The sequence below is a fragment of the Aegilops tauschii genome, chromosome 1 (genome assembly GCF_002575655.3).
Source record: "Aegilops tauschii subsp. strangulata cultivar AL8/78 chromosome 1, Aet v6.0, whole genome shotgun sequence".
Classification (NCBI taxonomy): Eukaryota; Viridiplantae; Streptophyta; class Magnoliopsida; order Poales; family Poaceae; genus Aegilops; species Aegilops tauschii.
In genome coordinates this window covers 235,001,247-235,072,094 of record NC_053035.3, presented here as the reverse complement: position 1 = coordinate 235,072,094, position 70,848 = coordinate 235,001,247, and the positions used below count along the sequence as shown (strand labels likewise).

Below are 70,848 nucleotides of genomic sequence, written 5' to 3'. Positions count from 1 at the left end.
TATTTTCATGCCTTCTGTTCCTTGGCCTTTTTCCTTTGCCGCCCTCCCTTAGTTGTCGTCTTGCCAGCCGAACAGCCGCTCTGTGGACTGTGTCTGGGTCAAGTACTTAGCTACCTTCGGGAAGGCAAGTACTTAGACAATTAGAATGTTTTAGCAAGTTAAGGAGAAGCCGGCCGGCCGGCTGCTCAACAGCCGGTCGTAGAGGCGGGAAGCCGGCTTGAACTATGTACATGCTTTCGGTCCTTAGCCATTTTTCATGTGGGCACCCTTTCTGCCTTACTCCTGCCCACCAGACAGTCGCTATGCGAGTTGCGGGTTCCGGCAGGAGACGGCTTAAGTGCCAACACATTACTTGTCCGGCTGCAGGAAGCATTACATAGTGCAAGGCGGCGAGTCCCCGGGCCGACTAGTCGGACCCGGTGCCAGGCGTCATAAATGAAATAACACATTCATAGGCATAATTCTTATCATATAGATAAAAGAGGGCAGTCCCCGAGCTCTTCTCAGGGGGCCCGGAGTCTTCGTACTTTAATACAAAAAGGTAGCGTGGTACATACTGCATCAACTGTAAAATCTTCGGAGGAGATTTGCATTCCATGGGCGCTCCGTCTCCTTGCCGGAGTCGTCCCTCTTGCGCGCTCGAGGCTTCTGAGCGTCGATCAGGTAGTAGGAGTCGTTGCCCAACACCTTGCTGATGATGAAGGGGCCTTCCCAAGGCGCTGAGAGCTTGTGCTGGCCGGCTGTCTGCTGGATCAGTCGGAGCACAAGGTCTCCCTCTTGGAAGGATCTTGGCTTGACCTTCCGGTTGTAGTATTGGCGCAGGCTCTGCTGGTAGATGGTGGACCGGCTGAGTGCCAACAGCTGGCCCTCTTCCAGTAGATCGACGATGTCTTGTCGCGCTTCTTCTGCCTCCTCTTCGGTGTACATGGTGACTCGAGGGGAGTCGAATTCTATGTCCGTCGGGATGACGGCTTCGGCACCGTAGACAAGGAAGAAAGGTGTGAAGTCGGTTGACTTGTTCGGAGTTGTGCGCAGGCTCCAGAGGACGGCCGGCAGCTCGTCGAGCTAGCAGCCGGCCGAACGCTCCAGAGGCTCGACCAGTCGGGGCTTGATACCGGACAAAATGAGGCCGTTTGCTCGCTCCACTTGACCGTTTGACTGCAGATGGGCAACGGATGCTAAGTCCAGTCGGATGCCCTGTGTCGCGCAGAAACGGGCCAAGGCACCCTTGGCAAAGTTTGTGCCGTTGTCGGTGATGATGCTGTGTGGTATGCCATACCGGATGGTGATGTCGGAGATGAAAGTCACGGCAGTCGAACCATTCAATTTCTTAATTGGCTTTGCTTCTATCCACTTGGTGAACTTGTCCACCACGACAAGCAGATGAGTCATGCCGCCGCGCGCCGTCTTGAATGGTCCCACCATGTCCAGGCCCTAGACAGCAAAGGGCCAGGCAATGGGGATAGTCTTGAGTGCAGAAGCCGGCTGATGTGGCTGTGAGCAGAACTTCTGGCACCCTTTGCATTTCTGGACCAAATCTTTGGCATCTTCTAGAGCAGTTGGCTAGAAAAAACCGTGGCGGAAATGTTTGGCCACGAGTGCTCTTGAAGCCGCGTGGTGACCACACTCACCTTGATGAATATCTTTGAGGATTGCTTGGCCTTCCTCCGGCTCTACGCAGCGCTGGTAGACACCAGTGACACTGCGCCTCACAAGCTCTCTGTTGACTATGGTGTATGCTGCTGCTCGGCGTTGCACTTGCCGGGCCGTGATCTCATCAGTCGGCAGCTCTTTGTTCACCAGGAAGTTGAGGATGGGCTTGGTCCATGAAGGCGCTGCAATTTTTTCGATTGCTAGGACTGCTACTTGCACGAGGGCGATTGGGCCGGGAGGCGGCGGGTTGGAGTCAGCTGCCACTTGCTGAGTCGATGAAGTCCCCGGGCCGACTGCTGCAGTCCCCGAGCCGGGCTCTGAAGTCCCCGGGCCGGGTGCGGCTGCTGCAGTCCCCGGGTCGCCTGCCGAATTCCTCGTGTCGGCTGCTGGGGTCCTCAAGTCGGATCCGACTGCTTCAGGAGGAGCCGGCACAAAGATGGAATCTGACTCTGGCGATGGCTTGACAGGCGGCTTGAGGAGGCGTTGTAGGGTGACGCCGGTTGGTATTGCTTGCCGGGTGGAGCCGATCCGTGCCAAGGCATCTGCTTGCTCATTGTCATTCCTTGGCACATGGAGAAACTCGCACCCTTCAAAGTATCCACTGAGTTGCTATACGAGGAACCGGTAGCTCGCCATGTTTGCATCCTTAGCGTCCCAGTCACCTGACGACTGCTGGACCACCAAGTCGGAGTCACCATAGCACAGGATTCGGCGAATGCTGAGTTCCTTGGCAAGCCGGAGCCCGTGAATGAGTGCCTCGTATTCGGCGACGTTGTTGGAGGCGGCAAAATGGATTTGCAGCACATATCTGAGCTTGTCGCCTTTGGGAGAGGTAAGGACGATGCCGGCTCCCAAACCGGTGCGCATCTTGGAACCATCAAAATGCATTCGCCAATGGGTGGAGTCTGGCGCTGGCGGTAGGTACTGGGTCTCGGCCCAATCGACGAGGAAGTCGGCCAGTGCTTGTGACTTGATGGCGGTGCGAGGTTGGTAGTAGATGGTGTAGGGGGCCAAATCTATGGCCCATTTGGCCACTCGGCCTGAAGCATCTCGGCTTCCAATGATCTCGGCAAGCGGAGCTGTGCAGACCACAGTGATTGGGTGCTCTTGGAAGTATGGCTTCAGTTTCTTGGCGGCAAAGTGCACGCCGTAGCACATCTTCTGGTAGTGGGGGTAGTTTTGCTTGGAGGCTGACAGCACTTCACTCAGGTAATACATCGGTCTCTGGACTGGTAGTGCCTTGCCTTCTTCCTTGCGTTCTACCACTATGACTGTGCTAACCACCCAGCTGGTGGCGGCGATGTAGAGGAGCATGGGCTCCTTAGGAGTCAGAGCCGCCAGGACAGGCGGAGTGGTCAACATCTTCTTGAGATGGAGAAAAGCTTCATCTGCCTTGTCGTTCCACTCGAAAAAGGTGGTCTTCTTCATGAGCTGGTATAGGGGAAGAGCCTTCTCGCCCAGCCGACTGATGAAACGGCTGATGGATGCCAAGCAGCCGGTGAATTTTTGCACGTCCAGCAGTCGGGTGGGCACTTCCATCCTCTATGCCGCGCTCTGAAACTAGAAAGCCAAGAAGCTGGCCGGCTGGTACTCCAAAGACGCATTTTTCCGGGTTGAGCTTGATCTGAAATCGGCGCAAGTTCTCAAAGGTTTCCTTGAGGTCCTCTAGCAGCATTCCACGCTTCTCCATCTTCACCACAACATCATCCACATAGACGTGGGCGTTTCGGCCGAGTTGTTTGAGGAGACATTTCTGCATGCAATGCTGAAAGGTGGCACCGGCGTTTCTCAAGCCGAATGTCATTGTTAGGTAGCAGAAGGCTCCAAACGGCGTGATGAAGGTGGTCTTCAGCCTGTCGGCTGGGTTCAGCTTAATCTGATGGTATCCTGAGTATGCATCCAAGAAACTCAGCAGCTCGCATCCGGCTGTGGAGTCAATCACTTGGTCGATTCTTGGCAAGGCAAATGGGTCTTTGGGGCACGCTTTGTTGAGGCTGGTATAATCGATACACATGCGCCACTACTTGTTCTTCTTGAGCACCAAGACCGGGTTGGCTAACCACTCTGGGAAGAACACTTCCATGATGAAGCCGGGTGCTAGAAGTTGGGCTATCTCTTCTCCAACAACTCTTCTCTTTTCTTCTGACAGACGGTGCAAGGGCTGCCTGACTGGCTTGGCATCAGACCGGACATGTAACTTGTGCTCGGCGAAATCCGTCGGAACACCCGGCATGTCTTTAGGTGACCATGCAAAGATGTCCTGATTCTCACAGAGGAAATCGACGAGCTCGCCTTCCTATTTGCTGTCAAGGTTTGTACCTATGACAGCGTGCCTCTCCGGGTGCTCCGGGTCCAAGGGTATCTTCTTTGTCTCTTTGGCCGGCTTGAACGAGCCCTCAGCTTCCGATTCCTTGGGGTTGGGTGACATTTCCGGCTGCTTGCTTGCCATTGCCACGACTCGGTCAAGGAGCCGTTTCTCAGCCGCGATCATGAGGGACTCGGCCAGCCGGCTGCTTTCTGCCACGCAGGCGGACGACTTCTTCTAGTCTCCTGCTATGGTCAGGATTCCCTTGGAGCTCGGCATCTTCATCTTGCGGTAGGCATAGTGGGGGACCGCCATAAACTTGGCCAGCGTGGGCCGACCAAGTAATGCATGATAGGGGCTCTCAAGGTCCACCACCTCAAACCAGACTGGCTCTCGGCAGAAATGATTCTTGTCCCCGAAGAGGACATCTATCTGAGTCTTGCCGATTGGTGAGCAGGAAAGGCCTGGAACAATGCCATGGAAAACAGTCCGGCTGGGCTGAAGGTGTCTCTGCTTGATTCCCAACTTCTTCATGGTATCCTTGTACAGGATGTTGATGCTGCTGCCGCCATCTATCAACACTCGAGAAAAACGAGCAGCTCGCCTCTCGGTGGCAAAGGTTGCATCCAACACTAGGGCATAGGAGCCAGGATTAGGCATCACTTCCGGGTTGTCGACTCTGCTCCGGCTGATGGGCTTTTCAGACCAGTGCATGAATTCGAGGGTCTCTGATGCTACTGCATTCACTTCTTGTTGCTGCTGCCATCTCCTGCGCCTGTCGTCGGCCACGCTGGTGAACACGACATAGGCTCCGTGCTCCTCAGGGTATTCATCTTGTATTGCGCCGACTGGACGAACCGCCGGCTGCTGAGGAGGAGGAGGAGGGGGCGGGCCGGCTGGCGGAGCAGGCTGGAGTTCATCACCCTTGGCGATCCTGGTGAGCCAGTGGCACTTCCGGGTCGTGTGGTTGGACGGCTTCGCGCCGCTGTGGAATTTGCAGGGTGCATCAAGGGTATGCTCGTATGAGAAGGCGGGTAACCAGTTGGGCTTGCCACCCTTCTGGCGCTTGGGAGGAGGCTGCCCCTCCGGCTGCTGATCTTCAACCGTTGCCACCTGCCGGCTTGTGGAAGCTGGTTGCATTGCCTTACGCTTGTTGTCGTTTGGTTGCTGGCGCCGGCTAGTGTCGCCAGCCGGGGTCTGAGGAGCTTGAGGGGCCACCTTGCCCGATGCGTTAACTTGGATTTCTGTCTTCATGGAGGAGTCGGCCGTGGCGTACTTGTCTGCTATGATCAACAGTTCGTCGAGGGTCGCCGGCTCGTCGCAGAGAAGTTTGTGCTTGAGGAGGGTGCCCTCCCGGCATCCGACAGTGAAGTATTCGATGGCCTGCACCTCGTGCACGCCTTCGCAAGAGTTGCGCAGCTCAGCCCAGCGCGTGAGGTAGTCGCGAGTCGACTCGTTGGGGCCTTGGACGCACAAGGAGAGCTGACGGGACTTAGGCGGCCGCTTGTACGTGCTGGTGAAGTTGCGGACGAACGCTTCGGTGAAATCAACCCAGCTGTTGATGCTGCGGGGCTTCAGGCTGTTCAGCCACGTCCGGGCCGTGCCCTGGAGCATGAGTGGGACGTACTTCACGGCAACGCGCTTGTTGCCGTTCGCGATGCTGATGGCTGTGGAGTAGTCGACCAGCCAGTCCTCCGGCTTCACGGAGCCGGTGTACTTGGGTGCATCTCTCGGGAGCGTGAACCCTTTGGGAAAGGGCTCGTCTCGGATGCGGGGGCCGAAGCACGGCGGGCCGAGCTCATCTTCTTCTTCTAGCGCCAGGGATCGGTTGAGGCGATCAATGCGATGGCGGGCATCGTTTTCTCCGATTCCTTCTCGGCGGCCAAGGCGGTCGCCGAGTGACGGGTGATCAACAGGCGGCGGGGAAATGCGCCTCTCCCTGCGGGGAGGGGGAGGCGGACAGTCGTCTCGTCGCTGCACTGCTCTTGGGCGGCCGTCTTGGTCGCGCTCGATGGTGATGCGAGTCCGGCTGCGGCTGGCAGCCGGCTCCTTGTCTCTTCTATCGCGGGCGCCACCAGTCGGCGTCCGGGATGTCGCGCCTTGGTCTCGGCGAGGAGGCGGGTCGTCGTTTCACCGGTTGGGCGCTTCAGCACGGCATACGGCATCTTGTTGCTTAGCAGCCGTGTCGAGGAGCTGCTGGACCCGCTCCGTCATGTGGCGACGCTCGTCGCCCTCGAGCTTGTCTAGCTCGTCTGCTGCCGCATGGGTAGCTCGTATGTTTCCTGCAGGCGTGGCGTAGACGGGATAATCTGTCCCGAACATGCTGGCGACGGTCGCGCCACGCTGCCGAATCTGGCCAATGCGGCTAGGTCCACCAAGAGCCGGCGTGCCTCCGACAGCTCGGTCCATCTCACCCTGGTAGGCCTCCGAAAGGCGCCTCATGCTAGCCAGCCGGTTGGCGCTCTCGACAAGCTGGACGCGGCGCGCCTCCAGTGTCTCGGCGTCGGCGTCTTCCGGGATGGGCGCAGTCAGGTCTTGCATCGCCGCTTGCAACGGGTCCTGGCCACCTCCGCCAGAGTGCTCGTCATGGCTAATGACGAGCACTTCCTTAACGGTGCTGCCGCCGCTGTTCGCGTGAGGAAGCGGTTCGTCGTAAACCACCATGTTGGTGGGGAACGCATCAAGCGACTCTGTGTCGGAGTCAACGAGCATTGGGTCGGTGGAGCCTACCGACTCCAGGTCTACGGCTGGCTCGCTGGAGACATGGAGCTGATCGAGGACGCTCACGAGGCGGCTCTCGGGGCCGTCGGTGCCCGCATTAGATGCGGGCTCATCGGAGAGATGAATCTCGCCAATAAGATCAGCTAGGCAGCTCGCTGCGCAGGCGGCCTCTGCGCCATGCAGCGCGTCGGCGCAAACGCCGTCGGGCGTGCCTGGCTGGCTGCGCTCGCCAGGAAGGAACAAGGTTCCCGTCCAGAACAGGTCTCTGGGAGACGGTGCACCTCGCCCCACGGTGGGCGCCAAATGTCGGGGGTTGGGTGCGACATATGTCAAAGGATGGCTTATCATGGTGGGAGCGAGTAGAACGTCGCCGGTGCCTGGAAGCGGGATGAGGCGTAGACACGAACGCCGACGCACTTTACCCAGGTTCGGGGCTCTCCTAGGAGATAACACCCCTAGTCCTGCTCTGCGGGGTCTCCGCATGATCACTAAAGCACTAGTGAGTACAATGGTGCTCCTCGAGTTGTATGCTAGAGGTAGAAGAAGGCAAGGCTTGCTCTCCTCTCCCCTAGGTGCTGGTCTAATTCTAACAGGTTCCAACCCTTTGCATGGGTGCCCTGGGGGTTTATATAGGCCTACCCCCAGGGGTACAATGGTAATCTGGCCGGGTGTAGGACCTAGTTGTCAGTCTCTCTGGTCGCCGGCTTCTCCGCCGGCTACTGGGGCCCGCCGCTTGGTGGGCCCCGCCGACTGGTCTGGTACGGAGCCGACAGGCCGCCTCCGCCGCTTGCGGGTCTTGTCGGCTGCTGATCACTGTAGCCATGACGCTTATGACGCAGGCTTGGTCAGGGGAGCGTGGCTACAGTTCCGCCGCCTGGTGGGAAATCACTGTAGCCACTCCGCATCTCATTTGGTTAATGTCGCACTGGCCCCGAGGGAGGAATAGGCCGCCTGCTGGAAGCCGGCCTTCCTCAGGTCCGATTGGTCTGGCCTCCGCCGCCTTCCGGGCCCTCACCGCCTGGTAGGGCCCGCTGCCTGCAGGCCATACCGACAGGCCGTCGTGGGAGCAGGGCTCCACCCGCCTGTGGTGACGTCAGGGGTGGAGTGGCAACAGTGCCGCGCCGGGCGGAGATCTCCGCCTGTACGGTGCACTATGGCCACGCCCATCCCTGGATTTGGAAGGGATGGGCTACACTATAGCCACTCCCTGTCTTATCTTTCTTGATGAGGGTGCAGACTTTGTGGGCGCCACGGGCCGACTGCTAGGGGCCGGCTTCTCTGGAAGCCGCCCACTAGGAGTCGGCTTGTCTTGATGCCGGCTTCTGGAACTCGGCCGTCTACGGGCAGCCGTCTATTCCTCCAGCCGGCCACCAGAAGGCGGCACTTCGTCTTGATGCCTTGAGGGGAGCAGCCAGCCCCGATGTCTTGGAAGGTTCAGGGACTCGGGTTAGCCTACCCGTGGCCCATTACTCTGATACCATGCGAACCTATTTACTAAAGACATCATATAATTATCTCATGCCATCATGTTTAGTTAGTCATCATATCTTTGAATTATGTCATGTTATGCTATCCAGTTTAGATAGACATCATATATGTGAAATTATGTCATGCTATCCTTTTTAGTTAAACATTATACATGTCAACTATTTCATGCCCTCTTTTTTCCACACTATCTATTGCATCTGTCTCTCATACAATGTCTGTACATTCAACTATATTTCCTGTTTATCAGCCATTTGAATTGGAGCGGGTGATGGCAGTATCTACCGGAGTAAAAACACGGTCTTCAAATAAAATAGTGCTACCTCTTGGTGGAGATAGCACCCCGGTTGTACATGCATGGGAACCAGCCCTACCACACATACCCTAGAGTCTCGCAGATTGTACCCCTGCTGCGATGGACAAAGAACCAGCTTCACCCAATCTAACCCCAACCCCAGCAGATACTAACGCAGTTCCTGTTGACACGGCACCATCTCCACCACAAATCCCCCAAACAAGAGTAGTTAGTAAGGCAGCTCCAGTGCCCAAAGCGTCAGTACTACCACAGCGAACCCCAACTCCACCAGTTAGTACACTTATTCCTGTGGAGGAAGCACAACCAGCCATTCGTAGTTTAGCATCTATCGCATTTGATGTTGTTAAATCCTATGTGTGTATCTTCCCATCATGGAAATATTATACTGAAGATGAAGGAATATGTCATTTGCAGGTGTTTGTCCAGGAGTTATGTGTAAGTAATGTTATTCATGGCAATTACTTTGCTTTGTCCCATACATTCTACCTCCATGATGGTTATAATACAGCAAATTTTCCCATTTTTCTCTATAGTGAAGGACCGATTTGGAAACCCGAGATGAGGTGACCTGTGCTAATACCTCTGCTATCTTCAAGAATGCTTGGTGGCAGTATCAGAATTACCTAAAGAAAATGTACTTCACTGGCAAAGAAACTCATCAAATTCCCTTACGTTCTCCTGAGAGGCTGAGACACATTTACTGGACGATGACTGGGAACGCCTTGTTCTGTACTGGTCCTGAACCAAGAATGTGGTAAGGTCTATGAGCTCATTTCCTATTTTAAGTACTATATTCTTGCATCTTACTATACTTTGTTCATGTAGAACAAGTGCTTAAACCTGAAGAACAACTGTTCTCATTTAAGATTCCATTGCTATTGTGCATACTGCTTTGCTCTTGTATCACTGTATTTACTCATACAAACTTATTTTTAAATTGAAGGATCCAATCGAAACTCCAATGGCACAACAGGTATGTTTACGCATGTTCCTTTAACAGGTTTGCTCTTATAAATAGCTCTGTTGATTTCAATTTCAATTGTGTATACAGTTGACTTCTCATATCATGCACATTACTAGCATCACAATAGATCCAATAGTGTTGTTGTACATGTAGACCTGTGGTACCCATCTGAAATCTTGTTGTGTCGTGTAGTTTCCCACGCTTTGTATTCTTTCAGTGCTGCTTTGTCTTGAACTGATATGATTTGAACCGTGTCTCTATTTTGATTTGGCAAGACAATGCAGTGACCATAGGACATAGATATATGTTTGTTTGATGCTTTTATTATGTACTACTTGGCAATAGAAGACTTGGTAATTTAATCCTGTCCACCTTACTAATGAACTGGTTCACCGAAGTGAGTTTCATATACTAGTACATGCTAAACCTGTTATGTGTCTGCTTGTTTCTTCTTTTAGAATGCTGACAGAATATTGGGGAAGAGTGCCTTATTAAGCAATGGTAAAGGAAGTAATGCAGATAAGGTTCAGGATAGTGAGACACCCTTGTTGGTCTCCAACAAAGCTGATAAAACAGCTAAGGAAAACTATCTTGAAGACAGTGAGACAACCCCAAAGTCCTGTCTTGGTTTAGTGTTCGAGTTACTGGCCACTACCGCCGGCACAAGCTATTCAAACTCACTGTCTGAATCAGTTCGGTTTCTTGAGTCTCAACTACAAGCTGAAAGACAACGATCAGCTGTGCTGCGACAAGAAGCTGAAGGACTGCGGAAGTCCCTGGAGCATTCAAATGCATACTTTCCGGTGCAACAACAAGCGTTGGAGGATTTTAGCGCCAAACAGGACAAAGCTAATAAGATTGCTAAGCTTATTGCCAGCATGGTGGATACCCAGGATAACATTTCTTGAGCTCTTCTGAAGTTGTTTCAGTTATGGACTTGTTTTGCTGCCGCGTTTATTTGCACTGGTGGCCAATTTAGACGGCCGGTGTATGTAATATGCTGCTTTGTTCCCTATATTTGCACTGGTGGCGAACTTTGATGCCCAGTGGATGTAATATGTGTAATAGCCATAATATCCTAGCGTTAGTTGCTTGCTTATTTATTTCCTTATTGTCTTGTTTAGTTGTTTGCCTGTAGTCACTGCAGTTCTTTTTTCGCATTTTTCTAGTGGCCACAATAACCTATTTTTATAACTAGGCCACAATAACCATGGCAACACAAAGACTATTGTAACCATGGTCCTGCTACCTGCAGTAGTGATCATGGCCCTCCACGGGCTGTACGATCCATGGGCCTTCTACGGATCGTAGGATTCATGGGCCTTCTATGGGCCGTAGGATCCATGGGCCTTCTACGGGCCGTAGGATCCATGGGCCTTATACGGGCCGTCTCATCTATGGGCCTTCTACGGGTCGTATAATCGTTTCGCCAAACATGGGCCATACTATTCGTGGACCAATAACGGTCCGCAAAATGGGTCGTAAACGGGCTAGAGTGGAAATCGTCTGTTTTATGGCCTGACCATAACGGGCCGTTAATAGGCCATATTTGATGATGCTATGAAAACGGCCCAACGGGTTAATGGGCCACAAACAGGCCGACTGTAACCACGGGCTGAATTTGGCCCACAAGCATAACAGGCTAATAACGGACCGTAAGTAATCAAATTCTGGAAATGAGCCCAAGAATAAATGGGCCCTTAGAAGGCCGAAAGTTAACACGGGCTGGAAACGGCTGACAGACGTATTGGCCGTTAATGGGTATAAAGCGATACACTGTTCATTACGGGCTAGTTTCACCACGGGCCATTAATAGGCCAAGAGTTACAAAGGGCCTCATATGGGCTGAAAGACGTCATGGGCCATACATGGGCCGGAAGTTACAACGGGCTGGAATCATATTGGACGGCCCAGATGACGCTACTGGGCCTAATTCGGATAGGCCGTAACGGGCCGTGACTTAGCGGGCTATAAAGGGCTATATGCGAACATGCCGTTAACAGGCTTTCCATGGGCCGGCCTGCTACCTTTTGACCAAGTCAAACGGGCCGGCCTTTTCATCGGAATGGGCCTCTGTTGGTCGTGCCACGTGTCGACGTATCATAGGCGCCTTCGGTCCAATGAGTAGATGACATCTATCCCAATGGTGAGCCGACACGTGGTTCCTCTGGCCATTCAGAATTTTACACGTGGAAAATCCCCATTGGTCCGGGCTGTTAACAGGTTATCGGATCCAAACCGGAACCCGATAGCTTAACGACGACCCGTTACAGTGGATGCCATGCGTCGGTTACCCTTGACGAAAGCACTTCTATGATGCACGATTTATCGTCATGGAAGTGGACACTTCCGTGATGATAATTTTGGTAATGTCACGGAACACTTCTATGACAGCACATGTATGACTATCTTGATTCGGTCATAAAATCATCATGGATGTACATGCATGACAGAAAACGTGACCTACTGTGACAAACACGTATCATCACGGAAGTGTATTTTTTTGAAGTGTAGCCTCCTAGATCTGCTTCCACGCTGCCGACAGCCATCGCTACCACAGCACCGTCAAATTCTCAGCAGATGCATACACGGCGCTGCAGCAGAGGCGATACTCTTTCGTATCTCCTCAACTTATTTATCATAGCAAGAAAATAGATCACCACTGCTTTACTATGATTTCTTGTCCATCACTTAGGATCTTACTTGTTAGTTGAAAGCAAACATTGGTTGCGAAGTTGCCTTTGTCCGGTTTGCACCTTCAGATCCGCCATGGCACGCTCAACACTATACTCGCAATGCTTATGGTTTCCCCTTTTATATTCCACACTAGTTAAATAACAGTAGACTAAATTTCAAAATTGGGCCAGTCGATTTTTGAGAGCTCGCCGGAGTTCGCCGGTGGGAAGGAAGGGGCTCGCCGGAGGGTTGCCCCATTATCTATCTTAGGGTTTCGGGTGGGGACAGTGGTTGTGGGGGGCTGTCATCGGGCTATGGTGGGGCCTCGCCGGAGGGTTGCCCCATTATCTATCTTAGGGTTTCGGGTGGGGACAGTGGTTGTGGGGGGCTGTCATCGGGCTATGGTGGGGCCTCGCCGGAGGCAAAACTCGACGCGGGTGGGGGTTGGGGTTAGCTAGAGGGTTGGCTGGGGGCGGCAGAAGATCGGAGGTGGTGGGCGGTTCAGGGGAGGGCGGGGGCCGGTGGTTCGGTGACAACCCTGCAGTGGTCTTTAGGGGAAGAATAAGAGGCAAGCAAGAAGAAGGGTTAGGAGACGCAGGATCGTTATCCAACCGCCTGAAATGGTCGACTGACCCAAATGACGAAAGTCAGGCGACTTGCATGTAGACATTCCCATATATTCAGTACTATTATCGTAGGTGCTTCGAGACGTACGTGCAAGCAGTGCTCCTCAACCCATCAAGCTAAACAACATGCCACTCATAATTCCAAACTTAGTTGCTCAAATACGAATCTGATATGATGCTGACATGTACTAAAATAGAGAATGTTTAATTGGTCAGTTAATGTTCCTACTTTACTTTCGAAAAGCACATGCGCTACATATCGAGGGACAACAAGGAGTTGCGTTCTTTATGCGCTCTGGTTCATCATGTGTGGCCAACCAACATTTTATTATCCAAAATCTGCTTGCTCTTCTTTAGCATGCTCCTCTTCTGTTCTTCCTTTGTAAGTACTCTCTCCGTACCTAAATATAAGTCTTTATAGAGATTCCTCCATGGACTACATACGGAGCAAAATGAGTGAATCTACACTCTAAAATGTATCTAAATACATCCGTATGTGATCCGTAGTGGAATCTCTACAAAGATTTGTATTTAGGAACAGAGGGAGTATAATAGTTGTACAGTATGTTCTTTGTAGTGAATAGGAGCAGGGACATTTGCAGTTACAGGTCTATTCGGTCGCTTGTCATGGACGCTTTCAGCTCTTCATGTTGGTCTTCATGTCGATTGTCATGGACGCTTTCAACTCTTCGTATTCGATCATATGTGTTGCCTTTGAGAGTTAGACTGATAATAACAGTATTGCGCCTTCAGTTGTAGAGAGCTGGTATGTGAAGCCTTTCTAGCCGTACCGGCAATACTAGCACATAAATTCCAGCAAGTTCCACTTTCCTGATTTTATTCCTGATGCTTAGGGCTTTCCCATTATATCTACACTACGATCTGTGTAGGTGCTTTGTGTCCTACTAGCAGGTGTCCACCCTTTAAAGCTAAATAACACACCAATCATACGTCCTAAGGTTCTTCAAATACGAATGTGATATGACATTGGCTAACAGACACACATTTAATTGGTTAGCTAATGCTCCCACTTGAGTTTCCAAATGCATGTGGCCACATATAGAGAGATATCATGGAATTGCATTTCTTTGGGCACTCTGATTCATCATGGGTGGGCAACCAACATTGTATAGAAAGAAGGGGAATCTCAATAATATGCTTCCCCTTCTATTCTTTAACATGTTCCTCTTCTGTTCTTCTTTAGTAAGTACAGTATGTTCCTTGTCAGGAAGGGGAGCAGGGACATCTGCAGTCGACAGCTCTATTGGGCCGGTTCTGCTACATGATTTCGCACTTCGAGTTAGTCTGCCATAATATCTCGGAAATGGTGGGAGCCACGCGGTCTTTGATAGACTAAACTGATAGTAACAGTTGTGGGCCTTCAGATGAATAGAGTTGGCCTGTAGGTGATTGATAGGCTGCATATTAGTAGTGGCAAAACCCTGTATTTTCTAGCCACTTCCGCTTTCCCGATTTATTTATGATGGTTATGGTGTACCCCTATTATCTACACTACGATCTGCCTACTGGCTCTGCGCTCTCGTTATGATGGTTTGGCAATAAACATTCTATATGGTATATTATGAACCTATCATCTGCCAACTATCCTTACATCTGGTGCTCCCAACAGGGAGCCTATTTTTTGTGTAGTTGTGCCTGATTATATTAATCTACTCACCATATTACAGCACACATGGGCTCTCTCACCAGAATCCAATGATAGCACCTAAGGGTTTACAAGGAGCCCTATTATATTACAATATCCTTTGCATTACAAAGATAATCTCACTACTATTTATGTTTTCATGCTTTTCAGATATTGTATATAATCACAATGAATATAAGAATGTGCACATTAGAAGAATGCGGAACAGTTCAATGGGTAACAAACTTGGCATCAAGGGATTGAGGTCCATTATGGATGCAATGAAACCCACATGCTCCCGACCTATAGATTCGTATTCAGAATATGATCCTAATGACTATTCTGAGCTCAAGGAGTCAAAGGCAGATGGCCTATCCTCTTCACCCAATAAGGTGCATGTTCTAATTTGGCAAGATTTTATTTGTTGCACATATCTTGCATAAGGTGTCTTGCATTTCTTTTGCTTTGTTGCACCGCCATCTGCTTAGTTTACTCATGATATATGTGAAGATGTCTTGCCCATTCATTATCAACACCTATTCCATTTGTCATCATACCATGTTTTTCCATTCAAATGATGTTCTTGTGTTTCAGACATCCAAAAGGAAGAGGGTGATTGTAGAACCTGAAGGAGTACAAGCAAAGTCGTTGAAAAAGGTGGTGCTACCAGAGAAATCATAGCACCCGACGTATATTGGCAATAGAACCAGCGCCCAAAACCTAGGATATCGCAACTATGCTGGTCGCTGCTTTGCTCTTGTGAGTACCTATTGTCCTATCGCTGTCCTTACATTCATACCTGGTGGATTATGTGACATCATTGTGCATTATAGCTTGCTTATCCACTGTTCACTCCAAATTATCAGATCTATATTAATGCTTAAATTAATGTAGAATAAAACCAATGCTTATGAAGAAATTTAGTTCTGCATTGTTCTTGTAAGTATCTGCTATCCTTCATCACTGTACTTATATTTGTCAGCTAGTTCTTCATGTACACTTTGCAGCTTATTTTCCCTTGTCCTCCATTTTCTACACATCAAATCTATATTAACTCTTAACAAAATGTAGAATAAAGCCAATGCTCTTGAAGAAGAGTGTGCGGTAAACTTCTTGAATTGCCCCCCCCATCAATATGGACAAGGGCTTTATAGAACTTGTCTTCACTACTAATGTAAGTTTGTCCTCCTCAAGCCTTCAAACTTTGTTGTGTATATTTGGATAGATATGAGTGCAAATGTTGTTTATTTCTGTCGTCTGCATCAAATTGCTTGTTCAAAGTTTATAAAGAAGAAGTACATAAACATAAGTTTGTCCTTCTCAATTTCAGTCTTTAGTTGTACAACCTAGTTCCTTATTCGTACCATGTAAATTAAACTAAACGTAGCAAGTTATCTTCTTTAGCACTATGTGTATGCTTGTGTTCTTGATCTGTAATCCAGTGGTGTGGTGAAACTACCAACAACAACATAATGTCATATCCTGCTATGTCTCAACTATGAACAATGCCATATTATATTAATGTTATTTAAATCGTGTCTCTTTATTTACCAATCTGAAATGGTATAAATTGACAAAGCACTCACCATTCATGCTTATACGTTGTTTAGAACTACATGTATGCTTATGTTCTTGATCTGTAATCCAGTGGTCTGGTGAAGCTGGCCGCTCCTGCACAATGCCATTTCCTGCCGTCTTAACTATGAATAATGCCTATTATGTTAATTCTATTTTAAACCATGTCTCTTTATTTCTGACAAAGAAATGATATGAATTGACCGCGCTGATGCTTATACGTGCAAAACTTGTTATCTACCTACTTGTTTCTCTTTCAGGGTGACATCACTGCTGCTAGGAAGAACTGCCACAATGATAGTGAGACGAACCCATTGTTTGTCCCTCTAACATATATTCCAGAGAAGAAGGCAACACATCTTGAGGGTAAGGATACAACCACAAAGTTATATCTTGATGTAGTGTCGAACTTACTCAGTGACACAAGCTCGATGAAGTCGCCGCCTGAATCTGTTCGACTTCTTCAGTCTGAAATTCAAGCAGAAAGACATGCTTCCGCTCAAATCCAACTGGAACTCAAATCTCTATGCAAGATTAACCGTAAGTACGGGACGTCTATTGATGTTGTGCAGCTTAAGTTGGTGGATATAAGCGTCAAAGAAGAGCAGTCTCATCAGGTTGCTAAGCTGCTTGCGTTGCAGCTCCTGGGCTGGGCTAACCTTTCTTGAACTGTGTTGAAGTTCTATCGGTTCTGTCTATTATTTTGTCGGCCTGTTAACTTCCACTGGTGGCGACCTACCAAGTTTATGGAATCTGCTGTCTGGTTGCCCTTTATTATCACTGGCGGCGAACTTTGATGCCCAGGAGATGTAATATGCTGTAATTTCTTTGTTGTATAGTTTAGGTTTATTCTTCGTCACGATGCTGTAATTTATTTGTTGTTTTTGCTGTCGTCGCTCTAAGAAAAGGTCGTAACCTTCGATCACGGTGCGCAATGAGCCAATAGGTTAGGTTTATAAAATAATAATTTATGTACTAAAATTGGTCGGTCGCCAATCGCTAGTACGGGCCGAACGATGGGCCTACAATCATCTTGGGCCATTAGTTAGGTCTAGTTTTAATCTGGCCCACTATTAGTTTCGGGACTTTAAAAGGCTGAGTAAACCACTTGCCTTAATTGGGCCAGAAAATTAAATAGGCTTTTAACAGATTGAAAACTAGATTGAGCTTTAATTGTGGCGAACAAATCACGGGTCGACAGTGTGCTGTAATATAAATCGGCCCATTATTGGCCCATTCGGGTGACGGGCCATTAACAGGGTGAAATGTTTTTGGGCCTTGGCTGACCCAATTACATGACAGGCGGGGAGCAGGTCGGATGTTATAGCGGGCCTAAATTAGGCCCAACACTCTCAAGGGCCTTTAACGAGCCGATAGGCAGTTTGGGCTAGAATGTATCCACGAAGACTACAGGCCGTTAAGAGGCCGAAAGTAACTACGTACCATAATTAGGCCCAGGTGCAACTCGGGCCTTTAAATGGCCGAAAGTGAAACCGGGCCGAAAGAGGCCCATATGTAGACAGGGCCGCTGACAGGCCGAAACTAATATCGGGCCAAACTGTTAAATGGGTCATTAAGAGGCCAAAGAGCAAATCAGGCCGCCAATGGGCCCAATGGCACAGTAGCTGTTAAAAGGGCCGTATCTGTTATGGGCCGTAATTTGGCCCAAGGAATGAAAGTCAGCTAACGGGCCGGATCAGGTATGGACCGTAATTTGGCCCAAACTATTATAGGCTGTTAACGGGCCGGATCTAATATAGGCCGTAAACTGGCCTAGAATATTGCAGTCATTTAACGACCCGTATCTGATGTGGGCTATAATTTGGTCCAGAAAATGTTAGGCTGTTAATGGGCCGGCCCATTAGATCTGACGAAATCTTGTGGGCATGTTCCTGGGCTGGCTTTTAAACCTATATGGGCCTCTATTGGGCCGTCCCACGTGTCAACGTTTCATTGGCGATTCTTGTCAAGTGGATGGTTGACATCTGTCCCAACGCCGAGCCGACACGTGGATCGTCGACAAATGAGAATTTTACACGTGGAAAATCACCATTGGTCCAGGCTGTTAACGGGTTATCGGATCCAAACCGGAACCCGATAGCTTAACGGCGACCTGTTACGGCGGATGCCACGTGTCGGTTACCCTTGACGAAAGCACTTCTATGACGCGCGATTTATCGTCATGGAAGTGGACACTTCTGTGATGATAATTTTGGTAATGTCATGGAACACTTCTACGACAGCACATGTATGACTATCTTGATTGTCATAAAATCGTCATGGATGTACATGCATGACAGAAAACGTGACCTACTGTGACAAACACGTATCATCACAGAAGTGTATTTTTTTGTAGTGCATGATATTACTTGCCTGCTATCATCTTATTATGTTTGTGCAAGTATTCCTTGGTCTATAAAATATAGGGGGAGTGTGGATCATAAATGTGTGCACTTTGCATTCCAAATCATATCTAAAGTAGTGCACACATCTAGGGGGAGTCCGTCTATATTTTGTAGATCTGTGTCCACCAAAAAGGAGGAGATTGTTAGGGCATATTTCTCCCTAAGTGGTTTTCGTGATTGATGACAATGTGTTCGCGGACTAATCGTGTGCATTGAGCATTTCAGACTATCAAGCATATGCCAGAAGATGATTTGTGCCCCTCGAAGTTTCAAGTGAAGACAGTTTTCTTTCCTGCGTTTCTTTTTGGTGGACTTGAGTTGTAGGGAAAACCATACTATCAAGAGGGGGTCCACTTCAGAAAGGTTTGGGTGGAATCAACACGTACAACCCATATTGCACCCATCGCCACTTTCCGCTTCCTTGGAGTTGTCCATCTTTTGTGCTGAAGAAGTGGTGAAGAGCTGCAAGCGATTGTACCGTGGGCAGTAGCGGTAGTACCGCTGCTAGTCCCGCTCGCAGTACAACTCCTGGCTGGGGTCTCGACTTTTCGTGTCGGGTTCTATGGTAGTACCTCCGGGTCTCTACCGTGCCACCTTTTTGACCCTGGAGGACAAGCGGAAGTAGGAGCGATAGTAGCGGCGGTAGTACCGCCTGTAGGCGGTAGTACTACCCCTACCACCACTGCTACTACCGCCTAGTCATGTGTTCTCCCCTGTTTCTTCATTCTCCTTGTCTTTTTGAAGGAAGCGGTAGTACCACTTGTGTGCGGGCTGAGAAGAGCATAACGGTTGGATTTGTTCCCCACTATAAAAGGGGGTCTTCTTCTCCAAGAAGACTTACCTCTTCCTCCCCCAAACTCCATTGTTGCTCCAAAGCTCATTTTTCACTCGATCTCTCTCCCTAGCCAATCAAACTTGTTGATTTTCTAGGGATTGGTTGAGAAGGCCCCGACCTACACTTCCACCAAGAGAAATTTGATTCCCCCCACTAATCCCTTGCAGATCTTGTTACTCTTGGGTGTTTGAGCACCCTAGACCGTCGAGGTCACCTCGGAGCGACATTCCATTGTGGTGAAGCTTCGTGGTGTTGTTGGGAGCCTCCAATTAAGTTGTGGAGATTGCCCCAACCTTGTTTGTAAAGGTTCGGTCGCCGCCTTCAAGGGCACCTCTAGTGGAATCACGACATCTCGCATTTGTGTGAGGGCATGAGGAGAATACGGTGGCCCTAGTAGCTTCTTGGGGAGCATTGTGCCTCCACACCGCTCCAACGAAGACGTACTTCCCTTCAAAGGGAAGGAACTTCGGTAACACATCCTCGTCTCCACCGGCTCCACTTGTGGTTATCTCTTACCTTTACTTTGTGCAAAGCTTTATTGTGTTGTATCCTTTGCTTGCACTTGTTGAAGTTGTTATTAGCATCATATAGGTTGCTCACCTAGTTGCACTTCTAGACAACCTATTTGTTGCTTAACCTAATTTGTTAAGAAAAGCTAAAAATCGGTAGTTGCCTATTCACCCCCCCTAGTCAACCATATCGATCCTTTCAGTGGTAGATATCCGTCATGTCTCGTCTAGAGTAAACATCTTTGGCATTGAACATGCATGAGTACCGAGATATGGCACGGGTTGCGCCCCTGGCCAGCGAGCCACTTCAGTGAGAGGTCAAGTCAGCTATGTGTTGGCGTCAATGCGGAGCGGCCGCTCTAGAGCGGCATGAATGCGGGTAGCTGGCTTCGGGCAAGAAAGAGCGCGGGCGAGGGAGAGGGTTTGGGTGGGCTAGGTTCTTCAGATGCTTGTGTGGCAGCATCCGAACTCCCGCAAAGCCCTCCGGTTTGCTCCATATTGCGGGAAAAGGACGTTTGGACCGCCGGGCTGACCGATACAGGATCGGTTGGATGACAAAACATGCCCGGACCGCACAGTCCGGACTGTTTCGCGTGCTGAAGATGCCTTTATGTGTTGAACTACTGTCGATCATTTCTTGTGAGGTTTGATGAGCGACAAGCATCACGCTTTCTACTCCCTCTGTTTTTTTTACTTTAGGTATTAGATTTGTCCGAAGTCAAACTTTTTAAAGTTTGACCAAGTTCATACAAAAATATATTAACAACGTCAATATCATTAGATGCGTTATGGAGTATATTTTCATACTATATTTATTAAGCATTGTAAATATTGATATTTTCTATTATAAACTTGGCCAACCTTTATATCTAATACGCAGAGTACAAAAATTTGAAGGGCGTATGTGTCGGAGCTATGACAAATTTCTCGATAGGGTATCCTAAGATGTCTAGACGTCCCATCAAGAGGAGCGTGTGCCTTGATTCCTATGAGTGGATTAATAGCTAACCCTATTGCTGCATGTATTAATATGAGAGAATTTGTTGTCGCATGACCGCATTAAGCTGCTGCCACTACAACTTCCATCCCCTCGTAAAAGGGAGGATGCGATGTGGGACAAAACTTTACCGTCTCATTCCCCCGCACCCTTCTTCTTCCTTGCGCCCAGAGCCCCATCGCTCGAGCCAGCCACTATCGTGCCACCAAGATTTTGCTTTTCACGTGCATCCTAGCACTGCGCCACCGCCTAAGCAATAGCCGCAGGTCGTCAAATGCGGAAGGGCGGGTAGCCCATCAACACGGGTAAAGCAGCTACACCTCCTCCCCCTCCCCACTAAGGGCAAGTGGTAGGCCTCCACGGTGGCGGCTGTCAGTGTCAAAACCGGCGGATCTCGGGTAGGGGGTCCCGAACTGTGCATCTAGGATCGATGGTAACAGGAGACGGGGAACACGATGTTTACCCAGGTTCGGGCCCTCTCTATGGAGGTAATACCCTACTTCCTGCTTGATTGATCTTGATGAATATGAGTATTACAAGAGTTGATCTACCACGAGATCGTAATGGCTAAACCCTAAAAGTCTAGCCTATGTGAATATGATAATGAGTATGTCCCTATCCGGACTACGCTCTCCGGTTTATATAGATACCGGAGAGATCTAGGGTTACATGGAGTCGGTTACATAAGGAAAAATCTTCATAATTAGTCGCCTAGCTTGCCTTCCACGCCAAGTAGAGTCCAATCCGGACACGGGTACAATCTTCGGCCTTCATGTCTTCACAGCCCATCAGTCCGGCCCAACGAATAACAGGCCGGACGCCCGAGGACCCCTTAGTACAGGACTCCCTCAGTAGCCCCTGAACCTGGCTTCAATGACGAGGAGTCTGACGCGCTGATTTATCTTCGGCATTGCAAGGCGGGTTTCCTCCTTCCAAACTCCGTAATAGTCTTTGGATGTAGTAAGTATATCCGGACCCGTGTATGTAACTGCAAAGAACACAATATTTCACAAGCCCGGCCTGCTGACAACCGTTTATGACATTGCATTACGCCTGCCCGGTTATTATTTCCAACCGTTGGCTAGCCCCGCGCCCCATGTCTCGGGATGCGGTTTTATCGGCACGTCTTGTCAAAGCAGGGATCATGTCCCTTATTCACGGGATTTTCAATAATGTAGGCGTGGGTAACCCAACCGTCCCCTGGGTACAACTCCTTGAGGATAGGTAAGTTTTGAGACCCGGGAGGGGACGCTCAATATTTCGGGCCTTTATATAGGGACCCAGACTTGTCTTTTCTCTTCTGTGCTTGCTTCTTCCTCAACCCCAGCCACCTCGAGTTCTAGCCCTCGGGTTACAATCACCACCAGCCCCAATCATGTCCGAGTCCAGCCGTTCAGGCCGGTGGGTGGCTTCTTCTGTCACGGAGGAGGATATTGCGAAGCTCCGCGTGGCGAGGTATCTGACCCCAGAAATCCTTCATCGACTTCCCGCCGAGGGGCAGGTTATTCCCACCCCCAAATCCGGCGAGAGGGTAGTATTTGTGTCCCACTTCCTCCATGGGTTAGGGTTCACGCTTAACCCCTTCGTCCGGGGGCATGTTCTACTACGGGCTAGATTTTCATGATCTGGCCCCGGACTCTATTCTTCTCATCTTGACATTCATCGTCACGTGTGAGGCCTTCCTCCGGACTCCTTCGCACTTTGGTTTGTGGCTCAAGACTTTTGGCGTGAGGCCGCAAGTGGCAGAGGAGGAGCAGGCAGAGTGCGGCAGCGTTATAATAAGCAAGCTTGCCAGCGCGGTTTGGTTTGAAGGATCTTTCGCCAAGTCTTCCGACCTATGGCAGCAGGGGTGGTTTTAGATCAACGAGCCGCGGGGCTCCAAGTGGGCGGCTACGCCTGCGTTCCGACCCGGCCCTCCGATTCAGCTTGCTTCATGGATCAATAAGGGATTGGACTGGGGATCCGTCAATGAAGTGCAGACTTTGCAAGGTCGCATCCGGAGCCTTTCCGGAAAGGGCATCGATCTTGTGAACATTGTTCAAGTAATGCTAGTCCGCCGGACCCTGCCATGTCAGCGGTGGCCTCTCCGTATGTGAGAGTTTAATCCAGAAGGGCGGCGGACTCTTCAGCACTTCTTCGGCGCTACGCACGAAGGAATGTGGAAATAATATTTTAGGGAGCGGGAGCAATGGCCGGACACCACCGAAGACGTTGGCCTTGACTGCAATCATCCAGACACTTCGGTAAGTATTCAATCTCCGAACACCTTCCATTCAAGCATCTCTTGATAAGATACTGAATAATCCGTCCCCATACAGGACTGGATAAAGAAAGCGGTGTTAATCTAGTGTCCGGTGCCCTTTCCCGAAGACTCTGCGACCGCCCTGCTGACGAGGATGCTGACTCCAACACCGTACCAGGTGTCTGCAGAGGGGGCGAGAGCGGAGAGACCAGAGGTGATGCCCGCCCTGATGACGAATTAGGCGCTGTGTTCGGGGAAACCGAAACCCTTTTGCCCAGGGGCAAAGGTGCAGAGGGGGCCCCCCATAGCAAGAAGAGGGCCGCTTCCGGATATCAGGAGGGGAAACCTTCCAAGAAAGGCAAAACGCCAACGTCGGGCGGCTTGACCCGGACAAGCGATGTTGACGTAGAGCTTTATGATGAGGACAAACCTCTGGCCAATCCGTAAGTGCAGCGGGTATTTTAAACATACCTCATTCCTTTCTTATTACTGAAGTAATCCTCCAACATATGTATGTCCTCGCACGTTAACGCCTGGTGTTTCTCAGTCGTCTTCCTCCTTGGGAGACCTTCTTCCAGAGATGATGGAGAGTGACACGCCTTCTGCAGCCTCCTCGCCCAACAGGGCGGATGATTTTGAGGTATCGTCCCGAGGGGCTCCTCCCGATCGACAGGTAGTGCAGGAAACAAAGAAGTCGCTACCCGAAGGTGGTACCTCTGTCACTCGGGGTTCGGGAATCAAGTACGGCGGCCCCGAACTATCCGATTTACAGCCGGAGACGATTCGGGAGGCGAGTGGGCGGATCCCTTCAAAGGAATGCCATACTCCGGCGACGGTTTTCGGCGACCCAGGAACGCCGAAAGCGCTGACGGACATGCTACGACAAGCGTCCTTTTCGGAGGAGCATCGTGCCTTGATGGCCACGGTGGTCGAAAAGGTTTTATCCGCGAAGAGCGGGTTGAACGAGGCTTTTATGAGCCTTCCGAGGGGTTTTGAGGTTTGTGATGTAGTTTTGCCAATGGAGTTTTATTGACAGAATGCACCTGTTGTATATGCAGTAGCCCCTGAGACTCGGATTGCCTTCCAAAGGAAGCGATCGGAGGATCGAAAAGATATGCTCAGGTACTAACCTTGATTTAACAATGAATACAGGCTGCCTCCCCTCCTGCAGCTACCCGAAATACGGAAGTAGCCAAACTGCAGCGGAAGCTGGATATTGTGGAGGATGACATTGCATTGATCAACAGGTGTCTTGACGACTCACAAGGTGAGCATTCTTTACACCAATGTGCTTGTATTTTAAGCCTGACTCTAAAAAGAGTTTTATATGAAATGTGCATGAATGCAGATGGTGCCGCCGTCGTGGAGGCCCTTCGGGCGGAGCTAGCCCGGGCCAAGGAGCAGGCCCGGCTTAGTAAGCGGCTTCTGAAAAGGCATCGGTTGAGTTGAGAGTCGAACAAGCCGCACGGCGCCAAGACAAGGAGAAGATGTCTACCATGGCGCACAAGTTAAAGAATGCGGCTAGCCGCTGTGAACTTCTTGAGAAGGAAAATGAAGCCAAAACGGCTGAACTTGGCAAGGCCTTACGAGAGGCGAGAGAAGCGCGGTCTGAATCTAGAGCGGCCCGTGAGGAGATCCGGCAAGCTGGGGAGATTGCGGCTGGCAAGCCCTTTTTGCTACAGACTAAGTTCGGCGATCCAAACTATGCTCATCTTAACCAAGTATGGAGTTCTCCGGACAAATTTCTGGATTTACCGAAGAGTTCTTCCGATGCGGCGCAGTTTTACCACACGCAAGAGGGGTGTGCAACGGAGAAGCTTTTCTGGTCGCAATTCGGCAGGTCAAAGCGCCCTCTGTTGCTCAATGAACAGATGTCCCAGTGGGCCGAGCTTCATAGGATATCTGGCGACGCCATGAAGAACGTCATAATTCGGTTGTGGCCAAGTGAGCCTATCCCAAGTAGTTATTTTGGCCTGGTGCGGCGGCTTGTCGACGCGGTGCCACATATCGACGCTGTGAAGCGGTCGGCGTGCATTGAGGGTGCACGGATGGCCTTTGCCCGAGTCAAAATATTTTGGGGAAAGATGAAGGCCATCGATGTTGTGGCGAGGAGTCCACCTAAGGGCAAGGACCGTTATGGGCCGGAGCACTATTTTGAAGACGTCGTAGAGGCCGCCCGCTTGATAGAGGGGCAATGCTCGAAAGACATAATGTTCGAGTGATTTGTATAATGGTTGTAACAGACAACTTTATAGTTAATTTATTTATATTTTGCTCAAAAGCTTGAATTCCTCATGTGCGGCCGTTTTAGTATGATCTGAAAGTTTTCCAGTCGTCGGCTTCAGCCCCTCGTAGGAAGTACGGGAGTGTTCGGAAAAGCATTTAATCACTCTTTATCCAACGTCTTAGTCCATAAAGGAGGTGATAATGCGGCGAACCAGGCAATCGGACTATAGGGCGTTAACACTTTCACTTAACCATAGGAGTTTTATGGTGGGGCTACGACATAGCCCCTGGTATGTATATGGCGCATAGTTCCTTACATATGTTGATCTGGGAAAGATCCCTCATGTGACACGGAGAATCGCTAAAGATTCGAATAAGTCATCAAGTGGTTGACTAGCTCTCGCCGCATCATGACAGTCAGTTTTCGGCTTTCTCTACTGAGGTGCTCATCCGGTCTAGGCCAGGGCACAATCGCAGTAGTTCTCCCTTTACTACCCTAGCCAATAGAGCGGAACGTAGGGTAGCAAGCACAGGAGCCGGGCAACCCAACTATTGACCAAAGACAATGATTTGGAGCTGATGCATATAAGGCCAAACTTGCGACGCCGAAGTACGCTATAGAGTTGTTCGGACTTTTACTGGCGACTCACTTGTTCCCATACCGGGCCCCTGACGAATTATGCCGAGGTGCGTCTTGTAAAGCAGCCGTTACGGCCGGACTCCTTGCAGAGAGAGCATGGAAGATTGGTTCGGATGAAGTTTACTGGGAACGGAGCAATATGCCGATTATAAATGTATATAAAAAGTGAAAAACCACAACCCGGCTATTTGACATGCTCGGGGTTGGGAACGGAGGAAAAAAGGCATATTACAGGCTCAAAATAATGAGTGCGGTCTATAAAAGCTTGTTTTAGACCTCCTGTCGCACGTCTGCGCCGCCCGTCCTCGGGGAGGGGGAATCCTTAACGGAAGTGGCCCCTGAGGTGAGTGTACGGATCCGAACTCCGATAGAGTCCGATGTAGGTGTTGTCCTGATGGTCACCTGGTTTTAAGAGATAATAAAGAAAAGTAAGGAAAACGGATAAAAAACGTTACGGGAATGCTTGTAGGGTTGTCCGTATTGTGCTTCCGCCGATGCCCATGGTATCTTGAGCATAGTGATGTACGCGTGGTGTAAATCTTGCCAATATAGTGGGTGGATGGCGGAAGCCGAACTGCTATTTCCGTTCCGGGAGTGGTCGAACTTCGGAGGGAAACTGTTTCTGGCCCCTGGTGTTTGGCTGGCGAGCCGCTCTGTCGTCTTTATCGCCTGGTGGCCTCCTCCACTTGTCTTTGGCGTTAAGCTTGCCTGCCTGCTTGAAGACCCAACAGTTTCTGTTGGTATGATTAGCTGGCTTATCAGGGTGACCGTGAATCTAACAAGGTCAGTCCAATATCCTGTCAAGGGTGGATGGTCCATCCTGGTTTGCCTTTAGTGGCTTCTTCCGTTGACCGGGTTTCGGATTGTGAAATCCGGCGTTGACCACTGTGTCGCACGATCTTTCATTATTGTTGCGACTGTTGTGTTCGGCTCGTCGTGGCTTGCTGTTGCCGTCTCGGATTTCGGAAGTGCCCGGGTCACTGGCGTTGTTGCTTCTACGAGCAAGCCAGTTGTCTTCTCCCGCACAGAAGCGAGTCATTAGAGCGGTAAGGGCTGTCATGGATTTGGGTCCTTCCTGGCCGAGGTGACGCGCTAGCCATTCATCCCGGACGCTATGTTTGAAGGCCGCAAGGGCTTCCGCGTCCGGACAGTCGACAATTTGGTTCTTTTTGACTAAGAACCTAGTCCAGAGCTGCCTGGCTGACTCGCCGGGCTTCTGGACAATGTGACTCAAGTCATCGGCATCTGGTGGCCGGACATATGTTCCTTGGAAGTTGTCCCGAAAAGCGTCTTCCAGATCTTCCCAGTTGCCGATAGAATTTTCTGGCAAACTGTTTAGCCAGTACCGACTGGCCCTTTGAGCTTGAGAGGTAAGCATTTAATGGCATGAAGGTCGTCTCCGTGAGCCATGTGAATATGGAGGAGGTAATCCTCAATCCATACCGCAAGATCTGTTGTTCCATCATATGATTCGATGTTAATGGGTTTAAACCCGTCTGGGAATTCATGCTCCATTACCTCGTCAGTGAAGCAGAGGGGGTGTGCGGCTCCTCTATGTTGGGCCACACTATGAAGCACCTCCGGCGGGCTTCGTTTCCGGTGCTCGGATCGGGTATGGTTGGCTCTGTAGTGTCCGAATAGGTGACCGTCATCGTCGGTCGGGGTATATCTCCGTGATCTGTATATCGATCTTGTGCGCCCTGCTCTACCCTCCGGGTCTTGGTTGATGTCGCGAGTGTTCCCTCGAGTTGTTTTGTTCTTGATTTGACGGCCGGATGGGTTGGTATGTTGCTCTGCTTGGGCCGCTGCTTTGTCTGGACCGAACTGTGGCCGACCCACCGCATTGTTCGATGGTGTGGGCTCCAACGCCCTACCATCGTATTGAGGGAGCCACCTACCCTTGGGGTGGCTTTTGTCTGGGCTACTAAGGCCGTATGCTTCGGCGGCCAAGACCTCAGTCCATCTATCATTGAGCAAATCTTGGCTTGCTTGAAGCCGCAGCTGCTTCTTCCTTAGGTTCCTTGCAGTGGCTATAAGCCGGCGTTTGAAGCGCTCCTGCTCGAGAGGTTCCTTAGGCATGATAAAATCCTCGTTGCTGAGGATCTCCTCTTCCTCAGAGAGTGGGAGATAATTGCTGTCCTCCGAGTCTCCATATGTGGCCTGTTCATCAGGGCTGTCTTGCCCGCTTTCCTGTTCCTCCTGTTCGGATTCTGCTTTAACAGGGCCTTCATTGTCCGGAGTGTCGTCGGGTGTGTCTATCATACATACGTCATACCAGGAAGTGGCCATCCCGTGTCTAGCGGGTAGAAAGCTCTGGCCCTGCCCCTCATCGTCGTCCATACCGTCGATGTCTTCGGAGCGGGGGTCAGGCGTGTTGGTTGAGTCTTCAACGGTGGTTATGAAGTGGGTGGCGGGTGGGAAGCGAAATTCTCCATCATCCGCCGTAAGTTCGAACCGAACATAGTTCGGCGACGAGTCATCTGCCAGGGACATGTTTTTTAATGAGTTTAGCAGGTCGCCCATGGGCGAGTGTTGGAAGACATCTGCGGCGCTGAACTTGAAGATCGATAACCGATGGAGTTCGGTATCCGCGGGCTCGCAGGGTTCGGAACTTGACACCGGAGAGGAGTCCGGGGTTCCGTTGATGCAGATACCGTGCGAAGCGGAATCTGCGAGCGGCTCCAACGCTGCAGAATCGGTAGCCACCGCGATGGGTTTGAGCTTCCCATCTTTGGACGACTTGATGTGCTCTGGATCTAAGGCCAGAGTTGCTACATGAGCTCTCTCCTGGATGCGGCCCGGTGACAGGTTTAAGCCATGTTCATTGGGGCGACGGGGAGCGATTGCCGCGGTCTCGAATCCGCCGAAGATCAAGTCTTCATGGACGTCCGCAACGTAGTTCAAGCTTCCGAATCTGACCTGATGGCCAGGGGCGTAGCTGTCGACCTGCTCCAGATGGCCAAGCGAGTTGGCCCATAGTACGAAGCCGCCGAACACGAAGATTTGTCCGGGGAGAAAGGTTTCTCCCTGGACAACGTCATCACTGACGATCGAAGGAGCCATCGAGTCCTTTGCCGACGGCACAGTGGAACTCTCAATGAAAGCACCAATGTCGGTGTCAAAACCGGCGGATCTCGGGTAGGGGGTTCCGAACTGTGCGTCTAGGATCGATGGTAACAGGAGACGGGGGACACGATGTTTACCCAGGTTCGGGCCCTCTCTATGGAGGTAATACCCTACTTACTGCTTGATTGATCTTGATGAATATGAGTATTACAAGAGTTGATCTACCACGAGATTGTAATGGCTAAACCCTAAAAGTCTAGCCTATGTGAATATGGTAATGAGTATGTCCCTATCCGGACTACGCTCTCCGGTTTATATAGATACCGGAGAGATCTAGGGTTACATGAAGTCGGTTACATAAGGAAAAATCTTCATAATTAGTCGCCTAGCTTGCCTTCCACGCCAAGTAGAGTCCAATCCGGACACGGGTACAATCTTCGGCCTTCATGTCTTCACAGCCCATCAGTCCGGCCCAACGAATAACAGGCCGGACGCCCGAGGACCCCTTAGTACAGGACTCCCTCAGCGGCTGACAAGCTAGACTAGCTCTCCATCATTGGGGACTTGCCGCTGCCGAAGGCCGCCTACGTGTGCCCCAGGCTCACCACCACCAATAGCATCGTCGTGCAGGAGATTATCCCCAGTCCACGGGAAAAACAACATACATGTTTTATGGCTTTTCTGATATGTGGTTTGGGTTTTCCAATCCACCCAATCCTTCAGGGTCTCCTTCATTGTAATGCTTTCAGTTCCATCATCTTTGCCCGACTACGTCCTCCACGTGCCCCCCCTGCAAGGCATTTCTCTGTTGCAGGGTGCACCTTGGCCTGTGGTTCAAATAGTTTTGCATCAGTCTGAAAACGAACGTCAATGAGACGTGCGAATGCGGTGGCGCCAACATTAGCAAGATTGCGGGCGTCGACTGCCTGGAAGCCAATTTTATCGAAACGAATAAAAAACAGCAAGAGGAATGGTTCTACCTTCCCGACATGCCACTCCAGGACCCTCCTCGGACCGATACACCCTTTATGTTGACTCCTCCGAAGAAGCGATACTCCCGGAGGCCGAAGATCAGTGTGCAGTCGGAGTCCCCAGCGGTTACTAGGCCGGCCGAGAAGTTGGCCGGGCTTTCCAAGCAAGGGCATGACCCTGTTTCTCCAACTCTCTTGACTAGTGGTGAATGATTGCCGGCTTTGTGTTCTGTGAGGTGATGTCGCAACCGATATTCTTTCGATGGTTACTAGATCTGGTATCTAGCAGCGAATGACTATGACCCATTTTTAATGTATTTTTCAAGCTACGATGGACGGCGTACAATCGAACAAAGAAGACAACCAATATGGTTTTCAATGTAATTTTGATTGCAGCTCATTTTGTGCCTTCACGTCTTTCCATTATATCAGTGTCTTTTTTTGAAGTACTAGTACATACTATGGTACATTTGTGAGCGGAGATCTACTTTACACCTGCAGAATGTATGAGGCTAGTAAGAGCAACTCCAACGGGCCGACCCAAACGGACGGCGATTTCGTCCTTTTTTGTCCGTTTGGGTCGGCCGCCCGCCCCGCGTCCGCTCTATTTTAGATTTGGGTCAGCAACGCGTCCAACGCGTCGACCCAACGCGTCCGCTCTATTTTAGATGGCTCTCCATAAACACACGTCGTTCTCCATGACTTATCATTTGCACCGTCTGCAATTCGCACCTCTATATACCGTGCACATGAATCCAATACTGTCACTTGCAGATTCTCATCCCAAAAGAGGGCCAAACCCCCACTCAAACCATCACTTGATACACCCACGAAACCCTTCATTTGCAATCTCCATTTAAGCTTCTCCATCTTGCTTGAGGCTTGTCTAGTTTCAGAGAGAAAAACCAACCCCGGGGAATTGGCTTTGCAGAGGGCCAAAACCTCACGAACTGTCCGGCGCCCCCCCCGGCAGTTCCAAATTAGTGAACTCATTGTGTCCGGCGGTCCTCCTCGAGGGAGGCCGCCGATCTATCATCTGAGACTTCTTCAGAGCCAAGTTTGGCTCGCTTACTCCCGGAGCTGTTGGTAGGAGACTGAATCCCACCTCCATCTTCCCCATTACCAAGGGTTAGAGCGAGAACACCTCTTGAATATTTGGTGCTCCCTTTCCCATCAGCAGCCCCGCATCTTCCATAGCAAGCCGCTTCCTGGCCGATGGATCTACCTGCATGTCTGTATGCGGGGTTTTCGACGGGCTTGAGGCAGTATCCACTGTGTCAGGATCAACATACTGTTTTGACAAATTCATCCAGTTGGGCGTATGGTCAGGCTTTTGATCTCCGCCCTGATTGGGACCATCGGTCCGTGGTTAGTTCGGGCCATCAGCATATAACCAGGCTCCAAACTTCTTGCTATTCTCTTCATGAATTCTAGTACCACATTCTTTGAAATCATGGCCTATAATGCCACGGACACTGCAAAAGCAAGCCAATTTCTCATAGCGCACCAGGGAAACCTGACGCTCCTTGCCTCTTACAGTACTGACAAATTTGGTTAAGGGTTAACGCACGTTATGGCGAACCCTAATTCTCACATAGTCACCGCGAGTATTACCATTCAACCTCATCTCCAAAATTGGCATGAACACCATAGGAACCTCCTCTGCCTTGGTGAAGCCATCATACAGACACATCAGCACTAGGAAGTTCCTGAATAGCCAAGGACCTTGCTCGATCATCCGTTCCCAATCACCGAGGCAAGCGGCTTGAACAACGAACAGGTTGGGGCCAACTGGACGGAATCTCACCTGCTGAGCAGGATTCCACGCCGCCCGCATATCCTTGTAGAAGGCGGTCGGCTGAAAGGTTTTGTCCGTGTGAACCCTAGCTAGGGCTAGCCATCTGACACTTTCATTGATCTCGGGATCGTTGTCATCAATCACCAGATCGTCAAAGACTTCATCATCTAGGTTTAATTGCTCCATGAACTCGTCGAGATCAGATCTCATGGCGGCGCCGCTGCCGCCGCTCGTGCCTGACTGCGCATCTGCTGCCGTCTCCATCGCTGTGAGGCTTGGGAGGCCTCCCTCGACGTGGACGGGAAACCCTACATAGGGGGTGCGATGAGTTTTGGGTAAAGACTCGCCAGCGATCAGATCGTCAGAGAGGACAGGGAAACCCTAGCCGCCGCCACGCATCGAAGCTTCAACGACCGCAAAACTACATTTTGAGGAATATATACTATGATAATCTTGATTGGTTTAGGCGTTTAGCAGCAGTTATTTTTGTTTTGTTCTTAAGCAAGCTGTGGATACTACCGCGCTCGCAAATAGAATCACCGGAATCACATCATGGTTCGTTTTAAGGGTAGAAATTCAAGTCCTGTCAAACTGAAGTATACAACGACGCATCGAAGCTTCAACGACTGCAAGCCTCAACATGTGCCTATCCCAGCTACGTTCAAGTGAAAAACCTCAAAACAAATTTTGAGTGGAGGGCCAGTTTCGCAAGTGAAGCTCCAGCGACGGTGTACGCAGAACGCCAGGAAAAGGCAAAGAGATCATCACCCAAGAAAAGGACCTAGTTGTAAGCTCGGAAATAAGCGAGGGCGCGAAAGTAAGACTCGGGGGCTTATCTGCAAGGAACTCAGGGACCTGCGCGTGAAATGTAAAAAAAATTTGGACCATTTCTCGATTTGTGCGTGTCATCCTTGCGCAGGGGCTATGCTAATCTTCTCTGTATCGTTCCAATTTTATTGGATGTCCCCGAAGGGACGAGTCTGGCGGGCGCGACCGAGCTTATAAACCGTCTCTCTTCCGTTGGCCGATGTGGGACTAAACAACATCAGCGCTCCTTCCAGCCCCGCGTCCTCGCGTGGGCGCGCGGGCCGCATCCCCTCGCACGGCCCAGCTCGGCGGGCAGCCCAGCCCAGCCGGCCAGGCTGGCCGAGGACGAGGCCATCGTTCTGAGCAGCAGCGGCGGCCGCTTTCCTCAACACACACACACCATTATTTTCCTCTCCCTCCTCCTGACCACCCACCCACCTACCAGCCACCAAGGCGGCCGATCTCCCCTCACCGCCACCGCTACCGCCGACGCCGCAGCTCCGGCAGCCGTTCGTCTCGAGGTACGGACGAGCTTCCCCTCCCCTTCCCTTCCCTTCCCCCGGCGATCCTCCCAGCCAAATCCCTCCCGCTAGGGGACCTCGCACGCCGCTCTAGATCTAGATCCGCCCCGTCGTGCCCGCAGGCGTTCGATCCCTCCCTCCCTCGCTCGCCCGCCCGCGCAGCCAGGCAGCGGATCCGGCGAGGCGAGGCCCAAGTAGATCGATACCTCCGCCTCGCCATGAAGGGCCCTTCCGGTTCCTCGGGCGGCCGCGATCCGTGGGCGCCTCCTCCCGGTTCGGGTGGTGGTGGCGGCGGCGGATCCAGCCAGCCGGCCAAGAAGCAGCAGCGGACGGCGAGCTCGGGCCAGGCCGACGAGGCCTCCACCTCCTCCTCCTCCTCACAGCCCCCGCCACAGCAGCAGCAGCCTGCGCCGGATGGGGGAGATGTGCCGTACCTTGGGGAGGACCTGATGTTCGAGGTGCTGCGGCGGGCGGAGGCGCGGACGCTGGCCTCGGCGGCGTGCGTCAGCCGGGGCTGGCGGGCCCTCGCGCAGGACGAGCGGCTCTGGGAGGCGGCGTGCGTGCGCGAGTGGGCCGACCTTGGCTTCTCCGAGCAGCAGCTCCGCGCTGTCGTGCTCTCGCTCGGCGGCTTTCGCCGCCTGCACGCCATCTCCATCCGGCCCATCCAGCGGCGCCGTGCCGGTGTTCCTGCTGCGCCTGCTCAGGGAAGGGGAAGGCGGCAGCAGCCTCCTGCCAGGCTGGGCCGGGACCAGGTCCAGCTGTCGCTGTCGCTCTTCTCCATCGGCTTCTTTCAGAACATGCCTAATCAGCCCCCTCCTAAGAAGAAAGATGAGGGTGATGGCAGCGATAAGGGAGGAGGTGGGCGGTGCAGGTGATCCAATTGGCTTTGCCTAACAGCTAGTCTGCACAAGAGAGAGCATAAGAAGTTGGGCTGATTGATAAGAGACATGAAAGAGATGGGGTGGGACTGCAAGGTGGTCGGATTATGCTGTTCTAATATGGACAGGTGTATGGGTTCTGATAGGTCATAAATTCACCTGGAAATGTGGATAGGTGGTGTGTGGGTACTTATGGGTTGTTGGTTTAGTTGAAGAGAAATGGTGAATAAATAACTGATCGGATTCTGTCATGGGGTAAACTGCATTTCTCGTCTGATATATAAAAGCACAAAAGGAAGGAATTCTTCTCTCCAGTCTAACCCACCGCACCCAACTGAATCAACAGTCCACCGCATACTCAGCTGAATCAACAAAAATTACAGAAGAATCACCCAAGGCTGAACATAGTCGTAGACACAAGGTTTAAAACAGTTGGGACCCTAATTTTGTTCTGAAATAAAAAACGGTTTTTGGTAGCAGTAGTTCGTATATTACTAATGACAGTGGATCAACCGAATCGGGATAAACTGAGACCCACGAAGAGCGGAGATTTGGTCGGATTCGATCGTTGGCGGCAAGGAAAACGAACAAGAACCCAAACGGAGTTAGGGCATTCTCACCAACGAAAGGAATAGGCCAATCCAACGGCGGTGAGGGGGGAGGAGGGACTACCGGGAAGAGCTCCCTGGCGTTGCTAGTGGGAGGGAACTAGGAGCGGCTCGGGCGAAGAGGTCCTGGTGGCGAGAGAATTGGGGCGCACGAACAGGCGGGGAAGCCCGCCACGCGTGAGGCTCAGGACCTCGCCCTGCCCCCACGCTCCGGGTTCCTTGCTCCGCCGCGGAATCCACCCCGAGCGGCGCTGGGGGATCCAAGGAGCCCTCGCGCGACGATCCCGGCGAGACCCTGGTGAGCAAAATCGCGATTACCAGCTTCATTTCGCGATTAGCGCATTGTGCCGGGAGCAGGGCCGTGGCACTTTTCAGCGGGAAAACTTATAGCGTCTCAAAGATCTCTGGATCTGGCACTCTTTCTTTGGCATGGCTGGATCACACAATATCAACGTGCTTCAGCGCTCGCCGGTGTTTGCTAGGCTTGCCGAAGGCAACAACCCACCGGTGAACTTTACTGTCAACGGACACAACTACGACAAAGGATACTACCTGGGTGATGGTATCTATCCTTAGTGGACCACTATTGTCAAGACAATACCCAACCCTGTCGGAGAGAAGAGAAAAAGATTTGCCCAGAAGCAAGAGAGTGCCAGGAAGGATGTCGAGCGTGCCTTTGGTGTTTTGCAATCTTGATGGGGCATCGTTCGGTATCCTGCTAATACCTGGAGCACGCAGAAACTGTGGGAGGTGACGACTGCTTGTGTGATCATGCACAATATGATCGTAGAAGACGAGCGCCCGGAACATCAGTACGATCAAGAGTTTCAGTTTCAGGTGGGAATGTTGTGCCTGGGCATGGAGTAGCGGCAACATTTGAACAGCTCATCCAATTTCATGAAGACATGCGTGATTGGGAAACTCACGTGCAGCTGTGTGGGCTCATGTTGGCAACCAACAATATTTACATTAATTTGCATTCAAACATATTGTCAAATAACATAGTTTTACCGAATAAAAATATTATAATTTTACAAGCCGGATTCAAATAAAATGTTTCACATAGTTTTGCAAATGAATAAAAGAAGATGCATCTATTGGTTGCCAACATGAGCCCACATATGCTCAATCAAATCATTCTGCAGCTGCACGTGAGTTTCCCAATCACGCATGTCTTCATGAAATTGGGTGAACTGTTCAAATGTTGCCGCTACTCCATGCCCAGGAACAACATTCCCACCTGAAACGCCGGCCAATATTTACATTAATTTGCATTCAAACATATTGTCAAATAACATAGTTTTACCGAATAAAAATATTATAATTTTACAAGCCGGATTCAAACAAAAATGTTTCACATAGTTTTGCAAATGAATAAAAGAAGATACATCTATTGGTTGCCAACATGAGCCCACATATGCTCAATCAAATCATTCTGCAGCTGCACGTGAGTTTCCCAATCACGCATGTCTTCATGAAATTGGGTGAACTGTTCAAATGTTGCCGCTACTCCATGCCCAGGCACAACATTCCCACCTGAAACTGAAACTCTTGATCGTACTGATTTTCCGGGCGCTCGTCTTCTACGATCATATTGTGCATGATCACACAAGCAGTCATCACCTCCCACAGTTTCTGCGTGCTCCAGGTATTAGCAGGATACCGAACGATGCCCCATCAAGATTGCAAAACACCAAAGGCACGCTCAACATCCTTCCTGGCACTCTCTTGCTTCTGGGCAAATCTTTTTCTCTTCTCTCCGACAGGGTTGGGTATTGTCTTGACAATAGTGGTCCACTGAGGATAGATACCATCACCCAGGTAGTATCCTTTGTCGTGGTTGTGTCCGTTGACAGTAAAGTTTACCGGTGGGTTGTTGCCTTCGGCAAGCCTAGCAAACACCGGCGAGCGCTGAAGCACGTTGATATCGTGTGATCCAGCCATGCCAAAGAAAGAGTGCCAGATCCAGAGATCTTTGAGACGCTATAAGTTTTCCCGCTGAAAAGTGCCACGGCCCTGCTCCCGGCACAATGCGCTAATCGCGAAATAAAGCTGGTAATCGCGATTTTGCTCACCAGGGTCTCGCCGGGATCGTCGCGCGAGGGCTCCTTGGATCCCCCAGCGCCGCTCGGGGTGGATTCCGCGGCGGAGCGAGGAACCCGGAGCGTGGGGGCAGGGCGAGGTCCTGAGCCTCACGCGTGGCGGGCTTCCCCGCCTGTTCGTGCGCCCCAATTCTCTCGCCACCACGACCTCTTCGCCCGAGCCGCTCCTAGTTCCCTCCCACTAGCAACGCCAGGGAGCTCTTCCCGGTAGTCCCTCCTCCTCCCCCCTCCCCGCCGCTGGATTGGCCTATTCCTTTCGTTGGTGAGAATGCCCTAACTCCGTTTGGGTTCTTGTTCGTTTTCCTTGCCGCCAACGATCGAATCCGACCAAATCTCCGCTCTTCGTGGGTCTCAGTTTATCCCGATTCGGTTGATCCATTGTCATTAGTAATATACAAACTACTGCTACCAAGAGCCGTTTTTTATTTCAGAACAAAATTAGGGTCCCAACTGTTTTAAACCTTGTGTCTTCGACTATGTTCAGCCTTGGGTGATTCTTCTGTAATTTTTGTTGATTTAGCTGAGTATGCGGTGGACTGTTGATTCAGTTGAGTGCGGTGGGTTAGACTGGAAAGAAGAATTCCTTCTTTTTGTGCTTTTATATATCAGACGAGAAATGCAGTTTACCCCATGACAGAATCCGATCAGTTATTTATTCACCATTTCTTACAAGAACTAAAAGAAGGGTGATTATTGCAGGAACTAAAAACAGCTGCATGGCGGGGGTCCAGGAACGGCAATACGAAGAGTTCTTTGGTGGGTTTTACTTCGATGAAGATGCGTTAAGGTACTACCACCCTAGTAGCGTTGATGAAATATGTACTGTATCTCAAAGGCTTTGGGCTCCGTGGAGCTATGCCATTAGCTTACAATGCATGCTTGTAAGGAAAGTATAGGAGTAGGACACTATGATTTTTTCCTTGTTACCTTATCTAAACATATTTGCTGTAGTCGAGAGTGTTATATTGCTTGTTTGTGCGAGAGAAGATTACATTTTGCAGTCATGGAATCTTCATTGTTGGTTATTTGCTGGAACAGCAAGGATATATCACTGGATGGGCTGGACAAGGAACTTGAGGAGCACAAGAACTATGATGTGAGTCTAAAGCCCACCGATCCTCATTCTCCGTCTCCATATAACAATGGTCTGAATTAACTGTTCTTACCATTGGAGTGTTGCACTTTAACGACTTCTAGTTATTAATGACTGCACAATTTGCAACTTTGACCTGATGAAGTACCGATTGCATATTAATGGCGCAGTGTATGTAGCGTCTTTATTTGTTATTGATGGTTTTAACATGTATGCTATATTTTGGACCACCAAATGCCTGTTGTCCGATTTCCTTACCATTCCGAAAGATGTCCGCTGTTGTTTTTCCACAAAAAAAAGGAAAATCCTGAAATAATGAGACCTAGGCTATGCACCATTAATTAGCTTCCACCGCTACATACACTGCTCATGTTCTTAGAAGCACGATCTTTCTTTTTTCATATGATAATATCAAGGGTCATACGCTTCTTTGTGCTGTTTTCCAGGTGCTAATAAGTATTCTAACCAACGGTGAAAAACAGCGTGACATGGCAACCATGGTGGAAGGCAACCTAGGGCATATTGAACAGGATCTGATTCAAGTACGTGTTTGTGCAAGCTTCAGCCATGTCACCAATCTGCTAATAAAACTATACACACAGTTGCGGCACATGTGTGTCTTCCAAAGCGTTGGATATTAGAATATTGCATGGTACCACTGATTGTTTCTTTAGACGAGATATTCTGCATTTTCCTTGCTGGAGCTATATTCCATGGAAAGAGAAGGAATTTGAATGATTCAATGTTTATGGCTGCAAACTGAGGAGTTAGGACAGATATTATTTCTAATGATATGATTCTAGCCAGTTTTTCTTTGAGCAGAGCATGATTAAACTTGTTTTGAATCTTTGTTGTCCTGTTTGCTTGCTATATGGTACAAGCTAAATCTATATTTTTCCTAGCTTCATTTACCCACATATTGTTTTGAACTTTAAAACAATGGACTGCTGTCTCATCTGTTCAAAAGGACTCATCTACTGATGCTTGCTTTTCTCTTATGAATGACTCTTATGTTACTCAAGAACTCAATTCTAAGCTCTAGCAGGTAGACATGGACATAGCAAAAGTCACAAATCAGTAGTGATAGGAAGTTTTGTGCAACAAACCTAGGGAAGTAGGATTTACAATTAGTGCTAGTGCTTAGACATGGCATGCTTTTTTAGAAGTATTGATTCTGATACTTATAATGAGTCTGGGCCATGTGCTGTGACTTATATTTTGCTAACTATTATGTGGTTCCTATAATGTACTCCCTCCGGCCCTTTTTACTCCGCGTATTAGATTTGTGTCAAGTCAAACTTCGTAAAGTTTGACCAGATTTATATAAAAGAATATCAACGTCCACAATACCAAATATATATACTATGAAACTACATTTCATAATGAATGTAACAATACTGATTTGGCATTGTGAATGTTGATACTTTTTCTATAAGTTAGGTCAAAGTAGAGATACTTTGACTTTGGACAAAAATTATATGCAGACTAAAAAGGACCGGAGGGAGTATGAAATAACCAAGGGAAGGTCTCTTGCATAGTTTCTTAATCTTCAACATAGCTGTCCCGTGATGTTTTGCATAATTCAATCCATACGTTTCTAAACTTTTATGTACAAAATTGCATGGAAATATCTTGATCTTAAGAGGATCTTTCTTCATGTCTACAGGATTATATAAAAGATAATGACAGCCTAGTTCTGTTGCATGATCAGATTCATGACTGTGACATTGTTTTATCTCAAATAGGATCACTTCTTAGTGGATTTCAGGTATATTCTTGATTACCTGTCTAGTACATGTAGGGTCCTTATTTATTTGATAACCTTTCTGTTGCAGTAGGTTAGCTTTTTCTCCGAGGGAAAATATGTATGGAGTTGATGTTATAAGCAAAATGTTGAGATTTCATACATGTCAATATGTAAAGTGTGGGGATGTAGCTAGCATGGCGCGGCTGCTTATTTGAACGTTTAATTTTCAAATTTATTAAATTGATAGGCTGTATCCCCATTGAGGTGTGGAGAGGCCTCGGGGACATAGCGATAGCATGGCTAACCAAGATTTTCAACCTCATTTTTCGGGCAAACAATATGCCAGAAGAATGGAGACGGAGTATATTAGCACCAATCTTCAAGAACAAGGGGATGTTCAGAGTTGTACTAATTACCGTGAAATTAAGCTGATGAGCCATACAATGAAGCTATGTTTTTTTTTCTTCCCCCTTCGTCTCGCCCGCTCCGGCGAGTGGGGAGGCGAACCCTAGCGCCTCCACTCCCTACCTCCCTCACTCCCCTTCCCCTCCCTCGCCGCCGCCGGCACACACCGCCGGGCTTTGCCCGGCCGGCGTCGGTGGCGGCGGGGCTCCTTCCCCTTCCTCGCGGTGGGCTGGCGCGGGATAGCAACACCGGGCGGAGGTGCGCGGCTCTGCAGGGCGGCGTGGCTCGTCGGCGGGGGTGTGGGCGGCTGCACGTCGGGGTGCGGCGGGGCGTGCCCGCGTGAGGTGGCGGCGGTGGATGTCCCCAGCCCAGGTCTGGCTCGGCGACTTCTCTGCCCGGACAGCAGCACCTCCTCGAAAGGTTTTAGACTTAGTAGAACTAAAACCGAGTACATGAGGTGCGGTTTCAGTACTATTAGACACGAGGAGGTGGAGGTTGGCCTTGATGGGCAGGTGGTGCCTCAGAAGGACACCTTTCGATATTTGGGGTCAATGCTGTAGAAGGATGGGGATATCGATGAAGATGTGAACCATCGAATCAAAGCCGGATGGATGAAGTGGCGCCAAGCTTCTGGCATTCTCTATGACAAAAGAGTGCCACAAAAGCTAAAAGGCAAGTTCTATAGGACGACGATTCGACCCGCAATGTTGTATGGCGCTGAGTGTTGGCCGACTAAAAGGCGACATGTTCAACAGTTAGGTGTGGCGGAGATGCGCATGTTGAGATGGATGTGTGGCTACACAAGGAAGGACCGAGTCTAGAATGATGAGATACGAGAAAGAGTTGGGGTAGCACCGATTGAAGAGAAGCTTGTCCAACATCGTCTGAGATGGTTTGGGCATATTCAGCGTAGGCCTCCAGAAGCTCCAGTGCATAACGGACGGCTAAAGCGTGCGGATAATGTCAAAAGAGGTCGGGGTAGACCGAACTTGACATGCGAGGAGTCCGTAAAGAGAGATCTGAAGGACTGGAGTATCACCAAAGAACTAGCCATAGACAGGGGTGCGTGGAAACTTGCTGCTATCCATGTGCCAGAACCATGAGTTAGTCGCGAGATCTTATGGGTATTACAGTTACCTCTAGCCTACCCCAACTTGTTTGGGACTAAAGGCTTTGTTGTTGTTGTTGTAGTATTAAACTTATAGGCTGTCAGAATTTATTTTGTCATACACGAGACCTTTTACGTGTCAAAGTAGCCCACTGCCCACCTGAACTCTATGTTGCTTAGGTAGGGCAGGCCCAGTGTTGCAATTCAGTACTACAAGGATTGAGTGTGTGTGTGCATGGGTGGGGTAGGGGGTACAAATGAAGAAATATGAGAGATAGAGAAGAATGCATAGTACAATATGAATATCAATGCAGTCTCAGATTCATTTTTCTGCCCATGATTCATCATGCTTTGAACCCATGCTGTCACATGGTGTCTGATTGGCAATACATTGGCTCAGTATATTGATTGATGCTCAACAATTGTGGTTATCATTGTCCGTCATGCCTTTTAGATTGCTGGTCCGTGGCCTTGCCACGCTGCACGACTTACAACCAAGCCTTCTGCGGTCTGGTTGCCACTCATTCAATGCCTCATGGTAAAGAGAGGAAAAGGGAAAACAATGATAGATAAAGAGGAGGTCCAAGGGGAGGGAGTGCATCTAGAACTCGCTAATCCAGTGTTAGGCATATGATTGCCCATTCTAATGAACCTTCTTGCCATCACTCCCACTTATATATTGCAGCAAATGGTTGTGGTTGCGTCGCCTACCATATTTGTGGGATCTGAGAAGTTCATTCTTTCATGGTCCTTTGCCATTATACGAGGCTTACCGGCTTTCATGCACTCTTTGCCATCTAGTTGCCACTCTTTCAGTGCCTCTGGAGTTGGGAGCAGAGATCGCTGAACTCTGAACGAGCAATCACTAGTGGAAGAAGACTAGATGTGGGGAATCCTGTTAACCTGGCTTTGGGTTGGTACTTGATCGGACAATGCAGGACAAATGGGGTGTCATTGCCATACTACTAGCCGATCAATTAGACCATAACCGTCGTAAGCTCACAGAGCACTGAAGTTTGAAAGCCTGAGAAAGTGAGAGTGCTTGTTATGGATGTGGGACTAGTGAGGCAGCGCTAGGCAAGGCGAGTATCACACAATAACTGTTGCCATCTGTCAGCACTGCCCCTGATCCGACTGTTGAAGTGTATATGTGGATTGCCTAACCCTTTCCATCAGTTCGGACTTTTGGTTGCGTTGGCTAGTGCATGAAGCTTAACTTGGTATCAGGGCCTAAGGTCTTGAGTTCAAGTCCTGGCTTTCGCAGTTTATCCAAAAAATTGCTGTTGCCCCCTCTATGTCCACGTATAGGCCGGTGTTGAAGTGTATATGTGAATTGCCTAGCCCTTTCCATCAGTTCGGACTTTTGGTTGCGTTGGCTAGTGCATGAAGCTTAACACCGACATCCTTGCCCTCACCACAGGTGTTGGCTTGCAACAGCGTCTGGAGGGGGAGGAATCCTTGCATCAACAAAGTTGACCTGAAATGGAGAGGGTTGGTGAGGCTTGGGTGGCCATACCTGACGGGGAAGTGTGTGCTCCCTAAAACTTTTAGTTTTGTGATACAATTTGCAAATAGATGTCCAACAGTAGCTGCCAGCTTCCCACACAACCAGCTTGTGACCATAATCATATTATTGAAATTACGTGTTGTTGCATGTCAGGTTCACATTCGTTCTTTAAGCTCGGAACTTAGAAGTCTCCACGAGAAATCCTTGGACTTGGGTGTGAGGCTGAAGAACCGGAAGGTAAGGACAATCCTGTTAGGCTTTTACTGAGACTCTGCGATAATCACATATAGGTACATAAATTCTTCACTTTAACAAAATACTTTACGAGTAACAAGAGTTACTTGGAGGTTTAGTTTTCGCGTGATACAAAATTGAATGGTAAAATATTAATTGGCAGCAGTAGCATATTTGATGTACTCATAATGTTTACTTTAGTGGTTCAGTAAATATTAATGGGCTGATACGGGAGCTTATGCTGTACAGTTGGCTGAGACAAAGCTTGCAGCATTTGTCGAAGAAATTGTCGCTCCTCCTGGTTTGGTGAATGCTATAATTGATGGAGAGGTAAGCATCTAACAACAACTTTGCAATTTGATGCGGGGGTTTTCCAGTATGATACTCTCCGTCCTATAATGTAAGACGTTTTTTGACACTACACTAGTGTAAGAAAACATCTTACATTATGGGACGCGGAGGGAGTAGGTTACTTTTGAGTTCTTCTGTTCCACACTGCAAGTCTTGACGGTTTTAGTAGCTATGAGCCAGTGACTTCAATGTTTTCTCTTCATGCACATCAACACATGTAGATGAAAGTATATGTGTGCATCAGTGCATGTGATAAACAGTTGCTGTACTATTTACTCTGTATGTTAATGTGCTGTCTAATATTTGTCGTTTTACTTAGACATGATTGTTCAAGGGCGAAGTGCACTAAAAACAGTGATTTCTAAATGCTCAGTTCAGCACCACCCCACTAGGCCATCACTATACCGAAAAAGGGTTTCCCCCCGCTTTGTATTCCAAAGCAACCAACACCGATACAGGATCGCTGGGGCGAATAGCACAACAAGCCCAAAAGAAAAGAAGAAGAAGCAAATGCCAACAACGGCAGCTCGACAGAGCGTGGATGACCCGCCACCGCTACGCCCACCAGAGACAAACCACTACAACCCGAGGCTCCGGACCACCGCGTACAAAACAGCACCTCCAAGAAGGAAAGCGACGCCGACGACGCTGCTGCCCGGACATGTCCTAGGGTTTCCCCGGCACGCGGAGGGAGGTGGGGGATGGATATCACCGACACCCTCCAAGAAGGAATGGTGGCACCCGCAGGTGTCACCGCATCGGGGCCGAAGACCGGCAAGGATTTCTCCCATACTCCAATCCCCACCGCCCAACGGACCGGAGCCGACCAGCCATACCGCCGCCCACCACCATGTGCCATCACGGTTGCGCCGTCACCCACGCCGCCTCATTGCGAACACCAACACGAGGCCAAGAGGACCGGAGAGAAGCGCCCCGCGGAGGGAGAAGCAGCACCGAAGCCGAACGGGAGGGAACCACCTCCACCGCCATCGTGCGGGAGGCCAGAGCCTCCGGCACCGTCGCGGTAGCCGTCCGGACGCGGCAGCAGGGCATGCCAGGCCACCCCTGGCCCGGCCAGGCCTAACACGGGCCCGCTAAGCCCTGCTGCCACGCTGCAGCAAGCCGGCGATGGCGCCACCAGCACCCTGCCGCTCATCGCCTCTCCCCCGCCTCCCGGAAGCCACGAAGCAGACCCACCCCGCCGCCGGCCTGCCCAGGCCCAGAGCCCAAAGGGCCCAGATCTGGGCCGAGCGGGCGCCGCCAGACCGCGCCGCCGCGTCGCCCCGCCGCCAACAGCGACTCCGCCGTCCAGAAGTCCGCCCCCGCTCGCGCCAGGAGCCCCCGCCGCCGCGCTGGACCGCTGCCGCCTAGAAGCACCGCCCGGGGTCGCCCCGTCCCGCGCCGGCGGACACCCGAGAGGGGAAAAGCTAGGGGGCCGCCGCCACCAGCGTCGCCCGGGCCAGGCCCGCAGCGGGCGCCGGCGACGGCGGCAGAGAGGAAGGGGGAGGGAGAGGCGCGCGGAGGAGAAGGCTGGGCGCGGCCGGCCGCCCGCGGGGGCGGCGCGGTCGCGGGAGAGGAGAGGAGTGGAGGAGGCCATCACTATCATCTTCAATAGTTAGGACGATCCAGTATTTTTTTTGGAAAAGGAGGTTGAGACCCCCGGCCAATGCATCTATCGATGCATACGACCATCTTTATTTATTATTCAACAAAGGTCTAACAAGAACATACATCAAGCCACCCGAAGCCACCGCTCACACCTACAAAACTCGATAATGTGGAGTGCTCTCACTCCCCATATTTAAATCCGGTGTCGTTGCCGATCCATCCACATAACGTATCGGAACCAACAGCCGGTGCAGCAGACCTAAAGCGTACACCACATGTATATATTCTAGACGCCGCCATCTTCATCGAACCGCTGACCCGTCTTCAGGAGAGAGATCCGCATCATCCTTGCCAGTCCGTCCATCCGTCGACGCCACCACGGCGCCCAAGGGTGCCACCTCCCCGCGCTCGTCCATCCAGACGCGAAGATTCTGGAAGATCTGTCGTGCGTAGCACCTGCCGACCAGGCATGACACAGCGTAGCACCTATCGGCCAGGCATGACTTGACATCTCCACCGAAAGCTCCGTGCAAGACGAAGCCGCTCCACCTCCTGCCTCTGTCTTCCAGCGCTGCTCCACAAACGATGCTCCCAAGAGAGAAAACGACACCGCAGTGCCGCCATCGTTTGATCTGGAAGATCAGATCCTAGGGTTTCCCCCAGAGCAGCACGAGTGGGTCGGCAGTAGTTACACGACGATGCCTTCATCAAGGTAACGACACAGAACGCCGCCATCGCCTGCCATCGGCTCGGCTTTCACCGGCAACTATGTCTTCCCGACTCGCAGCCGGAGCTAGATGACGGATCTCGAGATTTGCCCATCCAGCGTCAGGCCGACCACCTCCGGCGAAGGAGATGGCCACCACCGCCGCGCCCAGGGCCAGATCCCCCGATGTCCTCGTGTTGCAGGTCCAGCCCAGAAGCCGCTTGACGTCGCCGGATCAGCGAAGATGCACGACAGCATGTGGAGCGGCCCGTTGAAGCCCATCTGGGCCCAGAACGGGCGCCCTAGCCGCCGCCACCGGCTCCAGCACACCGACCCTAGTCGCCGCTGGCCTGCGCCACCGCCCTTGATCCGACCGGAGTAGAACGCCGCCACACAGATCCAATCACGGGCCGAGGAGGATTGCTGCCGCCGCCGCTGCGGCCCGCAGGGTTAGCTTGCGATGCCCTCGGCGTCGGCGGCGAGAGGTGAGGGTCGCTGGAGGCGGCCGGCGGGGTTACCCCGATGCGGCGCGGCGCCGCCGCATGGGGGGGTGGGGGGTGGGGAGGAAAAAATGCCGTTTTCATCGGATGCCTAAAATTGGGTGAGAATTTCACTTCCCCGGCCTCTGCACCAACTAGGGATGCATATGGCCTTTTAAGTATGAATACTAGGATATTAATCTCGGTTACGCACCGAGCCTAGTCCTCAATAAATGCGAAGTACCAGGAAAGTCTGGTCCTCAAGAATAAATAGGACGATCCAGTATATCTTATTCTTATCCTGTTCTCAGTTTCTATCAAATTATTGATATTCATATGGATTTTTGTTTTGGTTTGCTCATATGGAATCGGAAGGTTTTAGACTTAGTGGAACTAAAACCGAGTACATGAGGTGCGGTTTCAGTGCTACTAGGCACGAGGAGGAGGTTAGCCTTGATGGGTAGGTGGTGCCTCAGAAGGGCACCTTTCGATATTTGGGGTTGATGTTGCAGAAGGATGGGGATATCGATGAAGATGTGAACCATCAAATCAAAGCTGGATGGATGAAGTGGCGCTAAGCTTCTGGCGTTCTCTATGACAAGAGAGTGCCACAAAAGCTATAAGGTAGGTATAGGACGGCGATTCGGCCCGCAATGTTGTATGGCGCCGAGTGTTGGCCTACTAAAAGGCGACATGTTCAACAATTAGGTGTGGCGGAGATGCACATGTTGAGATGGATGTGTGGCCACACAAGGAAGGACTGGGTCCGGAATGATGATATACGTGATAGAGTCGGGGTAGCACCGATTGAAGAGAAGCTTGTCAAACATCGTCTGAGATGGATTGGGCATATTCAGTGCAGGCCTCCAGAAGCTCCAGTGCATAGCGGACGGCTAAAGCGTTAGATAATGTCAAGAGAGGTCGGGGTAGACTGAACTTGACATGGGAGTAGTCCGTAAAGAGAGATCTGAAGGACCGGAGTATCACCAAAGAACTAGCCATGGACAGGGGTGCGTGGAAGCTTGCTATCCATGTGCCAGAACCATGAGTTGGTTGCGAGATACTTATGGGTTTCAGCTCTAGCTTACCCCAACTTAGTTGAGACTAAAGGCTTTATTGTTGTTGTTGTTTGCTCATCTATTTTGTCCCGTTTAGATGAGTAATGAATGCCAAGCTGTGCAGAAAGAAAGTTGTGGTCTCGTGGATCAACAAACATACATTGTTTCTTACTGCAGTGAATACGGCTAGACAGCAAGGTTGCAGGGGGGGGGGGGGGGGGGGGGTTAGGTACACACTGTTGGGATGAGTGAACTAGAGGATCAAATGATAGTGTACAGAGATTTATTTCTTACTGCTTGCGTCAAAAGAATATGAGCATTCTCATATGCTGGATGCTTTGGTCTTGACATTTCCTACACATGACTCAATTCATTAGATCTGTCCTAGTACAACTGGGCTCCCTAATATATTTCCCTACCACCTGGTACACTCTTTCTTAGTATTTCTGGACTATCCGAATCCTGTTATTTCCTGATTCTCCCTGAGTGTCCAACTTGGCTCTGTAGCTCCAACACAACCTATCCAATATGCACATATTTTCATTACAAAATTGAACCCTGGTATGCTCGTATCCTTTTGAAGGAATTAGCAGTTGTTCTTATGTATGTTTTGGTTAATGCTTTTTAGTTGCAGCCTTTTCGTAATTGTTGGCCAACATTACCTGGTTTTCTGTGTAGTAGTATTTTAAGGTTCGATTGTGGCAGCTGAACTGTGTTGCGCTGAACTTACTCTATAATCTGCTGTAGAAAAATAGGCACAAAAGTAGGAAACGTTGGCAATTTAAACGGTAAAGCGTGCGGGTAATGTCAAGAGAGGTCGGGATAGACCGAATTTGACATGGGACGAGTCCGTAAAGAGAGATCTTAAGGACTGGAGTATCACCAAAGAACTAGCTATGGACAGGGGTACGTGGAAGCTTGCTATCCATGTGCCAGAACCATGAGTTGGTCGCGAGATCTTATGGGTTTCACCTCTAGCCTACCCCAACTTGTTTGGGACTAAAGGCTTCGTTGTTGTTGTATTGGTTAGCCAACCACCCTTTCCTGCTTCCGTGCCTATTCTTCTACAGCAGATTATATATAAAGAAATTCAGCACATCATATTTGAGCAACCACAAACTGTGCCTAAGTTGGCAATTCCAATGCTTTCTTTACGCACTAAAAGTTCTGTTGAACATCTGTACGACGCTGTTTAAGCTTTCTATAGATGTGGTGTTGGCCCTTTTCCAAAGAAAACAACATAGACCTTCAGATGTTTTTCCTTTTCAAAGAAAACATCATGAATCTAGTAGCATACTGGAACCAGCAAGCCACCCAATAAATGGAATTTAAGATGTTTCTCTTTTTCAAAGAAACATCATTCTCCTTTTGTTTTCCTAAATCACATATTTGCTGATGCATGAATATAATAAGTTCAATGACTTGCTATTCCAGTTTCTTTTGGCAGGTAAATGATGATTATATCAAAAGTCTAAACATGTTGAGCAAAAAGTTAAGATTTGCTCAAGTTGATCCATTGCTTAATGCATCAAAAGCTCTGAAAGATATTAAGCAAGAACTGGAAAGGCTTCGGAAAAAGGCACTATCAAAGGTTACCTAAGAATGCACTCATATAGATTAACGATTGCTTTATGCCCTGGTTTTCAAGTTAACAGAAATCTGTTTGTGTTCTTACATTTTGCTTGCCTCCGTTAATTACTGTAAAATATTTACTACTGGTGTGATGCTTACCATTTATTTTCCACTGTTTACTTTTTCAGGTGTCCGCCTATGTCATTGGGATATTCTCTTCCATGAGAAAGCCTGGAACTAATATCCAGATACTTCAACAAAATTTGCTTCAGAAGTATAGGTATACATGGTGGAAAATTAAATTTCTATGGAATATCTAGCCGTTCTGTCTTCTCTACCCAATAGTTATCTTCATGGTATTAGATCTCATGTTCCTGGTTGTATGAAGAATCGTACCTATACTCTTCTCATTCACGTTAGACTATATCCGCCTGAAAGCTGTATGCATTTTTGTTTTTCTTAGTCAGTTCATGCTTGATTTTCCAACTAAGTGGATAGGGGTAAGGAAAACCATTTGAGGTTGGAATAACTAAAGACAACAAGAAACGCAGAACAAACAGCCACTTGCTATGATGAAGTTCATAAAATTTAGAAGTTGGAAGCCAATTTCTACCATTATTTTATGTGATATACTCCCTCCGTCCCGAGTTACTTGTTGCAAAAATGGATGTATCTCGAACTAAAAATATGTCTAGATACATCCATGTTTGCGACAAGTAATTCCGGACGGAAGGAGTATATTTTTTCAGTTAATTTAGCCTCTTTAGTCCTGTCGTTGCACGAATGAACAAAACAAGACAACATGACATCATCATTTGCTTTATTTCAATTAGTCATGTCACTGTTGCATATGCAAGATACCGTAAGCATTCTGATAATTTCCTACAGGAGCTGATTATTGCTTGCATGGTTCTCTCAGGCATCTTGTTCTCTTTCTTAAAGAGCATGGAATCGAGAAATATAATGATGTCTGTGCAGCATATGTTGATAAAATGAACAAGGTAAATCTGTGTGAAATTATTTCCACTTCTTTTTTGAGAGAAAATATGTTTTCCCATGTCTGTCCATGACTACATGATTGGCTGAGTATGAAGAGAGTTTTCAAGACTTATCACTTGTGTCATGCCTGAGCTATTAGGTACTGGGAGATCAACATACATGTTGAACAGATGACTTTTGGCTGGTGATGAAATATGACAGGCCTCATGGTTGGAATTCTGGTAGAAATAGATGGCAGTAGGCTGAGGCTCCGCTTGCTTTTGATTGTCTGTCTTTTGATGAATGGATTTTAATTTAGTGAAATATCAACATTCAGATGGAAATTTGCATGCTCAGAACTGCATGTAGTCGCGAATCTGGCAATATGGACTATGCTTCCTTTCATTTGGCATCAACATTCATCGATTCCTCTCATCCTTTCCTTGTCCTTGACTTGCCTCTTACCTTTTTTCTCTATATGGTGTCAATCGAATTGTCTTTTTCAGACATCTGAATTACATTGTCACGTAACCTACTAATACAATGACTATCTGCTGTGATGTCGATACATTGTTCCTTCTAAATAGCCACCTGAACTCACATAGTGCAATGATGATATGTCTACTTGTATGGTCTCTTATCTTGTTCGCCATGGTCACAGTATAAATGCAACTGTGCCCACATTACACATTGGACGTAATAAGATTCTTGGTTCTTAAATTATAGACCACCATTTGATGTTCATTGTTCACTCATAAAAGCACGATCATGATTTCATAATATGATATGTGAATATTTTGACAATTGCTATCTATGGAAGCTTCATGGTGTGTTTTGTTGTCTTGCTTTGTGGAATCTATGGTGATCTGTCACCAGAATTGTGCTATATCAGCTACTGTGCTGTATATGTTGCTTAAAATTTTAACTTTGTTTATTCTTTACTGATTTGGCCATACATGCTCATTACCTTGCCCCCCCTCCAATAGGTGCTGAGTGAAGATTTTCGTGTGTACTTAGAAGCATTGGAGAGTTTGAAGCTAGATATTGGTGTATCCACTGATGTGATTGGATATGACGCCAATGTCGTAGACCTTATACCAAGGGGGAGAGAGCAACTGAGAAATCATCGTTTCATGTTTTCTTTAGGTGAACGATCAAACATTTTGAAGGTACATACATAATTATTGTTAACTACTACCCCTGTTTCTCAATATAAGACGGTTTAGCAGTTTAAATTGAACTGCCGAAACATCTTATATTTAGGAACAGAGGGTGTAGTTGAGTATTCAGAATTGCACATTTGTTTTGTATTTGCAGCAGATTCATGGCCATATTGTTACCTCACTTTGCAGGAGATTGATCAGCCTGGCTTGGTACCTTGTATATCTGAAGCTAATTCCTTGAAATACCCATATGAAGTTATTTTTAGGAGCCTACAAAAGCTTCTGATGGACACTGCTAGCTCTGAGTACGTGAATATCCATCTATTTAATCTGAGTACAATAATGGTGCTGATGGTTCCTGTAAAACAAAATTTTCAGGTATATTTTTATCAAAGCATTCTTTCGCGATGAGTCGATGTTTTATCGAGTTTTTGAAGGTGCAGTCTTTTGTTTTCTTTTTTACTTATTTGCCTCATGTTTCCTCTTTTTAGTGGCTATATATGTTTATGCCAATATTGAACATCCTGTAAATACCTTCGCAACACACAATGGTTACTATATGTAGGGATGAGAGAGAGACGTACCAGCAGCAGCAGCACATGCTTTCTCTCGTATTGCAGCGCTCGGGGATAACAGGGATGAACACATCCCCTTTAGGTCAGTCACGGATGGGCCTGGGCCACATGGGCCACACTTACAACACCCCCCTCAAGAGGGGATAGATATATGTCATTCCCATCTTGTCACACGCTGAACTGCATTTTCTAGTTCCCAGTCCTTTAGTCAAGTAATCTGCAATTTGTTGTTGTGAACTCACATACTCTTATCTTGATAATCCCAGCATCCAGTTTTTCTTTGATAAAGAATCTGTCAATCTCCACATGTCTGGTTCTATCATGTTGAACTGGGTTGCTTGCTATGTTAATTGCCGACTTGTTGTCGCACCATACATTCATACAACTGGTCTTCAATATCATTAACTCTTCTAATAGATTTATTGTCCATAACAACTCACTCAATCCCTGAGACATGGCTCTTTATTCAGCCTCTGCAGTTGATTTGGAAACAACAGGTTGTTTCTTGCTTCTCCAAGACACTAGATTTCCTCCTACAGAAACACAATGGCCTGAAGTTGATCTCCTGTCATTTAGGCAGCTAGCCCAATCAGCATCATAATAACCATCCACGACAAGATGTCCATGACTCTTGTATATCAGTCTTTTCCCAGGAGAACCCTTCAAGTATCTCAGGATTCTATATGCTGCCTCGAGATGGTCACTTTTAGGTTCATGCATATATCTGTTCACAACACTTATTGCAAATGCAATGTCTGGTCGTGTATAACACAAGTATAACAATCTTCCCACCAATCGCTGATATTTTTCTTTATCCACCAGATCACCTGATTGGGCAGTCAATTTATGGTTTTGATCAATTGTGGTTGAAGCAGCTCGACAACCCAACATGCCAACATCACAGAGGAGGCCCAGGTTATACTTTCTTTGAGAAAGACCTATTCCTTTTCTAGACCTTGCCACTTCTATACCAAGGAAGTACTTGAGTCGACCAAGATCTTTAACTTTAAATGCCTTACTCAGACACCCCTTTAACCTCGCTATCTCTATGTCATCTTCGCCGGTGATAATGATATCATCAACATAAACTGCAAGGATGGTCATTTTCCCTTTAGAGTGTCCATACCCCATTTCACACACAACCCGGCTAAACTTATCAAACCAAGCACTTGGAGACTGCTTCAGTTCGTAAAAAGCTTTCTTTAGCCTGCATACCTTGCCAACAGTCTCAGAAATCGAGAACCCAGGTGGAATCTCCATGTATACCTCCTCCTGCAAATTCCCATGAAAGAAGGCATTCTTCACATCGAGTTGGTGTAAAGGCCACTTGAAATTTGCTGCACAAGAGATCAGAATCCTCAGTGTTCATCTTTGCTACTAGAGCAAAGGTCTCATCATAGTCAGTGCCGTATGTCTGTCTATACACCCTCACCACAAGCCTTGCTTTGTACCTTCCAAACTTTCCTTCTGCATTCTGCTTCACGTATCTGTTTGTGCTGACTGCCTTCTTCCACACTTGCAGCTGACTGCCTTCTTTCCTGCTGGAAGGGGTGTTAGTAATAGTACCCATGTCTTGTTCTTACACAAAGCCTCCAGCTCTTCCACCCGCCACTTTGAGTCCTCCTTTGCCTTATTCCAGTTAGTCCGAATTGACACAGACTAAAGAGAAGCAACAAATGCTTCGTGGGCTGGAGATAATGCTTCATAGGAAACATAATTTCGAATATCATTGGCATCAAATCCATACCTTTTCTCTGGTATCCCTGTTGGTGCTCGAGTAGTTCTCCTTAAGGCCACTGACCCTTCAGGCTGATCCCCATCGGAGGAGATGGAAATCACATCAGTACTACCTTGTTGTTCCATCAGTGGCCGATCTAGTTGCTCCCCTGATATGCAACACCCTCACCTCGCTTTCGTGAATACACCTTTAGCTACTCCTCTTGCTTTGCTATCCACTTTGGCACAGTACGGATCTTAGCCGGCGCACGCTTCCGTGAATACACCTTTAGCTGCTCCTCTTGTTCTGATGTCCACCTTGGCACACTAGGGATCTGAGCCGGTGCCGGTGTGCCAATCTGCACATCACCGGTGGAAGTCGATGCTTCTATCACAGGAGCCACAGGAGTTACTATTTGGCCGCCTATTGCTAGAGGTGACTGATGCATCATCTGCATTTGTGTGCTACTACTCTCCCCCTCTTGACCAATTTCCGGTTGGAGACATTGGTCAAGTTCTTCAAGCAAGACACTTAGATTAGTTTTCTCACCATAAAAAGGTTCCGATTCACGGAATGTAACATCCATGCTCACAAATGTCCGCCTCTCAGACGGACTCCAGCATTTGTACCCTCTTTGTCCTGAAGAATACCTAATAAAGATGCACTTGACTGCCCGAGGGTCTAGCTTGTTGACTGATGGCCTATGATCACAAACAAGATAAGTGCAACCGAACACCTTGGGTAGAACTGGAAATTTATTTTCTGCGAAAACCAACTCACACGGTGATTTCATATCTCACCCGGGATGGCGTGCGGTTGATCAAGAGGGTGCCCATCATGACAACTTCGCTCCACAGGAACTTGGGCACATTCATGGTAAACATCAGTGCCCGGGCCACCTCTAGCAGGTGGCGACTTTTCCTCTCTGCCATCCCATTCTGCGGAGGTGTGTCCAGACAAGATGTTTGATGTAGGATGCCCTTGTCTAACATGAAGGCGCCAATGGCCTTGTTAACATACTCGATGTCATTGTTAGATCCGAGTGCTTGAATTTTCACATTAAATTGAGTCTGAACAAGTGCATAAAAAACTTTGAAACACTGAAACACTACATTTTTATGTTTTAGAAGATAGACCCAAGTCATCCGAGAATGGCAAGCAATGAATGTAACAAAGTACTTCATACCACCGACAGATAGCACTGGACAGGTCCATACATCAGAGTGGATTAACACAAAAGGAGATATGCTCCTGACCCCCTTACTCACATATGAGTTTCTGGTATGTTTAACAAACACACGCATCACATTTCGGCCTGCTCTTGTCCACACCACTCATTACATCAGGAAATACTTGGTACATTTTGTCAAAAGACACATGTCCCATCCTACAGTAATGGATAAAGGCTGTAGTCTCCTTATCCTCAGCAACTGCAGCTAGCATGTGCATTCCCTCCTGGTCCGGCATGTTGTGGTCCATGTACCACAACCCCCTACGCCTTGTTCCAGTCTCAAGACTCCTGCCCGTCGATCTCTCCCGGATGAAGAACACAACCTTGTCAAGAATTATTCGGCAATCTATTTGGTCAACCAAAGCACTCAAGGACACTAAGTTCACGGGAAAAGCTGGCACATGCAACACTGAGGATAATTCAATACTCAGTGTCAGGGTTATCTCCAGGAATTCGGCCCCTGGGACGAAACGAAACATGGGGCCCTAAATTCTAAAATAATCATATAACTATAGCATATATCAAATACGTGTATAATATTTATAAATAAATCAAATCTAAATGCTAGAATAGTAGACGTGTGATATTAAAGTCATAAAAGATCTAATGTTCTACCAAAAAAAATATCATTTATCTTTTAATGGAAGTAATGATTCAAACAATAAATTAATTTGGTTTCATGCCTAGGAGGTCAACCATGGAAGTCATTTGCTTGGTACGACAACTTATGGAGAGATACATGGAGCAAAAGAAGGACCTGCATATGGTGTTCATTGACTTGGAGAAGGCCTATGATAAGATACCGCGGAATGTCATGTGGTGGGCCTTGGAGAAACACAAAGTCCAAGCAAAGTACATTACCCTCATCAAGGACATGTACGATAATGTTGTGACAAGTGTTGGAACAAGTGATAGCGACACTGATGACTTCCCGACTAAAATAGGACTGCACCAGGGGTCAGCTTTGAGCCCTTATCTTTTCGCTCTGGTGATGGATGAGGTCACAAGGTATATGCAAGGAGATATCCCCTGGCGTATGCTCTTTGCGGATGATGTGGTGCTAGTCGATGATAGTCGGACGGGGGTCAATAGGAAGTTAGAGCTATGGAGACAAACTTTGGAATCGAAAGGTTTTAGACTTAGTAGAACTAAAACCGAGTACACGAGGTGTGGTTTCAGTACTACTAGGCACAAGGAGGAGGTTAGCCTTGGTGGGCAGATGGTGCCTCAGAAGGACACCTTTATATATTTGGGGTCTATGCTGCAGAAGGATGGGGATATCGATGGAGATGTGCAAAGCCGGATGGATGAAGTGGCACCAAGCTTCTGGCATTCTCTGTGACAAGAGAGTGCCACAAAAGCTAAAAGGCAAGTTCTATAGGACGGCGGTTGGACCTGCAATGTTGTATGGCGCTGGGTGTTGGCCGACTAAAAGGCGACATGTTCAACAATTAGGTGTGGTGGAGATGCACATGTTGAGATGGATGTGTGGCCACACAAGGAAGGACCGAGTCCGGAATGATGATATATGGGATAGAGTTAGGGCAGCGCCGATTGAAGAGAAGTTTTTCCAGCATCGTCTGAGATGGTTTGGGCATATTCAGTGCAGGCCTCCAGAAGCGCCAGTGCATAGCAAACGGCTAAAGCGTGTCGATAATGTCAAGAGAGGTCGGGGTAGACCGAACTTGACATGGGAGGAGTCCGTAAAGAGGGATCTGAAGGACTGGAGTATCACCAGAGAACTAGCCATGGACAGGGGTGCGTGGAAGCTTGCTATCCATGTGCCAGAACCATGAGTTGGTTGCGAGATCTTATGGGTTTCACCTCTAGCCTGCCCCAACTTGTTTGGGACTAAAGGCTTTGTTGTTATTTGTTTGTTTGTTTTGGACATAATTTGTTTTTCTTACTCTTAGGTGTAGTTTTCTCATAATTATATTAGGTACCAGTTTATTGAAGTAGTATCTATTATAGATTTATTTGCACATATACAACCCTATTCTGCAACCCTTAGAATAGCTCTTCTCTAACCTTTCGAACTTCTATTCTCCCAATTTCCCAATTAATCCCCAAGTAAATATCTTCAAATGGCCCCCTTCCTGTGCCGCCTCGCTGTAGCATTCTTGTTCCCACTAATGACTTGTCAATATACTGAGGGCCTCTTTGATTCGCAGTTCCAAAACGCGGGAATAGGAAAAACGTAGGAATAGAGTGGTATGCCATCTTCAATACTACAGGATCGTGAGTATGTTTGATTGTGCACAGGGAAAACGGAGGATTCTTTCAAAGAAGTTGGAGTGGATGAAAATTTTCCTGTGAAAGCTAGTGCAAATGAATCCTAAGGAAAAATTCCTATGGTTTGCAATCCTACGAATCAAACTACCCACATAGGAAAAATTCCCAAGGATTAGAATCCTCCAAAATTCCTTCAGAAATCTTTTGAACCAAAGAAGCCCTGGAAGTGTTTTTTTACAAAAATGAGTTAGTACAATGTGAAGAGTAGATTTTGCTAGAAGTCCATAACTTGCGAGGTAGATGCAAGTAAGCCCATCAACTTAACAACGGAACATTTTTAACCGTAAACACGTGAAAATCAAGAGAACCATGTTGGATGCAGGCAGCAATAACTGTGATGATGGTTTGGAGAATCAGTCACTGGTGTCCGGTGGGTTGGTGTCAAACACAGTGCCATTGCCGTCCTTTTCCTTTGCATCGGGCTCGGGTTGGAACATGCAAGGAATGGAGCTGCTCAGCTGGATGGCTATTCCTTTTAGGGTGTGATTTGAGATGTTTTAGATAGAAGCATTCATGGTGTACCCATCAAGAAAGGGGATACTTGGGCATACATGCATCCTTTTCGGGTGTGATTTGAGATGTTTTGGGTAGAACCGTAGAAGCATTCATGGTGTACCCCTTTTTTACTTGAAAAACAATAAAGGGGATACTTGGGCATACATGTATCCTTGTGTACCTCCATGGACCCGCCGAATAGAGTTTGGTTATCAAGTATCAGGCAACATAGAAGAGATATACGTCAACTATAACTATATCCTGACAACGAGAGAAACAAATTACTGTACTAAAGGAGTCAGACTACTGCACCTTTGTGGGTGTAGAATAAAGTTCTAATACGTGCATTTGCATTTATTTTGACCACACACAAGCATGAAGTTAATTAAACTAGCTACAGAAATGATATTACCTCCTTCATTGACCAGTTTAAGCTATATTTGGTTCTCATATTCTAGTTTCATATACAGCCCAAATTTAATGTGGAGCATCATAATGCATAAGGCATATGCTTCAGATGATGTGGCAAAACCTCACAACCTTCTTTATCCTTGTAATTTTCAGGACCTGTTGCAGTAATTGATGAAAACATGAAGCTTACTCTTGCAAATAGTCATGATGCAATATGCCTGATGCTCATGATCTGCATAACTAAAAAGCACCAGGTAGGAAGGTATTTTGCTATTTTCCCTTTGCTGGGGTCCTGGGGAGGAAAACTGAACTTATGTCTCCGTTTTTTCTTCCCGCACAATACGGACAACGAGTGAGTAAAACAAAATAAACTGACCAATCACATACGTCCAATAGCACAAGGCAAGCCACATGTATACTCGGTTTAATGATGATGTATGCCTGGCAACATCCACATTTTCATATTTCATTATTTGTTCAGAACTATTTTCGCTAAAGCGAACCACTTTGGAATCAATTAAAGAAATAACAGAACCCTTACATTTGTTTTTCCATACGAACTATCAGACACCCAATTCTTAGATGACATTGGTGGGGGCACGAAGCAATGCCCTCACATATGAAAATTTGGTCAACACAAAACCTGGAGTCCAGACAACCCCCAACACTATTCAATCTAAAGATAACAGAAAAATCGATGACTACATTATATGTAAATAAAGGGTGCTAATAGGTACTTGAGTGTTTTTTCACCTTGAGAGTTGAGAGTACTTGAATTTCCATCCACATAATTTTCCTTTAAACCTGGAATTAATAGGGGATCATGGAGATCTCATGGCTAAGAAAAAAATAATACTCAAGTACGACCTAGACACTCATAAATAAATGCATAACTGGTAGTAATTTCAGCATTATCATTCTTACCAGGAATATGAACTTTGCTTTCTTTGGTGATATGAAACCAACTTTTGTCAAAGTTGAGACATTTAACTTTTAACGAGGTATACTATTCTGCTATCCTTCAGAATTTAATATAGATCTATACGCCAGAGCGAAAGTAGTTATTTCAAGTAAGACACAATAACAACAGACGTCCTAGCTATAATAGCACAAATTTAGGTGCTTTAAAAACTACATCAGTGGTGCTTCTGTTGCAGGTTGGTTCTTCTCAATGCAATAGATTTTGCCTGTTAATCTACTGTGTCATACCTCCGTCAAATGTTTGCAAAATAAGATAACAAAAATTGTTTTCCCCTTATTTTGTCATTTCAGCTGGTTATGTCCAACAGGCGGCTTCCTTGTCTAGATACATATTTGGATAAGGTTTGTGATGAGGCATCAATTTATTCTGAATGCCCCGTTAACTCTGTTCTTAATAAATTGCATCCCTGTCCTTTTCTCTTCAGGCTCTGATCTATCTCTGGCCACGTTTCAAGACAGTGTTTGACATGTATATTCAAAGCTTGTACCAATGTGATGCGAAAATGTTATGGGTGGATGGGACCCATCCACACCACATTGTAAGGTGCTACATGGAGTTCACAGCATCTCTTATTCAACTTAATGCTGAATGTGGAGATGGTCAGGTTAGTTCAGTTACATAAATAGCCAGCATCAGATTCTGCTAGCATTAGCTTATTTCATTTTTGAATGCAAATCTGCTGTGTTTCTAAACAAAGAAATGTTTCGATTTTTATTGGAAAGCGCTATATCTATATTCTACAGTATGTTTGTAGTCAATGGCCCCGATCACCTATTTGCACTTATTTAATCATGCACTTGTGTCCCGTTCTATTGAATTTTGGATTAACTAAGTAGCGTCATTCAATATATATATATATATTTCATGGACTTCTCATGATTGTTGGTGCATATGATGTACTTAAGTACATGCATTTCGTTCCAATAAAATCAATTTTATACCATGGAAGACGTCTTTAAGGGAAAGCAGCATTTCTGTTCCTGCTTTAGCAATATCATCTTGCCAGTGTCTGTTTTTCTCCCAATAGCTTTGTTGTCAGTAAATACCCTGATTTGTCTTAATGTTTTTCTTATAGTATATCTAATATCATTTATGTAGCTTGATATGAGCTTGAAAAGGTTGCGGTTAGCTGTTGATGATCTACTTGTTAGATTTGCCGAAAAGTTTGCAACTCAGAAACTGAAACACCTGTTTCTTTTGAATAATTGTGACATGGCCATCTCTATCCTGAAGGTTAGGTTTGTGCTTTCATGCAAATAACTATTCATATTGTGCTCCTTTCAGCCTATTTGGGTTTACCATGCCTATTTATTTCAGGAAGCTGGTGAAGAAGCAAAAGAACTGCGAAGATATTTTGAAGAGAAGCTGGAAAGTAACCTGGTGTCATTTGTGGTAAAATGTCCTATCACCCCATGCCAACCGCGGTGCGAGATTAAATGTTAGAGCATTTCTTGACTTCTGGTGGGATCTCATTTAGACATGATTTTAGTGAACTACAGTGGAACTTGGCTGGAGTCTGAACTACAGTGGGATCTCATTTAGACATGATTTCAGTGTCAATCACTAAATGGCTGATTGTAGCCTTTATGATACACTCAAATAAAATTCTGCAAAATCAAATTAATAGTGTCATCAAAAGGTCATGCACATAATGTGGCATAGAACTAATCTCAGTGTCTTCATGACTTTTGCTTTTGATGTATCGGTGGTAACTGTGAAGTTACTGCCTGCCCGCTAAGTTCCGATCAATGTTATAGAAGGTTGCATATCATATGCCAAATTATTTAAATTTTGTCGCCAGCTTAGCAGATGGCAGATGAATATGGTTAGGCCGTTAGTTTCCTTATCAAGCTAAAGACAGCAGATTTATAATGTCTCTTTTCTCAAATGGAAATGGATCGACTGAATTTACACCCATGGATAGCTTTTGACTTTCTTGACCTTTGCTGGTTTACAGGATGAATTGCTCATGGAGTATTTTGGTGATTTAATTAAATTTGTGAAGAACCACATTTGTAAGTTAGACAAAACTATATTGCCGAAGTATGTTATTTTTGTTACTCATGGGAATATGCAGAAAATGACTATCACTTTTGTAGCCGAAGACCTAATTTCTTACACTGAGTGCCCAAACATTGCTGATGTTGAGCCGGTTGTGAAGAACTTCGCCGTGAAGTGGAGAACTGCTCTAGAGCTCATGCACAATGAAGTTGTAACTTGTTGCAGTAACTTTGTGTCTGGTATGGCGATTCTAAAAGCAGCAATGGCTCAGTTGCTTAATGACTACAACAGACTCTCAGAATGTGTGAAGATGATCCCAGGTGGATCTTCTTTGAACAGGAATCTGGTTTCTATCACCTCGATTTCATACGAAATCAGGAAATATTCAAGAACACTCTAGTTACTTGAATAGCATGGCAGCCACGCACGTATCCTACGCCTCTGTGTAATTGAGGCTCAAATAAATGATTGCGGATGGACTCTCAGGATCAAAGCTGGAGAGGAACTTGTGCTCTGTCAAGCAATAAAGAGCTGAAAAATACATCAGTGTTGATATTTTTTAATCCCTGTACCAAATAATGTCACTTGTAGTTGGATTTCAACATTAGGCAATAGTGCAAATTAGGATATTATTTATTTTTTCTTATAGCTTATTTTATTGGATATACTATCGCTGAAAGTTGTGGACAAAATGATACTCGTCAATTATGTCCTAGTCACAGTTTATTCCTGAATTTGTTTTACTTACTGGGGCTGTAGTTATATTAGTTTTTCATGAAGAGAAATCATTGTTGTAGGTACAGATCAAAGTTAAAATGACGGGTAAGATTTTATTATTATTAAATTTGCTCTTCTACTTCATTAATAGTATAATAGATTCTCCTGTTTTAATTATGAATTTATTCCTTTATGATTTGGTCACAGGAAAATGTAAAACAAAATCTTAGGATATTTTTTTTTGTTATAGCTTATTTTATTGGATATAATGTTGCTGAAAGTTGTGGACAAAATGATACTCGTCAATTATGTCCTAGTCACAGTTTATTCCTGAATTTGTTTTACTTACTGGGGCTGTAGTTATATTAGTTTTTCATGAAGAGAAATCATTGTTGTAGGTACAGATCAAAGTTAAAATGACGGGTAAGATTTTATTATTATTAAATTTGCTCTTCTACTTCATTAATAGTAATAGATTCTCCTGTTTTAATTATGAATTTATTCCTTTATGATTTGGTCACAGGAAAATGTAAAACAAAATCAAGCTTATGTACAGTCTTCTGATATATGCTTCTCATTACTTGAAGCTTGCTTGTATGATCGAACTACAATAGTGTGATACGGGGTCCATCATATCCTCCTGGCTCCAGCTATCATAGGGGACAAGGTATTTGGTGTGATACCCTTGGGCTTACATTTCGACCAAGTAGTTTCGGTTGACATATCATTGTCGATTGGTGAAGGTAAATGCCTTAGCTTATCTTTTCCCTACTTCTCCGCAGGCACTTACATTTTCGATTTTGGATTTAGATAATGTTAATAATGGAACTGTTGTAGGTCTCTAGCTTCCTAGCTGGAGGTGGTCCAATTGAAATTCAACATGCTTATATGAAACCATTTTTATTGGCTTATGTTAACTAAATGCAATAAATTCAGTATTTTCATTAAGATTGCTTGCAAATTGGCAGAAATCGATTGCATGCTATTTCTTCTGCATCTTCAATATTTATTTTGTAAGTATGTGTGGTAAACTACATAATTGCACATTGGACTAAATAAATCACAAAATAACCAAGAAGCGCTGCTGCTATGATTTCCCCAATATGTGTGTAACGAACAGTTGAAGGGTTGAAGTTTGTTATGATTATAAAGTATGCAATACTAAAGCTTAATGTTATATCACTGTGACTTATGATTCCACATTGTAGGGTTTTTAAGTTTCCACCCTATTACTTTCTGTCATTCATCCATTATCATACTTCTGCTTGGTTCGTGTTACTTCTCATTTTTGCTTGATTAGAATAAACAAATGCTAGGATTTCTTGGTTTCTAAGATTGAAGCTGTTTCTGTGGTTAGACACCATGTGTTTCTCAAATGTTCAGCTCTATGCACAGATACAAGACAGATGCCCTAGTTGCATAGCACAAAGGCCTATACTAGATTAAGTGCCTACTAACCCTTCCTGTCTTCTCTAGTTCCATGGGTGTGTGGTGGGCTACTACGCTTTGCCGCCTAATCGTGGCAGAGTGCATGACACCAAACTTATTTTGGATAAGAATGCTTCCACCACAATTTAGTCGAGAAGTGAGGGGAAAAGAGTATGACAGGCAGATTTTATGGCTAGGAAAGTACGGCACACCACAACTTTGATGGTGAACCAAGGGCATACCATGGAAAGTAAAATTTGGCAGTGAATCAAACAGGCTCTATTGGCATGATAAATCAGCACCAAAGTGGTACTGTAACAGTGTCGTTAACAGTCACTGATGACAGCGCTAATTCAGGCGATGAAGTTGTGGATCAGAGCCGGGGACCCAGATTTATCAGCCTTTGAGCACCGTTCCGATCAATGCCCTAGCTAAGGGAATTACAAAATCCGCCTTATGGAAGTGGTTAGAAACCATCCTTCACGTCCCCATCTTGATCGTCCAATCCATGCTATCCATTTATCTCACGCGATCTCTTTTGGATCAAAAGCTGGATGTGACTATTCTATTCTTAAGCCATGGTGATATCAGATTTATTGTGGTACAGTGGCGATTGTACGATTCGTGCAGAATCAGGAGGAACATAGTGGACTGGACAGAGATAGACAGCTACAAGCAGTGCCATGCTGACTCGGACGTGCACTGCGTTGTCCGCCTATCTGCAAAGCTGCAGCTCCAGGCGATTCAGTAGCTGGGAAATTCACATGAAACAGGATACAATTTTCCGCATACAGCAATTCAGCTGTTTTGCCTTTTTTTTTTGACGGAACTGTTTTGCTTTTTTTGACCTTATTTATCTTTCTTTTTTGAGGAATTGGCAGCTCTATGCCTATATATTAAGAGGGATGTAAAGGTAAATAAGGTCTGTCACAAGATGATCTGTAAGCAATCAGAAATTGCCACAGGTTTTTTCGAAAGTGAGATGCCGGTGTGGTGCAGGCATTGCAAGTTTGCAAGCAGCGAAAGACCCCACCACTCCTCTCCACTGGGCTAAGAGAGGGGCGGCTGGAGCATGATCCTTTCCTCGCCTGCCGGCTGTCCGTCCATCCATCAGACAGCCGGCACGACGGTGGCGGTTGTTGCTGATAGGCCATCCCTCGTGGGGGCCTGTCCATTTTGGTTTTGGTGTCTAGCTTGGCTTTCATCAGATGAGGGCCATGTCGCGCAACACAGCCATCCCATCTCTGTGTTTTTATCTTTCCAGTTTGCTTGGGTGCTGGTGGAATGAATACATGAAACCATCCAGGAAGACACCAGCTGCCTGCCATAGTCGGCTGGGAGTGGGAGGGAGTCGGACCAGACGGATCGAGGTACTTGCAAATCTTGTCCTTCATAGTAGATAGATAGCCAGTGGCTTTCAGCAGCTGTTCTAGCAGTGTCTTCTCCACAGCACACTAAACCACTTGTGTCAGTAGTATCTTTGCATTGTGGTCTTGTAGCAGTTGATTATGGTGTTGGGAGGTGGAAAAAAGCTTCAGATACACACTGTCATGTTCTCCAGCTGTATGTAACCAACCACCAGCCAACAGATCCAGGCACAGCCGTTTAGGTGCAAGTAAAATGGGAGAACAGTTTAATTCGCCGATCCTTGAACATAAATACGTCAGCCAGTACGTAACGTATGTGCGGTTTGCTAACAACATGTAGACTACACTATTGCGAAAGGGCGCTGATCTGCGCCGGCACACCGGCCCAACTGTTGGGCCGGTCGAGCGCTAGCCGTCCGATACGCTGAGCCAGGGGCGTCAGATCTGCACGAGACACCCCCGCCCCCTCGCTGCACCGCACCCGCCCCCCTCGCCGCACCGCACCCGCCCCGTCGCAGCTCGCCGGGCCAGCTCGACCACCCCGTCGCACCTTGCTGGGCCTGCTCGACGTCGCAGCTCACGGGGGCCGGTCGATGCCGCAGATCGCCGAGGCCGCCGCAGCTCGCCGGATGCAGCTCTGCCTTGCATCTCGACGTGTGCCACACCCTCTGATTGCAGCACCACCGGATGAGGGTTCCAGCGTCGCCACCACGCTGCTGTCGTAGCTCGCCATGCGCCCATCGCAGCACCGCCACGCGGCACCGTCGTCGCCGGTCGCCATTGTTATCTAGCTGTTTTCAGTTTGAAGCTTTTTTAGAAGCGGGTTGTAGCTATTCTCGACGCCGGTTGCAGCTTTTTTCGGCTGCGCGGTGGCCTCCAGCTACCCCGTAGCTACCCCGTATCCAGTTGAAGCTTTTTTCATAAACGGATGTAGCTTTTTTGGTGCCAGGCGTAGCATTTTTTAGTATGGTTGCAGCTATGACGCACGTCCGTCGAAGCCTATTCTTTCTCTGGTTCCAGCAAAAAATGCACACCGGCCGTAGCATTTTGGGTTGACGGTTGTAGCTCCGATGTGCACCGGCAGCTTGCAGTCGCGCGCCCCGCCGCTCGCAGTCCAGCGCCCCCGCCGGACCCCCTGATTAAAGGTTGTAGCAAAATTCATCAACGGTGGCAGCAAAAAACACCGCCGGTTGAAGCTTTTTTTTTTCCAACTGTTGATTCCGATTGTAGCAAAACTCGAGGCCAATGGTAGCACGGCAAAATGCAGGTTGTAGCAAAAACTAGACGCCGGTTGCAGCTCCTGGTCGTAGGTTGCAGCTATCTGTTGTTGTCGGCCATAAGTTTGCTGTCGTTGGTTGCAACATGTCAGTCCGATAGTTGTAGCTTTTTTTGTTGCCGGTCGTACCTTTTCGCGGCATGGGTTGCAACTTTTCTGATCTCCCAGTTGCAGTTGTTTGTCGTCATCGGCCAAACTACACCGCCGAAAGATTGTAGCAAATAGAGACGCCGGATGTAGGAAAAAAATGATATAGTTGTAGCAAAAACCAGCTATGTTTCCAACTCGCTTATCGGTTGCAGCAAAAAACAACTGTGGTTCCAGCTATGGATTTCGCCAGTTGAAGCAAAATAAAATGATGGCTCCAGCATCGTTGTCCGCTCGTTGGCGACGCAACCTTCACCGTGGTCATCCATGGAGGCTCGTCGGCACGGCTCGGCATGGTTCCCCCGGCGCGGTCCCAGCACCTCCGTCGCGGCGCCCCGATACAGTCCATAGCAGCTTGTTGGAGCCCCAGTCGCAGTCCGCCCTGAGCTCGTAAGCCATGGCCGCCCCTGACCTTGAGCTCGCAGGTCATGGCGCATGGGAGCAGCACTCCCATGGAGGAGGTGCAGCTGTGGGGTGTGAAGGGAGGAGTGCTCGGAGCTGCCTGGTGCTATGGCGGAGGAGGCGAGCGATGGAGAAGGAAGAAGGAGATGTGTTGCAGATAAGGAAAGGGGTGAGCTGTTTCTGGCCGCATGATTACGATCCATCTCGCGGCTTGCGTGAGACCAGCGTAACGGTTCGGCCGGCGCACCGGCCACAAACACTTCCCATTGCGAAAGGACAAGATTCCGTTTGCAAGAAGAAAGTGTATGCATGGGTGCTGCTTGTGTAAGCAAACTCACATAGCAGCAGAAAACAGCTTAGCATCCAGGTTCCGAGCCTGTGTCTAGTTGGATACTCCTACTGCTGCTACTATAGTAGTACTATTGCTCTCTGGCTTTCTGCACATCCATGCAAGCAAAGCAAAAGCAGAGGCACAAAATCAAGGCGCTGGATTACGGATTGCGACATGGCTCGTCTGCTAGCGGGAGAGGTGGGTCGAGCCATGTGCGTTCAACTGCTCCGACCAATGGATTGCGGGCCCGTGGCGAGGCCGACGTCTCGTCGGAGCCTCGGAGGAACATGTCTATTGCGTTTGCATGCGCTTTTCTTCGAGAATGGCGCTTTAATTTCCTTTCTTTTTTCTTCTAGATAGATTTAGATAGACAGCGTAGTGGGTGCTTGGGGAGCACGGGCGGGCCCCACCGGCGCCGGCATACGGATAAGCAACGAGCGAGCTGACCTAGACTTGCAAAGCTATCAATAAGAAGATTAAGATAAGCAAGCAACGACGATGACGACAACGACGACGCAGGCAGTGTCTGTTCGGTGTGTGCTTGCTGCTGCTCCAGCCTTGGGTCTCTATTGACTGACTGACCGACCGATTGATAAAAGGTAGGATCGGACAAGGCATGTTCGTGGGTGCATAAAAGGTAGGTGCCGTGGAATAAACCCCCGCTGTTATTCTTCTGATGAAGCTACTGTTAGCGTGCTGCGACTTCTGAAGTTTAGTTTGCTGTTGCCTCGTCCTTATTTCACAAATGTTTTGACCACCACGTTAGAAACAGCTTTGTTAACTAAACTAAATAAATACACACTAAAATAGAAGCAAAAACTTGTTTGGGGTAAAATATACCAAAAACGGTTGGATGAACTGGATCATCATAGTCTATTTGCTTTAGTGTGTTAGTATGGTGTATGTATATGGCCGCTTTGTTTCAGTGCCTTTTTCTTAGCACTTACTTAGGGAATTAGGACGTAGCTTTCTTCCTTGGTGTGTGTGAGAGTGTGATACGATAACACGGTGTACATGATGCTGGCGCTAAAGAAGACCCAAGGCCAATAGGTCATGGGCACCTCTGTTTTAGGATAAGTCATGGGTATCTCTTGTGTTAACCATCATACATACAGCACTAGTACTAGTACTTGATTGACAAGGCCGCCACCTCAAAAAACAAGCAGTGATAATGCGCGCGGTCTCAACTAACCAAAACCAAAACCAAAACCCAAGTGGGTGGGTATTGACACATCGCCATGCAGCTGACGTATGTATATATGGCGCCCTATTTTTTCCAGCTCCACCCTTGGCTGAATCATGCATGCTTGCTTGTTTCCATTTCTTCGTATATATGGTCTATAGAAAATAGAGTTATACTCGCTCTGTACAAGGGGAAGGGATCGACGACTGGTTCAGTACTCAATAATGGTTCACAGCGAAAACACGGCATGCGTGCATATTGTATTCATCCACCATACTATGCACTAGGAGTAGTTGATAGTATATGGGTGTTTGATTGACTGACCTCGCGAGACGACCGGACTCCGCACCCTACTATCAACTGCGGTTAAACCTGCTCATTGCTTCTCTCTTCCTCCTTAATCAAACCATTTAATACCTGCATTATGTGGGTTACTTTCAAGTTAGTAGTAGTACTATATATGTTAAGCTGTAGCTTTGTTCCACTCAGTTAAGAACGGTCGTAGCACGAGCGGGGCGTATTCACACCGGGTGCAACATTGGATATTCCTTTTTTTGTTCTTTTCCTCGGAACTTATTTATTTCGGAAATTACTCTACCAGTTGAGGCTGAGAAGATGAAAATATCTTGTTTAAAGAAAAGCTGAAAATATCTTTAGCGTGCGCTTTATGCTTTTGAGAGGGGTCAGTCCGTCAGAACCTCGGCTCCTCCTCCCGTCCCGGCTATATATAAGCACTCGACCCACACATCCATCGCTCCCCCCCCTCTTGCACTCCCCTCTCGCAGTCAAGTCTGGTCTTGCCCGAGATGAACTGCTCCTTCCTCAAGGCGGCGGCGGTCGCCGTGGTCGTGGCCGTCCTGGCGGCCACGGCCGGCGCAAACTCCTTCGTCTCGGCCCCGCCTCTCCCCACCGTTTTCCTCTTCTCCCCTCCCTGCGTCCCGTGGATCGCCGCCCAGGTCATCGTCGTCTCGCTCTGGCTCCTTTGCCACCGCGGAACCGCCGTTGCGGCCGGACTCTCGTCCACGGCCAGCGACGTTTCCGCTGCCATGGGCGGCATGCTCTTCCCTTCCTCGGAACACGACGTCTTTGCTGCCGCTCCTGACGCCGTCGTCGCGCCGCCGGCGCCCGTCTCGACGAGCCGGCCGCGGGAAGCGAGAACGGCCAAGAGGCCGGTTGACCGCCCCCGCGTGCGGAAGAAGCTCGCCGGCGAGGGCACGGCCACGGTGGGAGGCGCCGCGGCGGAGGCCAAGCCCGAGGCCAAGAAGGAACGCAGCGAGGAGGAGAAGCCGAGGCCCTCTGCCGCCGCGACCGAGGCCGTTGGCGTGGACGACGTGTCGATGGACTCGGCGTGGCAGTCCATCGTGAGGAGCGGCGCGGCGCGGCCGGTGGCCGTGCGGAAGAGCGAGACGTGGGGCGGCGAGGAGCTGCCGCGGATGCGGCGCGCGGCCGACAAGGCCGTGGTCGCGCGGAGGGAGATGCGTAAGTCGGCCACGATGGTCCCGCCTTCCCCGCCGCACCCGGCCGCGGCGTCGTCCCCGGTGGCGGAGAGGCAGGGGTGGCGCACCAGGGACGTGCTGGGGATGGCGCAGGACGAGCTCCTTCGCCGCGCCGAGAGCTTCATCCGGAGGCAGCACGAGCACCTGCGCATGCAGCGGCAGGAGTCAGAGCAGCGGCAGGCCATGGAGCGCGACCGCCGCCGCCCTGCTCCCATCCGCGTCTAGTGGCCGGTCAGCACGACATGCATCGCACATCGCCTATGCACGCGTGTAGCGTACGTACGTGCTAATCCATCCACCACAGGATGGATGGATGCACGTGTCCATGCACGCACGGAAGGGAGACTGTACAGAAGTTGGTCAGCTAGCTAGCCCTACTAGCATCATCATCAAGAGACAAAGATGACTGCCGCCATTGCATGCCTAGATGGAACGATGGAAGGACTGCGTAGGTAGAAGGATCCGGCCATGGCTGTCTAGCTACGTTGCACACTGAAGCAGTACTGTTCTGGTCATGCACCGCGTCCTGCAGCTTCGATCGATGTAGATTAAATCCGTATGTACGTAAGATTATGGTTGAGTGAGGAATCAACGCTACATGTAAGTTATTTTAACCTCTAAATAAATGAAGAGTGGTAGCCGTTTCTTTGTTCTTTTGCTCAATTTTGTTGTTTCAAATTTCGAGACCCCTGTCCGTAGCGCAAGAATTTCGTAGGAAATCCACAAGAAAATTCATCTCACTTGCCTTGTTCATCAATCATCACAAAGGATGTGTGCTTGATAACTGAATAGGTAGATGTGAGCATGCTTGAGATTGAGGGCCTCTTGCATTAAGCGGATTCTGGATTTCACTGATCTAGTATAACTTTGTACTGAATCAATAATAATTAATATAGATTGGAGGGAGTAGAGGATTAAAATCGTAAGGAAATTTTCTTCCTATCCCTAATCGTAGGATTGCAAACCTCGTTGCATAAGAGTATAGGATCATGAGAAGAAACAAGACAAGAATATAATAAGAGTGTGTGCACAAAAACAGGATTGTAAAATGCGGGATTCTTGAGACTTGGGTATTTGGTCCACAGAAATAGGAAAGCATGTTGATCTTAATAAGCACAATCAAAGTAAAGTCAAATCATATGAAAATATATAATTAGGATATTATTAGACCTTTATGTACGAATTACTAAAGGAGGTCGGAGTAGATCGTAAAATTCTCGCGTTTTTCTTTAAAACTGTAATCAAAGAAATGTTTCCTCCTTGTTCATTTACTCCATTACTTTGAATCAAATTGACGAATGGTAGTACCAAAGGGGAAAACACATACTTATATTTTCCTCCACTTCTCCTATGAACTATAGAGGCCCTGATTTGGGAGGAATCCAAACATGAGGTCTGGCCAAATGGATTTTTCTTTAAAGTTCCAGTGCATCTTATGTCTTTCTCTCTGGATTCTCTTCCTAATCATGTAACACACAATCTTAGAAATTATATAATTTTTCTTCGCGGATCGTCCAAAGGTTCTTCCCATCGTTTTGCTTTACGATTCAAGATGTCATGACATTTCAATCATGTGCTTTTCATGTTTCCTTTTTCTGGTCAACGCTTTTCTTTCTCTCTAGTCGCGGTCGTTATGGTGATTCATGATGACCAAATCCGACCGCTACATGAATCCGACCGCTGTTTCCCTAGTCGCGGTAGGATTTGGTCATCACGAATCACCATACATGTTTTGATATCACATAGGAGATACTTCCACCGTCTTTCGGCCTGCGGATATACCGTTTTCCTCAGTTAGGCTTGCCGAGTTCTTCGGCACTTGATCGTAGCTACGGTGGCAATGATGCTTAGGATCATACCTTGTCAAGGCCCGTCTTTGATGGGAATGTCCTTATTCCTAAGGTTGTTGATAGATCTTGGAGGTATTTTTGGTGTCTTACTCGGGGCAGCGAGACGGCGGTGGCGTTCCAGAGTCAGAGTAATGTCCTTCCCGTCTTGTCCGCGGCCCGGTGGTGCGCCTAGCTCCGACAGAGGGCACGTGTAGATGTGTAGTCGGCGTTGGTCTCCAACGGATCCTTTTGGATTCGGTTGGCGCTCGCGGTCATTGGTATCTTTACAGGTATGGTCTTTCCAATCTACATTTTATCTTCTTTAGTGCTGAATGTTGGACTGGTGCATTGGTCCTTTGGAGCCTTAGCATGATGACTTCCTGATTGT

General features: G+C 48.1%; 3 protein-coding genes, 1 long non-coding RNA gene, 1 other non-coding gene and 1 pseudogene across 31 annotated transcripts; 5 read left to right on the top strand and 1 right to left on the bottom strand.

The window, feature by feature from the left end:
• Positions 1-32,528: 32,528 nt before the first annotated feature.
• Positions 32,529-32,631, bottom strand: LOC120972926 (U6 spliceosomal RNA). Its single transcript, XR_005767060.1, has one exon. It is a non-coding gene; the product is annotated as a U6 spliceosomal RNA (small nuclear RNA).
• A 53-nt stretch (positions 32,632-32,684) lies between these two features.
• On the top strand, positions 32,685-61,018 carry LOC109772937 (vacuolar protein sorting-associated protein 52 A). 27 transcript variants are annotated; one of them, XM_073511514.1, is made up of 22 exons: positions 32,851-32,983; positions 37,271-37,358; positions 37,610-37,667; positions 38,111-38,206; positions 39,331-39,432; positions 42,345-42,451; positions 42,585-42,668; positions 42,915-42,995; positions 48,315-48,458; positions 48,628-48,719; positions 49,359-49,440; positions 50,404-50,586; positions 50,770-50,885; positions 50,959-51,017; positions 51,978-52,070; positions 57,455-57,555; positions 58,574-58,624; positions 58,708-58,887; positions 59,382-59,516; positions 59,601-59,675; positions 60,241-60,298; positions 60,383-61,018. In XM_073511514.1, the coding sequence occupies exons 6-22, from the start codon at positions 42,407-42,409 to the stop codon at positions 60,682-60,684; spliced, it is 1,881 nt and encodes a 626-aa protein (XP_073367615.1). In that variant the 5' UTR covers positions 32,851-32,983; positions 37,271-37,358; positions 37,610-37,667; positions 38,111-38,206; positions 39,331-39,432; positions 42,345-42,406; the 3' UTR covers positions 60,685-61,018. The 27 variants fall into 27 exon arrangements, 24 of the variants coding, with proteins under 24 accessions (XP_073367644.1, XP_073367596.1, XP_073367610.1 ...); XM_073511543.1 differs by lacking the exon at positions 42,345-42,451 and having other exon boundaries at positions 32,685-32,983; positions 48,302-48,458; XM_073511527.1 differs by lacking the exon at positions 42,345-42,451 and having other exon boundaries at positions 32,721-32,983.
• Positions 33,202-33,858, top strand: LOC109772953 (F-box protein GID2). Its single transcript, XM_045234182.2, has one exon. The coding sequence runs from the start codon at positions 33,202-33,204 to the stop codon at positions 33,856-33,858; it is 657 nt and encodes a 218-aa protein (XP_045090117.2).
• LOC141042681 (uncharacterized) lies at positions 39,930-41,052 on the top strand (annotated as a pseudogene).
• Positions 61,019-61,033: 15 nt separating the features above from the next.
• Positions 61,034-63,406, top strand: LOC141042687 (uncharacterized). Its single transcript, XR_012205824.1, has 3 exons — positions 61,034-61,424; positions 61,525-61,744; positions 62,397-63,406. It is a non-coding gene; the product is annotated as an uncharacterized lncRNA (long non-coding RNA).
• Positions 63,407-67,881: 4,475 nt separating this feature from the next.
• LOC109772947 (uncharacterized) lies at positions 67,882-69,284 on the top strand. The gene has a single exon (XM_020331659.3). It carries the CDS (start codon positions 67,942-67,944, stop codon positions 68,854-68,856), a length of 915 nt encoding a protein of 304 aa, XP_020187248.1. The 5' UTR covers positions 67,882-67,941; the 3' UTR covers positions 68,857-69,284.
• Positions 69,285-70,848: the final 1,564 nt, after the last annotated feature.

Excerpts from the sequence above, each read along its gene's own strand:
- LOC109772953 (XM_045234182.2), top strand. The coding sequence starts at position 33,202 with ATGAAGGGCCCTTCCGGTTCCTCGGGCGGCCGCGATCCGTGGGCGCCT.
- LOC109772937 (XM_073511475.1), top strand. Across the intron at positions 37,668-38,110 it reads AGGAGCACAAGAACTATGAT|GTGCTAATAAGTATTCTAAC; the intron begins GTGAGTCTAAAG and ends GCTGTTTTCCAG. Across the intron at positions 51,018-51,977 it reads GTTTTATCGAGTTTTTGAAG|ATCACCTGATTGGGCAGTCA; the intron begins GTGCAGTCTTTT and ends TTTATCCACCAG.
- LOC109772947 (XM_020331659.3), top strand. The coding sequence starts at position 67,942 with ATGAACTGCTCCTTCCTCAAGGCGGCGGCGGTCGCCGTGGTCGTGGCC.